General features: G+C 42.0%; 2 protein-coding genes across 3 annotated transcripts; both read right to left on the bottom strand.

Annotated features, from left to right (window-relative positions):
• Positions 1–18,282: 18,282 nt before the first annotated feature.
• On the bottom strand, positions 18,283–44,430 carry PPM1F (protein phosphatase, Mg2+/Mn2+ dependent 1F). 2 transcript variants are annotated; one of them, XM_048322571.1, is made up of 7 exons: positions 44,228–44,430; positions 34,739–34,872; positions 30,979–31,178; positions 29,681–29,869; positions 28,409–28,552; positions 27,386–27,479; positions 18,283–26,266 (listed from the first exon to the last, which is right to left on the bottom strand). In XM_048322571.1, exons 1-7 carry the CDS (start codon positions 44,401–44,403, stop codon positions 25,893–25,895), a joined length of 1,311 nt encoding a protein of 436 aa, XP_048178528.1. In that variant the 5' UTR covers positions 44,404–44,430; the 3' UTR covers positions 18,283–25,892. The 2 variants fall into 2 exon arrangements, with proteins under 2 accessions (XP_048178528.1, XP_048178529.1); XM_048322572.1 differs by having other exon boundaries at positions 34,739–34,869.
• A 2,270-nt stretch (positions 44,431–46,700) lies between these two features.
• TOP3B (DNA topoisomerase III beta) lies at positions 46,701–58,080 on the bottom strand. Its single transcript, XM_048323083.1, has 17 exons — positions 57,835–58,080; positions 56,986–57,117; positions 56,660–56,766; positions 56,176–56,250; positions 55,072–55,268; positions 54,264–54,420; positions 53,057–53,170; positions 52,070–52,160; positions 51,642–51,796; positions 51,360–51,465; positions 50,882–51,028; positions 50,326–50,499; positions 49,415–49,543; positions 49,077–49,226; positions 48,552–48,652; positions 48,109–48,310; positions 46,701–47,222 (listed from the first exon to the last, which is right to left on the bottom strand). The coding sequence occupies exons 1-17, from the start codon at positions 57,902–57,904 to the stop codon at positions 46,741–46,743; spliced, it is 2,589 nt and encodes an 862-aa protein (XP_048179040.1). The 5' UTR covers positions 57,905–58,080; the 3' UTR covers positions 46,701–46,740.
• Between the last annotated feature and the right edge of the window lie 2,260 nt (positions 58,081–60,340).

The following is a 60,340-nucleotide window of genomic DNA, read 5'->3' as shown; positions in this document are numbered from 1 at the left end:
TTGAAGCTGTCCCCACCCCTGTCCCTGACAATGTCTTGCTTCTCCCAACTCCCCGAGCTCATTTCTGGCGTCCCACCTTCTTCTGGCCCTTCCTGCTCCAGACCAGCTTCCTTTGCCATCGGCCGAACCACCGCAGTTTTCCGCAGCTGCTCCCGGCTGTGCGATCCCCTCATTACCCCTCGCTCGGCTCGCCGGGGCTCCGGGCAGCTTCTGCCCCGGGGTGAGGGGAAGTCCCTGGGTTCGGCTGCGCACCCGGGTGTCCCCAAGGCCTCTCCCTTGGGGCCAGGCTGGCCCTGCGGGGCTGGCTCCAGGTGCCACCCAGCCTAGGCTGAAAGAGGAAAAGCTGTCAGGGAACAGCAACAAAATCTAATAAACTCCTCTCTGTATTTAACAGGCATTCAACTCTACAGCTTGTGTTTTTGTGTATTTGAGTGGGATAATGCTTCTGATGTATTATTTTTTATGTGTGTATAATGCTTTCATTTCCATGATGTGTTCTTCTGCTCTTTAGAAACACGGTGTTATTTTTCTCAGAAATTTTAGCAGTAAATACAAGTGTTTAAATTTTCTGAAACCAAGTAAAATATTATTTTAAAGGTTCTCTTAACTCTAAAAATGAAATTTGCTTACAGTTCTGATTACATACATAAATAAATCTGTCATCAGCAAATGCAAAACAAATTATTATGGAGAATATAACTTAAACACAGCCTGTCATAGCAAATTTAATTAAAAACTGGTGTGTATCTAAATTATTTTCTACCTTCACTGGGATGTGTCTGATCAAAAAGGAAACCGACCGGGCAGGCCAGGAAATTGTGGAAGGACTGTCAGCTCCTTTGAGTGCTGTGTTCAAATATATGTCTAATCCAATTAAACCCAAATAAGTGGTCAGAGGCTGTGGCATGCTTTCCAAACAACTCCTCCCATGACAGAACTCGGTGCAGTATTTCAGTAAAGCTCTGCAGTTGTTGAGATAGGCAGAGCAGATCGGAGTGGTATCAATCGGTTTTCAGCCTACTTAAATACACTGCCATTACCTGCACTTAATGTTGGGTCTTTTGCCTTAGCAAGGTGACATTAAAGCCTCAATTCTGGAAAGCATATAAACGTGTTTTAAGAAAACTATGAGTTCCATGATCAAAATAAAAGGGCTGTGTTGGGGGAAGAGAGGTGATACTTACTAAAAAATGATAGCAGATAATGAGAAGCAGTAAGAAAACCCCATTTTACTTCAAACAGAAATCAAGGCACTGCTGAGAAGAGTTTGTGTAAGCAGAAACAGGAATATTAAGAAAAAGCTAAGCCATAAGCTAAGTCAGTGTAAATACACCATGGTTTGGACTGTCTCCATCTTCAGTCAAGTTCAGGAGTCACATGAATGAATTCACCCTACAACCAGGATCTAGAAATTCCCTGCACTGTTACTCATATCTGCCTTAACTGTTAATTTGTGTTCTGTAAATGGGTCTCTTGAAAAGGGAACATTGTACCCCAAAGGCCCCCCGAGCCCTGGGATCAGCAGTGCCGGGTCAGGCTGAGGACAAACACCACGGAGCTGCCCTACAGCGCCCCTCTGTAGTGGGGGTGGGAAGCATTTCAGATTTTTGTGCTAATTTAAAACTGAACCCACATCTCCCAAAACCATTATAATTATCCTGGTTGTGTGATTTGCGTGGGACATTGCAGCCATGGCTTTCTTGGTAGCTGCTGTATGAGTATGTCAGCATGAACCTGAACCTCCCCATCATCCCAGCAAAACACAGGCATTAAGTATATACCAGAATTATTTAAAAAGACCTCAAGCCTTTGTGCGGGGGTGATGAGAGAGAGAAATAAGACATGTTAAAATGTTTTATAAAGATATATTTTAACTTCTAAGGCACTCAGGAACCATGGTGATGGTTCCTGAAATTGCTTAGATATGAGCTCTGATCCACAGGGAACTATCCTAAGATTCAGAAAGAGCATCAGCTGGTAATAACTTCTAGTCAGTACCTACCTGGGCTTGACTGAATGGGTGACACACAGCAGAAATCCCTTGAGACTGATCTTCGTGTGAACATCGACCACTGCTTTGGCAGCATAAAGTGACCTCAATGAAAATTAGGCTCTCCCTGTAATCTTGCACTGTTCGGAGGTTAAAACCAGTCTCTCATCCAAATTGCTGTGTACTTGGTACCAGAACAAATTTACTTTTCCCCCCAGTATTTCCTTTTTTCCACATTCAACACTCTGATGGACTTTGTAGGGAGCTTACTGTGGCTTAGACACCACGGAGTTAAGATGAGTAAACAGATTGCTGTGGCTGTTCTGTGCATGCCAAGGGGAGCACAAAAGATTATTAATTGCAGAATGATTCTGTCAGTAACAGCCTTGATCCTGCACTGGGTATCATTCTGTCACTGTCAGAACCTGTCACTGTTGTAGGAGATGTCTTGTGTTATCTATCATGTTCTAGTTAGATTTGCTGTTCACAAATATGGTTTGAAAACACAGTTACAATTTCAAGTCATTTTTATGTTCCTTAGTTTTAAACAAGTAGTTTACAATCATATGCTAAATATTTTTAAAGGGATCAATTTTACAGCAATCTTAAAAGCTTATTATATAAATCTAGCTATTTTAATTAATATACTGAAATTTTGTTGCTGTCTGTATAAAACTAAGTTGCTTTTATTTTTCAGCTGCAGTAGTAGCAGTATCCAGGCACTGTCCTGCAGTTCAGTAATGGAAATTTCCCAGCCTCAAAGCACACTCTGTCTCAGTCAGCTGCAATAAAACTCTGAGTGATTTCAATATTGTTGTGTGCCTTACTTGTCCTCGGTTATCTGGAACTTGTATCTTTTGAAAACCAGCTACTCCTCATGAGCTTGCTTCATCTTGCCCAAGACTTAAAATTCAGTAAACAAGCTGGGGATGATAAGAGAATTGAATCACCAGATAAAAAGTTATTTTACAGGACTAACAAAACAAAACATACATATAGTCAGTATTTACACAGCATATTACAGTAACTTGTGAGTCTTCACTGAAGTCCTGCTACATGACCCGTTTTCTTGTGCTGAAGCTTTGTACACTGGAAGGCTATAAAGTTCTTACAAAAAGATTTAGTTAGTACATAATATCAGTCTCTTGATCTTTGCATTTCTGGTATCATTCATTGCTAAGAAAATTAAAAAAAAAAAAGGAGAAAATTATTGCATAACTTCAGAAATCTAATAATTTACAAATACTAGAACATACAGTGTGTTTCCCCCACACTTATTCTTGGTTCATCTGTAGGCAGGACAAGTGATGCCTCCAGCAGAGGCAGAAGTCAAAGCATGTAGAAACAGGATTATTAGGATTTTATGTTGTTCAAATATTGCATTTTTAATGGTTTTTGCTCATAGCTAAAAATGTAGGGAACTTTTGTAATGAAGAGGTTGGCTGATGTGAGGACAGAGGAAAAAGGGTGATGCAAGAATGAATAAAAGAGAATATGGGGGGGAGGAATGTAAATTAAAAGTAAAATGAACAGGTAGTAGGGCTGAGCTGTGGGAATAGAAGGCTCCTAGTTGGAGGGGTGTTATCCAGACCCCACTGCATCTGGCTGTGGGCAAGTAAAGCCCTTGGCGGACACACAAGTCTATTCATGGAGAACCAGTTTGGGGAATGATGCCAGGCCTTCTAAAAAGAGCTCACCAGGACTTGCTTTCCCTGACGTCGGCGTCTGCTGGGGTGACGTTCATCACAAATGCATGTGGCTGATGACTCTGATGGCACAAGTACACGTCCTACATGTCTGCTGTTATTAGATTTAATCTAAACTATGGGCAGTGGCTGAACAGAAACAAGTGATAGGGGACAGTACCCTAATGGCATTCTGAGATTTTCACCAGGGTTGAAAATGCAGCCAGCATTGATGGCTGTACATCCCATGACAAGTGCATGGCAGCCTTTAGGAGCAAGCTGGAGGCCATAGCACAGCAATTCTGAATGCAAGGTTCCACATGCAAATTGTTACATGGAGCTCTCCTGTGCACCTGACAAGGAAACAGGATTCCCTCTTCTCTTGCCAGGCAGGTCCTGACCTTGCTGACATGGAACTGCAGAAGAGGCACCTCCAGGTTTATGGCTGCAGGGAAATCTGGATCTTTGCTGTCTACACCTATGCTGCAGGAGGGAGGGGAGGTATCAGTCTCCTTTCCTTGCACTTTGTTCAGACCACTGATCTGACAGCCCAAAGAGTCTCTACTGCTTATTTTTAATAGATTTTATATAAATTACAGACATCAATTTCTACAGTGCAAAACTGATGAATCATCATTCATTTTTTAAAAAAACATTTGTAATTTTGCATATCTATAGCAGATAAAAGTTGTGAAGAGAGATTTCCTGAAGGAAGTGATGTCACCATATTTTGAGAAAAAGAGCCAAGCTGTTGGAATCTGTGTTGCATTATGGGGTAATGCAATACCTCTGAGTACTTCCTGTTTATCATGAGAGATATAGTTTTCACCACATCATAAAACTTGCAAGCATTTGTTAATAAACAATCCTAGAGAAAAAATAATATCCAAATATACAACCCCTGTGGCATCTGTCATTATAAACAAAAGAAGGTTTTCGTTATATATATTGGAGGACAATTTTTGTGAAAGCAGCAGATTTTGAGGGCCCTATCCAGCTCCTGCTGAAGGCCATGTTGTATCTCTCATTAGGTCATTGCATCCCAGCACATGATTTTTCTTCTATGTAAACAGCAAGATGTTTGAATGAGCAAGTGTAATTTTTACTATCATCATTTGTCTTTTTTTTTTAAACAATGTGGGGATACAGAGAACAAACATCTGCAGAATTGCAGCAGAGAGTCTTGTATGAAAACAGCAAAAGTAAGATTTGCTTTTAACAACAATAATCTGCCAGTACTGAGGTACCTAATCAAATACACAAATTGTGCATGTGTTCAGAGTGGTGCTGTCTCACTGTGTGGCCTTTCTCACTTGACAGCCTTGTTGCCTCAATTAATTCTTCTGGATAAATTAGAAATTATTAGCTCTTCCTAATAATGCTGGGAAAGGAAGAGCTGGGGAGCAGATGGGTGCAGCTTTTTCGACACCAGCAACCTTGATGGCACAATTTGCACCCCCAGCAGATAAAATCTTTGGCAAGGAAATGCAAATTATTGAGTCTGATTCAGGATGTTCTTGTGATCTGGGTGGAACTTGGTCCGAAGCTGACAGACACACAGGGTGGGGGTTGGGGAGGGAATTCAAGATTTCTGCCAGTTCCATAGGGAATAAGCATTTTGATAGGTAACTGTACAACACCACCACTGTACAGTCAGACACAAGACAGGCTGGTGCCTCATACAGCTTCACCACTGAAGGAGGCTTGTTAAGTTCAAAGCAAACTACGAGGCTTATCTGTTTGCTCAAGATGGGAACATCTGAACTGCAGTTTCATGTGGTAAAATCCTGCTGCACGGAAATGCAAGATGGGCAACAACTGTGTACAATTCTTACTTCTTTAAATGGCCATAACATTTAAAACTGCCACACAGACTGTTATTAGTTAGACAAGAGGAAAGACTGAACCTCAGAAAGACGTTCCCTCCAGCTACCAGCACTAGATGTAGCAAAATTGAACTAATAATTAAGACATTTGTAGCTTTTTGGATTTGAAAGTTTTGACAGTGGGAAAATGATCTGGCTCACATTATCTTTGTCTTACCTGACATACGGTGGTTATTATTGCAGACACACAGAGCCTCCTGATAAGAGATGCCTTTTATAAGTGCAATACATCCACTGTAATCAGGCACTACATTTATCTTACTGCATGACTGAGTCTCTGGATTTTGTACAAGTGACACAAAGTTGTTGTGAGGATATATCAGTGCCCTGCATCTCAGCTAACTTTTCAATATGATGTCTCATTTTGAACTGATTTTAACAGCCCAACTGAATCCCTGGCCTGGAAATCCTGAGAGAAAGACAATAAAGGCTTCTTTAAAAAAAAAAAACAAAACAAAACAACAAAAGAAACACACAAGAAAGAACACAATTTTTAAAGAAAGATATGGCAAAATATCTGTAGGATGATGCTCTGCATCCAATTTTCCATGTACCATTAATGGCGGCAGGAGAAGGTTAAGTGATCACGCTCTGCCAAGCAGCACGTATGGGGGAGCAGACAGCAGATGTGCAGCCACTTAGCCTATGCCTTGTGCACCAGTCCGTGGTATGGAAATGCACGTGGATATTTAATTGCTATTCAACTACAAGTTGCTTAGATTTATGAGTCTGGGAAGCGCAGATGCTGCAGCGAGGAATGAGTGTTTATTAGCACAGTAGCTGTGCTGGCCTTTCCTGCAGAGAGGCAAAGTGCCCCCGTCTAGAGAAAATGGATTAAAAGGGGGCAGTGCACCACTCTCATGTCCCATTTACCTTTGTGAAGTGCAGCTGGAAAAATGCCAATCTATGGATACATTTCCATCATGAACTCTAAACAGATTTTACTGCTGCTTATCGCAGATAATAAAAATGCTGCAGCTGTCCTTTTATCAAAACCCAGTTTAGAGAACTGTATGGCTAAATAAGGGACATAAGCACCTTCAGGGGCAGCTACGTGGATAGATGAGAATAAACCCTTTAAGAGCTAGATTAGGGAGATGGGACTATTGCTCTGTATTCAAGCATTTTTCCAGTGCTTGTTGCAGTAACCCTCTGTGGTTACTCTGCACGTGTCCCCTTTCCTTCTTGGTTCCTCTTGCACTACACTCCTCCCCATGCCAAGATCTTGCTGGGCTGCTGCAGTCCCATTCAGTCCTCTCTCTGCCCCGGGGGCTGGGACTGCTGAGTGACCTTCTTTCACCTCTCCAGTCAGCCTCCCTGCTCAGGCGTGTTCATCCTGTGCCCTTTTGAGGGAAGCCCCACCTAGGAGGTGAAGGGGGAAGTTAAGCATCAAATAGGAGCAAGACACCCCCCAAAACACCCCAAATGTGCAGCAAAATTCTGATGTTTGTTCTTCTCCCACTCATTGCCATCTCCATTCTCACACTGTCCAATTCTTCTCCTTTCCTGGGCTGGTATATTTTTTACTGAATTCATTTTCTTGCAGTTTACTGAGCTGCATGAGCTCATTAAAGAGTCAGACAAGCACCAGACCCGTACAAAGAAAGCAGCAGGGCTGGAAGCAGAAGCATCATTTTGATACCAGCAGTCCTTTAGATTTGGCTCAGCTGCTAGGTGATATCACTCCCTAAGACTAGTTTCAGCTGTAAAATCGGGAGGTTTGACTGCACTGCTGAGAAGCCTTCAGACACTTCTCTTGCCTTTACCATCCTTTGCTGCACTTTTCTCTGTTCTTGAAAAATGCAGGAAAAAGCAAGCATGAGGGCAGTTTTGTAATGACTTCCTTACCACCTCCTCCTTTCTGCTCATCCTCTGCCTTTCCTTTGGGAAGCCATTTACACTTCACAAAGTCTCCCTGCTGTAATTTTCTGTGCTCTTGGTGACTTCGTCCTACCCTCTCACGAGCAGCTGTTGTCCACTAGAAATGCCCTCCTGATCCAGGATCTTTGCCCTTGCAAACTGCACAAGCAAGACAGACAGACACAGGCTTCCTTTCTCAGGACAAGTGTTAAAAAAAAAAAAAGTATTACACAATCCCCAAGACATGCACATTACTCACTAAAACAATCCAGGGGATCTCATTTGTGTCTCTCTCCAGTGGTACCAGTGCCCTGGAGGCAGGACCCAGTAGCAGGACTGTGGCTGTATAAACCCAGCACCTGCAATGGAAGGCACTGCTTTGTGCAGTGATCAGCAGCCCTACTGTGAAGGACAGAAGTATCTTGCTGTGTTTGTTTTGTGATGTGTTCTGATAATTTATACTGTTGGATTAATAAAAATAACAAGATAGAAGCTTTCCAAATGGAATCCATTGCTAACTGTCCTTCATAGATCTATTCTTGCTCCACACACATTAGGAAGTGTGCATTATCTGGTAAATCAAGACATTAGAAACAAATAAATGCCTTTATATTGTAAGGGAAAAAAAAGTCGTTCTAGAAATACTGTAGAAACAGTCACATCCTCTATTTCTGCCTTTTATAAAAGGCAGGCTGTGTCTTATTATCATCAAGGAAGAAGTAAACAAATGTAATTGAATCAGTTCTGTCTTTCATTGATTTGCATCAGCAAGAATAAAAGACAAAGGCAGAATGGAAAACAGCAGCTTTGTGCTAAAAGTTTCAATGCACAAAATACTTCTTTCTCCAGCTGTCAAACATTAAAAAACACTCTGCATACCAGTAATAATAAAAGTGTCAAACAATTGACCACAATGGGAATCACAATGCTTCATTAAAAGCTCTAAAGCAGAGTAGAAAAGCTTCCAGACATTTGCTAAACAGAACTAAATGCTCAGATACTTTCAAAAAGTGTCAGAAGATGCTTTCATCTAGTCTAGTCATGCAGATAAATATCTTCTTGCTTATTCCAGCCCAGACTCCGAGCTCCTGCTGCTTCAGCAGTAACAGCTGCATGTGCCACTTGCTGTCCTGAGGCCGAGGCAGATCTAGTGCACCACAAGAGGTTAATGTCCTCTTCAGTGATGAGGCTCCATTGCATGTGGCAATCAGTAATTTTGTATTTACATATGTAATTATGTATTATTTGAGAACCTATTTGTTCAGCTGACAGGCGATGTTGTGATAAGGAATTTCAGCAGACAGGATATTTATAGATCCTTTATCTCTGTGTACAATCAGAGCTAAAACGTCAAACAATACCCCGAATGAAGGGTTGTTTCAGTTGAATTTTTCCCCATTGTCGCTTTTCCTATTTTTTTTCTCCCTCTGTCTGGTTACTGCCTAAAATTTGGCAGTGAGAGAAAAAAGGGAATGTGACTCACACTGACAACTTCACTTGCTGTAAGAGACCTCAGTAATTGCTCTAACCCACTTACAGGAAAGTTACCCCTCCTCTTTCTCTCCTTCTCCACCCTTGGACAGACAGAGGCCATGCCTGTAACAGGAGCAGCAGGCTGCTCCCAGAGGTCAGGCTATCACTTATGGAGTAACCGGGCCTTTCTTTTCACTTTTCTTCTTCTGGATTTCAAGTTAACCCCTCACAAGAATTTAGAGCAGCTTCAGCTTAAGGGGCATCTTCCCGCCATGGATTTTTCATGAATCCAGTAATAAGCAGGGTTTGCAAAGGGCTCATGGCTCAAACACAGCAGGGGTGAGGTGGCTGCTCCCAGAACACGCAGGGCTTGGCAGCCAGCACAGCAGCTCCAGGATAAAGCTGCCGAGGAGTCAAATAATTGTCGCCTTTTCCTTTCATTGTGGGATGGGGGCAGGGAATGGTAAATAGAAACAGGAGAAGAATCAGCACAGTGCCATGCAGCACTCTACCAAAATATATTTTCATTTTTACTTACATAATCAACATGAGAGCAGCATTCGTAGTGAAGTGGCAGAACAGATGGCAAAGACTTAGTTTTCAGCAAGACGTTAATTAACAACAACTCAGGTTTCTGCTAGAGAAGGGGGTTTGTTCTGCTCTAGTAGGGTTGAGATGGGTGCTTACTTCATAAAACAAAACTCAGTTTCCCCACACAGAATTGTGATTTTTTTTTTCCTGTTACATCCCTGTTACTCTTCCAGGATACTCTCTAAAACACAGCAACATCCCAAATGTAAAGCCTTATAAAAACAATCACAAGTTTGGGCCCTACCAGTAGCTTGGGATTCTCCTTGCAAACACTTTTGAATGCTCTGTGGACATATAAATACAAAGAGGAAAGGGAAAGAACAGTCATGACTGAGAGAGTTGTGTGCAACTTACACTGCAGATGAGGCTTGTGTTATGTACAACAGCTTTCACAGAGGTATGATTGAAGCTAAAGCTTTCTTAGATGCTCTGCATGAAGTTCTCTCTCCTCTTTCCTCTGTTCCACACACTTGGACTTCACATCTTCAGCACACTGATGCAGCTGAGTTGGAAAGAGCTGTCCCATGGGGGACTGAAGCAGAAAGTAGCTATGAAAGATATTTATTCAAACCACAGGCAGAGAATACATCACCCAGACACAATTAATAGGGAAATGGCATATGAAGCCAAAAAGTCTGGCCTCTATTTTTCCTCTGATAAGCTGTCTGGACATCCAGGCACACTGAACAGCCCACAAATACCCAGCTCTTCCCTTCCTGTGCTGCCAGGTGATGGGACATTGCTTCTTCCTGCTTTGCATTCAGCATCAGTGGCTCTCCATAGTTACACGCCCAAGTCCTGCAGAGGCCTGTAGGCCACATTCCTCTGGGGATTACATCCAGCCCAGCAGGAGAGACGGAAGAGATGCAGGCCAAAAGGGATGGGCAAGCAGTGGGGAGGGAGGAGTTGAGGGGAGCAGGGAAGGAGTGAGCAATAGAGTACATCCAAATGGACACAGGCAGGAGCTGGAGGACAGTACTGCAGGAAAGGGAGAGGGGAAGCAGTCATACAATCTATTATATAAAATAGGGCAACAGGGCATCAAATTGATCTGCTGTGGAGCTTGGAAATGAACCCATTATTCCCACATCTCAGCACTCATCCCTGTGCTGCCAGCAAACCTCCAACACCTGAAAAGAAACGTCTCTGCCCATTCTAGTGACATGCACATCTAGAAAGGATGCTTTTCCATTACTCCCAGTTTCTCCGTGCAGGCAATAGATGGCTGTGGGTCTGTGCTGCAAGCTGAAAATCACGCTCTACTCGTTACCCAGAGGGAGTGAACAGTATTATTGCAGATGATTCTTCATTTTCTTCAATGTGCGTGTTAAAAACATAGTTGGGATGAGTGAAAAACTACATTACAAGAATACTGCAGTTATCAAGTCTAATAAAAAATGAGTATGGGCTTGAACTAAGACTGTCTGTTCCACCTTTCAGCAGTTACTTTAATTCAAAATTTCAGGTAGGCTCCCACGCCTATTGCTCTCAACCATAAGAAAGTACATCCTGACACTGCTACACTGAGCACAACCAACTTGCAGAATTTTACAAGACTTTGGCCTCCACCAGTTCATGTTGTGTTAAACCAGAAATGGGCCACAGAGAATATCTTGCATACATCAGATGGCAGAGATTCTTCGCAGGATGATTTTCAGGAGAAGTGCCAGATATCACTGAAACTGTGCTTAGGAGGTGCAAAGTAAAGGAAAGAAAAGAACACCAAAAATTATATTCTGCTTGGCCTGTCCTCCTTTTGCAGGGGTTAAGAGGGAGATATGAGAATCAGCAAAACTGCTTCTGTACTTCTGGCTCCTTTTTTGGGAGGAAAGAAGAGTGATAAAAACCCTTTGCCGATACTACCTTTAAAAAAATATCAGCATAACAAGAAGTTAACTCTTCAAGCAAAACCAAAAAGAGAAGCAACCAACAGATGCACAGACAAGCACTGACTTCAATAGAGCTGCAAGGCTGAATTTGGCTCCAGTTCTGTGAAGTACTTTCAAAGCAGGAACATACTGCATACAAATGAGCATTAAATAATTCGCATCATTAAGAGAGCTCTGAGCAGCTCATCTGGACTTTGAAAAAAGCTAAAGCAAATGTAGATTGTTTGAATTCCATTAGGGACAGTCATTAACGAGCACTAAGGCATCTACAGTATTGACACAGTGCTATAATAAGAGACCCATCCTCCTTCCTGGGTTATTTTCTTTATTGATTTGTAGAATTTCTTCCACATGAGCTTTAGAGTGTGACAGAGCTCAGCAATTCATGTAGGAGCACCCCTTAAAGCACTATACAATTACATCTTTTATATAGTGCATCTTTTAATTTTGGTTTTAGAGAAACATGGCCCTGCCTGTTTCATGTAGATACCATAGACAATTTCAACACCGATGTACACCAAAGAAACAAAGGCAAATAAGTAAATGGATTTATCCAGGGTGACACAGAAGGAGCTGTGTAACAGAAATAGTCAAAAGGCTCTGGATGCACAGTTTCCTAGTTGAAGCATTTCACTCAATCAGCCCTAAGCAGAGCTGCTGTAGCATTGGGATAAACTGTGGCCTCATACCATATCTCACATGCTGGGAAACATGTGGGACAGTGCAGGGACAGTGCAGAAGAGATCAGGTGAAGAACACAAGTTGTGCAAAGAACCAAAGATGCAATGCAGTTGAAGGTACTCAAGTGCCAGAGCTGCAGGAGTTGAGAAGTGATGGAATACTGAGAGATAAATATGTGCAGCAAAGTGCAAAGGGGGAGGCAGGGGCAAGCACCAGCCTACAAGCAGTTGAAGGGGAGCTGGAAGGAATCTTTAATGAAGGCAGAAATCGTTCTGGGTGACTCAGAATATTGGTATTCACAAAGAGAATTGAGAACAAGCAAAAATAAATAAAGCTGAAAGCAAAACCCAAAGGCCAAATCCCTCTCAATAGCCAGAACACTGATATAATCTGAACAACCAAACAACAGGTCCTTGTGAAAACCTCTCTCCAGCTACTTCCTGCACACCAGCCTCTCTCCCGGGCTGGCGAGGGCTGCAGGCAGCTCCCACTGCCCAGCCCAAGAGCTTTGCAGGCTGCTCTTGTGCTGACACCATTTTTCTTGCAAAATGCAGCCCCGGTGGTCCTCCCTCCACACCCCCAGCCCTTGGCTTTCCTGTGACATCTCAACTAGTGCATTGTGTAACCTCACAAACTTCCCTGAGCAGCTCAGCGTGGCTTTCATTAGCTGCCAGCTTTTGTACATGTCACAGGCACACACATCGGTCCCTGACAGACCCAAAGTCGCAGTAGTTTTATTTATGAGCGGATTTAATGCTAGCCCGCTTCCAGATCCTGCTGCCATCAGCCAAAAATTTATGCAGGCAGCATTTAACTAAAACCCCAAGTTCTACAAGTTTTACAGTGAAGATTGAAAACCAGGTTAGTTTCAATTTTTTCAATTTTTTTTTTATACCAGTGTGATGGCTTTTTCCTTCCTTTTTTTTTTCTTTTAAACTTTTCACTGAAAAGTAGTCAAAGAGGCTACAGTTATATATTTTGGAGCTGATATCAGTAAGACTAAAGAACAGGAAAGACTTCCTGACAGTGAGATCTATTAGTCAATGGAGTAGTCTCCCAAAGGAGGTGATAGGAGCACAAGAAGTGCTTTAGCAGAGCTAAAGCCAGTATTAAGTGCTCCAAGAGATGCAGCCAGCTCCAGAGGATTGCTGTGAGACACTGCCCTCAGCAAGGCAGGCTGACTGCCATTAGCCTGCTAATGCACATCCTGGCCTGGCCAACTGCTCACTGACTTAAAAGGTCATTAACAAGAAAATATTAGAAGACAACTTTCTAATGGCAGGGGCAGCCTCTGCAACATGTCTTCCATTACAATAGGTGATTATTAGTAGGGGGAAGAAACAAACAATTTTCATTAGTATTTGTATTAGGGCTTATTCATTAGCTTTTCCTTAAACTACCTAAAAGTAAAAACCACTAAATAATTTACCCTGCAGAAAACAGCCCTTTCCAATCACTTGCTAGCATTACCAATGAAATAAAGTACAAACCACCAATTACAAAGGCTTAAGACTGGGAACACAGTTCTATAATCTCTTTACCCTAGATAGCAAACAAAACCAAGACACAAACTGAAACGCTACAATTCAGGCAAAACCCAGCCTTATAAACTTTTCCATGAGGAAGTACATAATTGGTGAGGGGGGCAGAGAGGAAGATTAAACTGTTTTCCAAAGGTTTTAATGTCAGTACAAAATCCAGCACTTGAAATGCTTTCCTTACAATTTTCTGGTATCACTGCACTGTGCACCAGGAACATTGTCTCAGTGGTTTAGCTGGTAACTTTCAAACACATTGTATTTAGACTTTAAATGTAACCTTAATACTGAATGTCTAGAGTTTGATACTCACTTAAGTGTCTGGATCCATCAGGACACTAAAAATTGTACAGGCAACCAGCATTAGATCCGTACTAAGAGGAAGGTCTGTCCATGTATGATTTGATATTTCTATCATTTTGAAGAGACAGAAATCCTTTGGAGAGGGGACAGAGAGAGGGAGAGGATTACTGTCTGGTTCTAAAAGCAGACTCACCAGTGCCTGCCTGCACTGTTGAATTTGACCTTTGTCTCAATGGCAACTTTTCCATTCTTCAGAAAGATGTGGGGTAGAAGGAGGGAATTGGCAGAGCCATCTCAGCGGCTGATTCATTCTCCCATCTCCAAGTCCCTCATGGTAGGGGTTCAACAGGAGCAGGGCTAAAGCAGCTGTGCTCCCGGGAGTCTTCTGACAGCCAGCACTAAGGACACAGTACCTGGAAAGACCAATGACCTTCGGCCAGTTAAGTCTGTCAGAGAAAACTCTTGACATGCATCCACACTCACCTCATGCCGGTCATTCCAGCTGCTGGAACAGTTGTATGGAATTAGCTGCATCAACAGAAAACTATTGGGTAAAATATCTGTTATCAGTGGCCCAACTCGTGTTACCTGTGCTTATCTGTAAACCAACAATTAGATCCATCATTAGAAGCTTGCCTTAATTATAACTTAGAACTTCTCCAAGAATAGACTTTGCTCAAGATTTTAAATGACTATAATTAATTATACAGAAAGCCTGAAGTGTCTTCTCGTCCATTGTTAAAATTATTTTTTCCTTTCCCCACATTGACACCAGAACATGGTTTCATAAAGGAACTGGGCTGTCAACTAAAAGATTAAAAAAGAGGCATCTCTTGTAGAAAAACACACGAAGAAACACCTTTTATGTCCTATGTAAAGAGGAAAAAGGCTTCAGAATTTTTTAATCTTGACCAAGAGAAGCAAGGAGGAGTATCATTCTAACCTACACTTGTTTAGTCCCACTCGTTACAGGAATGATTTATTTCTTGCCTCCCATTTAAAAGGCTTTTTGCACCCTCCCCAAATTACTGCTGTTTTCAGAGATCTGGTATTGGGCAGCTGGGCCCCAGCCTGAACCAACTGCTTGAATTTTAACCAGTAAAAAGCAAACCACAGAATTAACGCCAGAAAAATGGCGTTCTTAAAAAACACAGGGGAAGGGGGAAGGTGTTATCATGCAAAGAAACGTTTCCCACTCGGCTTTCCAGTGCCCACCTGCAAGATGAACACACTAAGGGAAGGACACCACGCGCAGAGGGCTCACCGCAGCGCAGGCTGCGGCCGTGCCCCAATCCCGCACCCTTTCCCCGGCTTTGTGGTTCGCTCCGGCCGAAGGAAGGCGGGAGCCCTCTAGGGGTGGCACACGCAGCCCTGAAAGGACATGGGGCACCTCCTGAGCCACTCGCCTTTTCCAGCCGAGCCCCTCCTCCCTCACCTTGACACAGGAGCACTGTCCTGGCATGTGCAGGGGCTCACAAGCTGAAGGTGTACACAGAAAATCAGGCTGGGTACAAGGAAGTCACAGGCTTTTTCCTGGAAGTGCTTACTCTATAGCCTGGAATATGATGTGGGAAGTCTCTTTTTCAATGCAATCCTTTCAGGGAAAACAGAACACCAAAGTGCAGGCTGCAGTTCTGTAGCTAGCCTGGCTCACCACAACACAGGTAGAATTTTTTCTTCTAGGCTATGCAAAAAGTACTTAGTTCTGCCTTACTATGTGCCTCAAGCATACTGTGAACTCTTGTATAAAATGAGCACGTTTATCTTTGTCAAGGCTTGTTCAAAATAGTTCTTTCCAAGAGCTACTTCTATTTGAAGGCTAGGTAACAGCTGCAGCATTTAAACATTTAAATATTTTCTCATTCTAATGAGAACTTAAGATCCTTTCCAAACAGCTCAACATAACAACATGAGAATGTGGCAAATCCAAACTTCAAAACATTTTGACTCCAGTAAAAAAAACCAAAAAAACCCCAACAAAACAAACAACACACAAAACAAAACACAACTATCAAAAAGCATCTAACAAGATATTAAGAATTTGCTGTAGTGCAACCAATAACAGATTTCCTTAGAGATCCAAATCAGAAGAGTGCAAGAACAGCTTAACACTTCGAAAAAACCCACCAAGGTTATTTGTTGGGGGTTTTTTTAATATAAGGGATATTGACCATAAAAGACCTGCACAGTTACATTTGCAAAACTGCAGTATCAGTTTGGTGAAACAGGTAGATACCCATTACAGTCTTTACATGTAATTTACAAACAACTTTCTACATGACATATTCAAGGTTATGCTTGATTTCTTAAAAAAAAAATTAGAGACAGTAAGATGAAAGCCTGTAATCTACATTAGTGCTACTTGAATAGCAAACTTGATCTAGATGCAGAAAATGTTTTACCTATCCCTCACCAAATGGCAGAGATGTGAAGTCTGCATTACTAGGAGAGCCCATATTTCTTAAAGTTCTCCCAGTCTTTGAAGAAGCACTTCTGCTCACTCCATTTCCCAGGTGGAGAGGATAGGCATTTCCAGGCTGTTGGCAGAGCCCTGGTTTTGGCTGGGATAGAGTTAATTTTCTTCCTAGTAGCTGCTACAGTGCTGTAGTTTAGATTCAGTGTGAGAATAATGTTGATAACACACTGATGTTGTAGTTGTTGCTAAGCAGTGCTTACTCTAAATCAAGAACATCTCAGTCTCCCAGGCTCTGCCAGTGAGGAAGTGCACAAGAAGCTGGGAGGGAGCATGGCCAGAACAGCTGACCCAAACTGGCCAAAGGGCTGTTCCTTTACATTCACTTCCATAGGCTTATTGATTGTTTCTTGCTCAAACCCTCCTGCAACAGAGCCTGCAATGACTGGAGTCCTGGAGCAGAAGGTTGGCTCTGAGCCCCATGTTGAACACATGGGTGGGTGGGGATCTGTTGGATGAGAAGGAAAACAGTCACGAGTACGACAGCACAGCCAAGAATCAGCAATGCCTGGATTTCATCTCCTACTATTCAAAAGGAGACAGCAAAGCCAACGTTGGGCACCAGCAAGGAGAAACAACGGTGATGTCCAATCCTGTTCTCAACTGCAGCTGGAACAGGCTCAGACCTAGAGGAAGGCAGCGCCCTTTGTTAGGAAGTGCCAGGGATTCCTATGAGACTTTGTTCAGCTCTGTGTTGTTGTTGGCAAAGATCAGCTGTAGTTGCCTTTGGACTGTGGAGTTACCTGGCTGATGGACTCCCACAGCTGCTTTACAAGACCACAGAAGAACAGTGGCAGTCAGCTGCTGCTTGTGCTCCCTGGTGAGCCCAGTGAATCACAGGCTGCAAAACTGCTGCTAAACCTAGTCAAGCAAATCCCCAGTCTACATTTTTCTGGGAATGTTACTGCTTTTTTTAGAGATTATTACAAGTGAATTTTCACCCCTCGATTCTTACTGTTAAAAAAGTAAAATAAAAACAAACCAAAAAAGACTCTTAAGACCGTGAAATGGAAGATTTTTTCAAGAGCCTTGAGATTTGGTCTGAAGTAGGCTCAAGCATGCCCACAACATCTTGACCAGAATATACCTGATGATTCCTTATGGTTATACTTATTTTTGTATTTCAAAAAATACTTTATCTGTTTCCCTGTGGTGCAGCATTCTGCGTTCTTGCAGACTTCTATTCTCTCCTCCTCTAGGATAAATACAAAAGCATTTAGACAAACTGCCTGGAAGACTGCATATCTCAGATCCCCTTGTTAAAGCTTGCCTTTTGTCAAGTCTTCAATCTCTGTCCTGCTCTCCTTATGCCTTCCTCTCCTGAGGATATGAACACCTGCACTTCAGAAACAATCACACAAGTTAGTTTAGCTTGCAAGCCTTACTTGTATTTCAGGTTACCATCCTTCTTAGAACTTTCTCTATGTCCTGTAGTAAATTAGCCCTAACACTCTGAGAATTCATTCTCCAGCCTTCCACTTCAGCGGTCAAAGACCACTTCTTTAACAAGTATGCAAGTAAATAAATTGTCACCATCTCTGGCTGCAGCAGGGTCTCTCAGATCATTATCACATTACTGCAGGACGCAGGCAGTACACCCCACTTAACCTGCATTGTCACTGTGGTCAGCTGGGAAAAAGAAGGAACAGACCAAATCAATAAATTGGAGGTATGTAATCCTAAAATGGTTTTAGTGACGTTCATCTTTTCAAGTAAGCACACTGTAATCCCAAGGATTGCTTCCTTCTAGTGCTTCCACTGACCTCTTTTCCCAGAAAAGCCCCATGGAGGAAGGTAACATGGTGAGAGTAACCACTCAAAAATGTGCAGCATGATCGACATGAAAAAGTCGCAATATGAGCTACTTGAAATATTAGAATGAAACATAGATTTAAGAAAAGAAACAAACAGTGTTTCGAATCACTATACTTTATTAATACTTCAGAAACATCAGATCCTACAGTGGCAGCTCTTATCCCCACCTGTTTCCAATCACTGCTTTGAAACAACTTCTTGCAATATGCAAATAGATACATGAGGCACTGTGTGAATACAAAAGTGACAATACAAAAAAATCCCAACAATTAAACCTCATGCAATACATACATATATAAAAAAATATGGTTATGTAGCATGATACACACAAGCACTATTAGAACAATCCATGTAACTGAATGTACAATATGCATAGCATTTAATGATCAATGACAACAGGTTTCTGACCTGTGCATAAAACCAGTCAGCTTAAACAAGAGTTTTAAGAGACTAGATAACTGGTTAAGCCACAGCTTATAAAACCTGCTGTACTGCAGCTTTTCTGCTCAGGGTCACAAGTGCAGATTAGCATACAAAATAAATAAGGACTATGATTCTACAAAACTTGGCTAACAGCTCCTATTTCAAAATCACTGGCCCTCTTACTTTCATTCAAGGTTCATCAGCCAACACAGTGGCAAGAAATGTGCTCTGCTCTTGTACTCTTTTAATACTGATAAGAACATACAGTTTTAAGTCAGCAGGAGTAGTTACAGAGGTCTCACTTACCACTACACAAGCACGGGACTGGCGTTACAGTACGGAGCAGACCCTGAAGAATGGCACTGACTGAGAGGTCAGTGAGCCTCGGGATGTGCTGCTGCTCCCAACCTGACTGCTCAGCCAACTGTGGCAGGAGAGAGAGAGCTGGGGAGGGGAAGGAAGGCAGAAAGCTTTTCCCCCCACTCTCAACAGTGCAAATGTTTGAAAGCACAGTCAATCTGCAGGAACAAGGAAATACAGAGACAAGAACATTTCTGAAGTCCTGTAATCAGGGTGAGAGCTATTGTTACCTGACATAAGCTTAAGCATTCCTATGAAGTAAAATACAAATAACAGGATTTTCTTCTCACATATCCAATACTGGTCCATGCCAAAGCAACAGTTATTCTAGTCTCTCATCTTCCTAGCTGACATGGTTCTTTTTAGACTTGGTGTTGCAGGCCTCCAAAGATCAGACCAAATTCACTATGGACACAGATGAAGTGAAAATTACAAAGTGGCAACTAAACTGACTTAACTGCCAACAGATTTTACAGCCTAAAAAGCAGCGTTTTGGGGAGGGAGGGGATGACAATGTAAAAGGACATAAAAGATAGAGAAAAAGAAAACTGGGAAGAAAATAGGGAGGACACAGAACAGAAGTGACTTGCAGAAGAGGAAGTTAAAAGTAATTAAAGTAATTAAGTTAGAGGAACTTAGAGCTAAAAACTTTATACTGGCCTTTTTTTGTCAGTACAAAGTTTTGACTCCAAATAAAACAAATACCTTGCTATTATTAAACACACTGAAGGAAAAAAAACAAAAAGTGGGAAAAACACAAAGAAAGCAGCATTAATCATGCAATATTCAGCTGAATGCCTTTTCGCAAAGTTATGAAGGGCACCATGAAAAAAAGGAAGTATTTTTACTGCCCTGAGAAGGTCCCCATAGGATCACCCTGGTTTCCTAGCTATTATCTCTTTATCCTTGGACATCCAAATAGAACTATCATTGCTTAGATAAAAGGATAAATAGTTCCTGGCGGGAATGATGGTCACACATTCGGGCTCCATTTGCCAAAGCAACAAACCTTCTACCTGCCTAATGTATTGCCTCAAAAGGGATAAATAACTTCAAGGAGTCATCCACTAGATCAGGAAGGACCAATGACATTCCTGTGCATGGAAATCCAGAACCATTTAATCAGTAATAACTTCAGTATTTGATATATTAATATCTCCTGGAAATTAGTAATCAGGCTTAATAGTTGAGAGAAAATTCAATAATCAGAATCTAGCTAGTCACAAAGCCCAGATATATTCAGCTCCTTAGAAAGTTAAATATATCTTGTCTCTTCAACTAAAAAGCACATAATAAGACAAAACTCTGACTGAGAGGAGTTTGTTATCAAAATAAAACCGACATTACAAAGCAGCTAAATTCATTTGCTTGAAACAGTGGTTTTCAGCCGACAGTGCACTGCCAACTCTTCTAGGCTGCTTTTTTTTTTATTCCATTGTTTGCATTCCAAGAAGCTTGAAAACATTTCTTTTCCTATTGATTTTGTCCTCTACTGTTTAACAAAAACTGCGTCTTGCTAAATTTTCTATGTGGCCAACACAGCTGTCCCTTGTTTATTTTTACGTGCACCAGCGGCAGCATGCGCAGCTTGGAGCACGCATTAAACCAGGGACACTGAACAGCTTGTGAGCATTCAGGTCTGATGGGTCACACCAAAATAAAGGTTTAAGTGATTCTCTGGAAGATTTTGGTTTCCTGTTCCATGCAGAGATAAGGTTATCTGTCACAAGAGCCTACCAGCTCATTTTAAGGCATTATTTTAAGAAGTGCTTATTGACAGATACACGTTCAGAGGTGCAGTCACTCCTTCAAGTCTCCATTTGTTTACTTCTCAGCTGACACAACTTATATAAATAAGAATAGCTTTAAATTAAATAAAATCCAAGAAATATATTAAGCCCAACCAAAACACATTCAGAAAGTGTCTGCCTTAGCTCTTAAGAGCTGTCAATGCTGCAAAACAAATACTCCACAGGGCTGGCTGGTTTAGTGGCTTGATTCAGTAATGCAGAGAGGACCAGCCTCTTGGTTTTGATGCTGTTTGAAAGGTTAGGATAAGCTTGGCAGAAACCCCCCTGCCTTCCAGCACTACTCAAATGCAACCAGACCTGCTATAAACTTGTGTTTAGGGAGAGTACATAACTTCATGTAGATTGGGAAGTTTTGCATTCATTTGAAAGCTCATTTTTCTCCTTCTCCAATCCTTCCTGAGTGGCATTTTGTTCATCAGGAGGGTTTGCTCCTCGAAAAGGGAAAATGGACTATTTCTTCTTAGTAGGATTCTCTCTGAAGGCACAGGCCCAATTGCAAAAGGGACAGTGATAGAACTAAGCAGGGAAATTTAATTCAGGCTTAACCAGAGCTGAATTATACATGAATCATCTGCAATCTGCTCTGTTGTGGCTAACATCCCCCCACCTTCTCCCTAAAGCATTTGCTTGATACTTCAGTACTGTAAGACTAGAAACAGACAATGGCTGGTGCTGTATGTTCAGTACCTGCATCCACAAGAATACAAATAATTTAACCAACAGAGTCAAACTTGTACAAAGAGTAGAGCTGGAATATTAATTTAGACTTTACTGTCAATGCCCTTTATAGATGGAGGGTATTTGCTAGCTACCTTTTGTGCAATGCCATTTAAAAATACCATTTACAAAAGTTCTTGGCCACTTGTTTTGGAAATACCTTTTTTAGGTTAGTTTTTGAAGTCTTTAGGTTAGTTTTTAGGTGGGGGTTTTTCGTTGGTTTTTTTTTTGGTTTTTTGCCTGGGAGGGAAGCTTCAACTCCAAAGAACTGATTTAAGCTATCAACTGAAAATAGGTTTTCCAGTGCACACAGCCAACTTATCTCCAGAATTCAGAAAGCAAGAGAAGCACTTTTCCCAACATCTGACAAAATAATGGAAATTTTAGTGGCTCCTCATGACAGAAAGTTAATGGCACTGGAAATGCTTTCTAAAAGAGCAGCATCACATCTGACTTTGAATTGAGATAAGTGTCTATTAAATGGTATTAAAGCCATCACTGTGATTAACACTGCTTAACTGCCAACACTGCTGTAACCACTCCGTGCCCAATTACTCATCTTGCAGGGCTCACCATCCCCTCCACTCATTAACACACTCCACATTTACTCACAGCAGCACTTGCACAGTGACCAGGAACTGCAGAGGCTGGATGCTCCCTCTTAGCACTACTTTACATGGAAGGATGTTTGGAAAAATCCATTTAGTAGCATTAGCTTTCCAGGTAGCACTGAGGGGTCACAGCAAGTCACCTTGGACACTTTTAGTGCTATTCCTTCTTTGGCTGTTTGAAGACAGAGTTACCACAGCTGAGCTCTGCCTTCTTAATGGGTGTTTCCAATTCTTTCAAGCACTGGTATTTCGGTCTAAAGAACTGACATTTGTAGCTCTATTTTCCAGCCCACTTCCTTTTTAAAATAGGCATTAATAATACTTAAATGCATTCCTGTCTCTCTCTTTCACTCCTCCATCACTCAGAGGGTGGATTTTACTTAATCTCCCTCTGTTCTAAAAATTTTCCTGCATTTCTCTCATCTGTATTCTCAGGGGGAAAAAAAAAAAAAAAAAGACGCCAAAACGAACTCCCAACAAATGTAATTTGTAAAATTTTAATCTTGTCTCTGCCAGACCCAGAATATTCACTGTCTTAGGTGTGTGTCTTTGAAGGAGAGGATGGAGAAAGGAAGAGAAGGTAGAAGCATGAATTACCCATAAGCAAAAGAGATGCTGGATATCCACTAAGCAGAACAACTGAAGCCAGTTTCCAATCACACAACAAAAGAATTTAAGTGTGCTCTGTTTTAAAAATTCAGGCTCCTTTAAAGAGCAATTTTTCTTCTGCTGAGTGCTAAAATGCCGCAGCAGACATTCATTTGGAGTCTAGTAAGACATGAAAATTATTGAACATTTGTCTTGAATCCTTCAACTAATTTCTACAGCCTCCTCCCAAACAGTATTTGGGATTTTCCTGTAGATGACACATTAGGAATTACTTATTCTAGTGATGGGATACAAACTCCCTTTTTTGACCTGTTACAATTTCTGTTGACCTGACCAGACTTTTTAAAGCTAGTAAGAAGTCTCTGAAAATGAGAGAAATACTTTTAATCCATGCTGCAATCTGTATGAGTTCTCAAAGATTGTTCCTATCCATTTACATGTCAAAGAAATGAAGCACTATGTCAGTCAGAATGAATGCAAATGTAAGGGAACAGCTTCTAAGAATGCAGAATTTCTTCCCTAGAGCATTGCTTGAGAACTAGATTTTATGATTGCCACAGACAGCTTTCTAAAGGCCCACTTCACTTAGCTCCCATAAAACAGAAATTAACAAATTTGAAACAAAAAAAGGATATTCTCATATAGCTGCAAGCCTCCATCAAAAGACTTAAGACTTTCTTTCCTCTGTAATGCAAATCTGCCCAGAAAAGGTTAAAATAAAAGAACCATTACAAAGAGTTTGGCTTGTTCAGTCCCCTCCACCTTTGAGGAAATTTGGCAAATTTCAGAAACTAAACCACACCATGGACTTACCAACTTTTCACACCTCCCTTCATAAATACAATAGCTTCCCCCTCTGCTGATAAACCTCAGACAGCAATAACATCAAACAATTCTGCATGATTCTTACTATATTAATAATAGAACTATTTCCAAGACACCAAGAGGCACTAGTGGCCATCAGGATTTAGCATGGAATCGAGTATCTGGGCGAGAAATCAAATTGATAAATCCAAGGGGATTACTGCACAAGTCTAAGGGCTTCCTTAACTGAAGAAGGTTCACTACACTGATGCCCAGCCCACCAGGCTGCCACAATGGAAATCCTTCCCCATATATTTTAGGGCACCAAAATGTAGGATGGAAAACTGTTTACGATCTTCTCAGAAGAAAAGCTCCTGTGGCAAAAAGGCAGTTGCTGTCTGAGCTGCAATGTAGTGAGAGAGGAGGTCACTGTGGAGCTCCTGCGTTAAAAACTGTAGGATCTTCCACAGCAATTCCAACAAAAGCCTTGGGTCACTGTGTCATCCCACATCAGTGAAGGATCCAGAGACTTTGGACATGGACAGTGCTGCTCTGTTCCTCCTTTGAGCCATTCCAGCTCTTCTACCTAAACTTCCTCCCTAAGCAACATTAATGCTCAACATATTTTAATCAACAGGACTGACATACGGCAATGACATGTGCTTCTAAATGTAGCATACAATCTTGCTGCCAGATGCAAAGCACTTTTTGTTTAGACAGTGAAATTAATAACAAATTTACCATTGAGCCTTCAGATCTTGTTGAGTTCTGCTAGCCCGGCAAGACAAAACACAACCAGAAGCTCTAGCACATCATGAATAGAGCAGTTGTGCAATACCCTCACACATTCATTACAGTTCTTTCATCCTCTGAGCTTCACAGTTCCTTAGAAAGTTATTCAGATCCAAAAGGTTCATGAAGTGTGGCCAAATTAACCTGCCATTAATAAAAACTGTTACTAAACTGTTTCTAGTTTGTATTACAAAATTTACTTGTGAAGGCCAGAAGTTACTTCTTTTTAAATGAAATAATTACTCAAATTGTTACTTTATGATTAACTCTAGAGCTTTCTGCACAGGGCAGGGAGTAAATCACAGTGAAGCTTTTCCACAAACCACAAGATTTGGCAACAAAGAGATGTTTTTTTGAAACCTAGTTACCACTAAAATAATTCACAAAATTGAAACATTTAAGTGCGTCAATGAAAACAGAAAGTCACATTTTAGAAACTAGGAACTGGCTGACCAGACTGCGATAGGCAGCCAGCAATCCTTGGGTGAAATATTTAAGGCACTTGAGGGTAGTCAGTTTTTTTACACCAGATAATAAAGACAGAGACACTTTAAAATTCCAGTTTAAATAAGAAACACAACAAAATAAAGTAAAACTGCAAAACATTCCTCCAAGTGTAAAGTTCAGAAAATTAACAAATAAACATTTACAATAAAAATAAACTTCTCCTTTGCTATAGTACACAAAATAGTGGTAGGAAGAGCACATTCACCTGCTTGAGCACACAAACTGCAAAGATCTCTCTCAAATACCACAAGAGGGGTCTTTCCTTTTCAGGTTGCCAAATAGCCAAATAAGCATATTTCTTAGGGAGAAATAATCCAGTGCAGTTAAATATCAGATTCCAGTCTATAAACCAGAGCATCCCAGAAAGCAGATGATTTTTTACCATTTCCCCCAGGATATTTCTAGCTGGTTTTCCTGCTTTTTCTGAAGCATCCAGTTTTATTTTCTCCTCTCCATACACACAAATGTTAAACGTTTCTGTTTGAGTAAAGAGGCCGCATCATTCTTGTAGTATCTTTGGTACAAACCAAAAGCACCTTACACAGCACACTGCTGTCACCCAGTCCCTACACACTGAGCCTGTTCCCACAGAACACACACAGGAGGAAGCTTTTCTGTGGTGGGGACAGCTTCCCCCCTCCAACTTCCAAAGTAACATCACAGTTAAGTACAACATACAGTGCTCTTTTTAAGCACTAATTTAAATTTTCACTCAGAATTCATGAAAGGCATATTCTCATCCATTAGCTTATACCTGTTACGGTTTCTTACCACTTCCAGGACAGAGGGATATGACCAGCAGCCCTGGGACACACTTCAGTGTTTGCTCCCAGAGATGAAATAGCTGTACAAGTCTCCATGTCTGTTCAGTGTTTTTTGAGGGGAGGGGGCGGAAAAAAGGGAGAAGGAAAAGACAAATGGGAACTCAGTAAAAGGGGTCTTGCCTTTCTGTTCCATGTTTGTCAATTTGTCCTTTTTTCCTGATACATTTTGCCTACTGTATTAGAGGCTTCTTCAGTGGAAAGCAGTTCCTTACATGAACTTACTTGAACATTCTGGACTAAACAGATTCTGTCACTGTGTGGCGGCTGCCTCGCAGCTGAGGAAGTTAAAGGGTGAGCTCTGAGCATCATCATCAGCCCTAGGGCTCTTAGAGTCGTTGAGACAGTCTGCCAGGATGTCCTGAGGATCCCTCAAGAACACCACCAGAACAGTGATGTTGTCACTGGATCCATTTTCCTTGGCAGCAGCCACCAGTCTTTCTGCTGCTTTGAGCCCCACTCCTTTGGTCTGCATCAAATGATCCAGGACCAAGTCTACAACCTCATGGGGCTTGATGGCATCAAAGAATCCATCGCAGGCAAGGAGCAAGTAATCTTCTGAGCCAGACAGCTCGAAGGAATCTGCATCTGCATCACCAGAGACGTAGGGCTTCTGGCATATGTCACCTGAGACAAGCAACCAAAGCAAAGGCTTTATTACTTCACACGCCAACACTTACTTCCTTACCCACCAATCGCTTTTACCATCCTCAAGAACAGCCAGATCGTGTTCCAGAGATACCTGATGCAGGGCAAGAGTAGTCAAAAGCTATGGAATAAGCATGGAAGACACTTTAGTTTCTTTAAGGATGCTTGGAACCCACCTAAATCCTGTGGGTTTCTAAGGAGTTACTTTAATTTATGCTCCCCTAATCTTGCAGGGAAAATAAGGAATTTATTCCTAAAGTTTTTCTTTCAGAAATGTATTTGTGCAAGGAGATAGTCAGGTGTTCATTTTGCAGGTGTGCCTCTTGTACAGCCTTCAGAATGCCAAGAAAATCAGATTTTTCTTAGCTATCCAGATATATAGCACAATGCCCTAAGAATCTGCTCATTGTATTTAGTTTATCAGTTTTGTATGGACATACTTACCAAATATGAGTTGCTACTGATCCAAATAGCTTTATACAAATTCCATAGTAATCTGCTCCCACTCATACATTACATCTACTGTATTGCCCAGGGTTTTTTCCTCTTTTTGCCCTAATTGGCAATTAGCAAAGTAAGCTTGTTTAATAAGATTGTAAGAATACTACAATTAAAATGCTCCAAATTTCTGGATATTGAAGGAGAATGCAGTGATTTGACTCAATCAGAAAGATCTGCAGTCAGGAGAAAGAGATATTCATAATAAAGTGGACAAAACGCCCTCACAATTCAGACACTCAAGCACATAAAAAAGGCTAGATAAACATTTATTGCTTCCTCCACTTTTACAAATTAAATGCTGCACATTTGTTAAACTACTGTAAAACATTACAGTAGTTTAGGCATTTATAAGAAGCAAAAAACTTAGTATTAGAAAAAAAATAGGACTATCATGGCTAGTATGTATAATAAAACAACATTCTATGCTCACGGTAAAACCAAAAAGATGACGTAGCTGCAAGCCTTATGGGAAAGACAGCTAAGTGGTTTACTATTTGTTTGATGCTGAACAAGACACCATTTACAGTAAACAGCCTAAGATGGCATGTTTTGATCAAATTTAATCTGAAGTTTACTGATTCTGATGGTTTATCTCACCAATTGCTCTGGAAACAGCCAAGGTACCATTAACCCGCCAGCAGTCCATGTAGGTTACACAGCCACCCAGAGTCTCAATCCTTGCTCTCTCATCCTGAAAAACAGGGGAATACATTTTGTTTGCTGCTCCAGCTTCTATATTTCTACAATGAATACAGCAAACACACATATCAGAATCTAGCATGGAAACATGCACACAGGATTACTGGAAACAAGCCACTACTTTCCATCCTTGCCATGGCTTATCTGCTTATCCATAAAGCAGGAAAAAAAGCAGAATTCTCAAGTTTTTGTATCATCATATCCTTTCCCATATGGATGAGTAAATTCTCCTGCCACTTCTTCCCATTCCATACAGCAACTGACTGGGTGAATATATAAATATTCAGAATGAAATACATGATAACTAGGCTAAGTAACAATAGTCTTTGCCCTGATACTCCTTTAACTACTCAGGTATTACAAATATTCATGCAATGAAGGCAAAGGCTCATGCAATGCCAGGTAAACTTGCAAGGTCCCCATCCAATTTCATGGAATAAAATACCTGGCTATTTAAAATAGATAGGAAATGCAATACACTTTAAGCCAGTTAGACCAGCAGATTAGCATTAGCTTTTCAATGACGGTACTGCATATAATGAAAGACTTGCATTATGCTAACATTTTAAATTGCCATTAATCTCAAATTACTAAGATATTTTGTAACAGGCAGATTTAAATTCACACACAAAAATCCTGTGAAAGTCTTTAATTACTGCAAATTTTCAACAATCTGAGCAGGAACTGAAGTCAGGACTATGAGTACCATTCATTAGTACCTTCAAGCAGGCAAGGTGTAGGAATCACCTTGTCAAGACACAGGAGTGGATGCAAAACAAGAAATTGTTAATTCCATGCAACCTACCATGCAGTAGATGTACTTATGTAAAGCACCAAACACTTAAAAAGGCTTGACTCCAAGAGATTTCAAGAGAGAATCTGACATCACACACTTAAGAGGAAAAAACAAGCCAGACTTACTTCTCTTTCTGGTTTGTGAGGTTCCATTAATGTCACAGCTTTCCCTTGCTGCACAAGCATCACCTGAGAGTCCCCCAGCCATGCTATGTGTAGTTTGTTCCCTACAATCAATGCAGACACACCTGTTGTGCCACTCCGCAGCTTCTACAGAAGGAAAACAGGTGTGTCAGGTGAGTATGCAACAAGCCCTGCTAGGATATATGGCATTACTGAAAACTTGGGTTCAATCACACTAAATGCAGTAGATTAGACCTGCTAATCCTAATTCAGATACTTTAAAAAGAAAGTACAGGATAGTAGAGAGACTTGAAATAGACTATTTATAAACATATCTTCTAATATGCAGATGATTAATACAGTCTTATGTTCTTCCTTCTCTTGCTATTAATTCTAAAACCAATCTAGGAGACTAAGAGCTCTGTTGTTTAAAACAGACATGCAGAAAAGCAAGAGGATCTGAATTTCAGTAGAATGAACATTTCACAAACACATCTCTCCAATCCCTTTCACATTCTCCACTCTAAAATTAGCAACTACAAATACCTTGCTCCACACAGATCCCCTTATCCTTGGGTATATAAATCAGAACGTCAACAAAGGAAAAAATCTAACTGTCCTAGATTCCCTGTAAAGATTAGTGAGAATCAGACCTTATAAAAATGCTGGTCCCTCTTTTGTACCTCATTGACAGAAATGAGGATATTAACAATGAGTACTTCCATTGTACTTCTATACTAAGAATTCTCAAACTGTGTAACGCAGATTTGAAGAAAGAATGTTCATCATACCAATTCAATTCAAAGCTGATCAATAAGTTTAATGAACTGAGGAGTCTGATTTAAATCATAGAACACATTTTTCACTTACAGCTATCAGTGACACTAATGGTAGGACAGGAAAGAGGAAGATAGCAACCATATTATCAGGAAGAGAGAAATCTCTTTTCCAGATAAGAGGTAGGACAACAGAACATCTAGAGGCTGCCCAATTTAGACAAGGAGGCACCAGCATTCTTCCAAATAACTGATATGTCAGAATAATTTAAATAATTTTAGCACTTCTTTTCAATTACTCATCTTGAACTCCCAAGCACTGGTTTTCCTCAAAATAAGAAGTAATTTGATCAAACAAAACCTTTGTATGTAGCATAATTTCATAAAGAAGTCAGTGATTCAAATAAACTGTACTGCCAGAATTTTCTGGATAATACCACATTGTCCAACAGTTCTCAGTGTTATTTAAATACAATGGAGTTAATCTCTACCCACTCACCTCTCTTTTGGCTTTGAAAAGAAACATTTCATCTGTCTTCTGGAAAGAGCATTTCAAGGCCTCAGCTGGATTCTTAATAATCTCTTCATGTAAACCAACGTTTACATGTAAGTGGGTTGCTGAGTAATTGGCAGCATCCACTCCACCATGGCCATCGAACACCGCAAAGTAAGCACGATCAACGTCATCCTTTTGTGGGGGGGGGAAGAGAGGAAGACATTCCTGTTCAAAACCAAAATAGCTCACAGACTGGTACCAACAAGCAAAGATCCTTTATTCTGGGCTTTCTTCCATACAAATGGCAATTTAAGTCCATTTACACATGTACAAAATGGGTGAAATGGGTACTTCGCAGGCCAATTACTTTTCTTTGTTTGCTGTTAGTCACTTAATGTCCTTAAAAATAACCTGGAATTGAAGCAGCAGCGTGCTGGTTATGTAGTCCTCTGGCAGTTTCATGAACTGGCACTCGTACAACTGCTGTCCTCCCCCTTTCTGTTCTTAGTATCATAGAATGGTTTGGGTTGGAAGGGACCTATTCCAGCCCCTCTGCCATGGGCAGGGACATCTTCCACTAGACCAGGTTGCTCCGAGCCCCTCTCTTGTAGCCCCTTTAAGCACTGGAAGTTGCTATAAGGTGCCCCCAGAGCCTTCTCTTCCCCAGGCTGAACAACCCCAGCTCTCAGCCTGTCTTCACAGCAGAGGTGCTCCAGCCCTCTCATCATCTTTGTGGCCTCCTCTGGACTTGCTCCAGCAGCTCCATCTCATTTTTATGTAGTGGGTCCCAAAGCTGGACATATCTTTGCAGGTGGGGTCTCACCAGAGCACAAAAGAGGGGCAGGTCCTCTCCCTTGGCCTGCTGCCCTCACTGCTTTTGATGCAGACCGGGACGCGTTTGGCTTTCTGGGCTGCAGGCACACATCGCTGGGTCACACTGAACTGCTCATCAACAAACACCCCCAAGTCCTGCTCCTCAGGGCTGCTCTCAATCCATATACAAGTTGTGTCAGTCACAAGAACATTGTAACTCCAGCAGCATAGCACTAGGTGAACTTCCCATCTCCCTGTGTCATAACTTATGACATGAATCCCAAAGGCACAAGATCCTCCCTGCATCACTTCTTTAGCAGGGCAGTAGTTGGCCCCCAGCAATCTGAGTCACTAAGTCCTTGCTCCAGTACAGACACGATAACTAACTTACGGCAAGAAATTCACAGATCACCCATCACCAGGCCCCTGTGCTTACAGCAATGTTGCAAAGCTGCCCAGCCAGCCTCCCCTGTTGTGTCCAGACTTACTGAGAGACCGAAGAGCTGATTGAACTCGGGGAGGAGGACATGGCGATCCTCCATCTTGCGCCGGGCGTTGCGGATGGCGTGGATGGACACCAGCAGGAAGCGCGTCAGTGGCCTCAGCGATGGCAATTGCTTCTGCCACTCGCAGCACACATCCCTCAGCTTGTTAAAAAAGCAGCGCTGCAGCGACTCCTCATCCAGCACTGACAGCACAGAAACAAAACAGTAAGTGCTGCGTCCCACTTTCCTACACTACCCCATCTTTTGGCCTGTCTTTCCTTCAAGTTTCTTTCACTACAGCTACATACACACATCCAGCACCCTGCTTTTACAGGCTCTGCAAGAATTAAAATGAGGTCCTGAGAATAATGTGGAGAGAAAGTTGCAACAGAAAACAGTGTAACACTAGGGATAATAGCAGCTTCTTTACTTGCTAGTTCTTTTTCAAAATAGAGGTTTATCAAGCAGGCGACTACATTACAAAAATCATAACAAAGACCCAAAAAAAAAAATCAGTCTAGTATATTAGACATGAATGTTAATATTACGTAAGTAAAATTAGTAAGATATAGTGATAGGAATTCCTACCTACTGAAAAATAAAAGGGAATCACCAAGTGGGCAGAAAAACCTTCAAGAAGAGATTGCTGTTGTCTTGGACGCAAGGGTTGAAAAAGCACTGGCCTGGCTTTGGGTCAGGTTATGTCCTACTGAACCACTTCAACTGAAATAACAAGAAGTCTGAAAATGTTTGCTGAGGTCAATAGCTCAACTCAGAGTTGAGCTGAACAGATTAGAATTTTAAGCTGTTATCTTTATCTTTTTAAATACTCATGGTTGTAGAAGCTGGAGGGACAGAGCATTTCCGCTACTCTCCAGCTTTGTCATTACAGAGCGGAACCACAAGCGCCCATTGGGCACAGCCTGAAAAGCTCCAGCCAGACACTCAAATCCTTTTCTGGATAGATCCCAAAGATCAATTAATCCAAACTTACTGTTCATCAGACTGAATGGCTTGGGGCTTGGCATTGCGTCTAGCTTTGCAACACAGTATCCCTCCAAACAGGTAACAATTTAAAGTTCTGTTATTTGAGTAGGAAACCTGCCTCAATGCTAAATCAACTAACTTCAAAATGCACTGAAAAGAACATTTATAGAGCAAAAATAATTTGCTGGTCACTAGTGTATATTCTAAAAAACTGCAGTGCATGAACTATCTCTCCTGTATCTGTTCTATCCTGACTCCTGATAACACTGCTAGCATCAAAGCTTCCTCAGAATTTCTTTTTATAACTCCTGGTTCTCAAGCTTTTTTTTTTTTTTTCCTCAGCAACAGTGGCTGGCCAGCTTCAGATGCATCTCTGGGCCTGAAGAACTGAAAGCTTAAATTTAAACACACATCTTTGATTAACAGCCACTACATACTAACCAAAATTACTTTTGATTTGCTTAATATGTAGGTGTTAATGGGCAAGCTATAAAAACCTTTAAATATTACATCATCCCATAAACAAAATAATTAAATAGGACAGCATCTTAGACAGACTTGTCTACAGCTGTTAGTTTACATATTTGTAAATGTCTAGACTAATACTGACCAGAAGAGACATATTGCTGTTTAAATATCAAGCTTGTGAAATCTGACAAAGAATTTAGTACCTTAACAAGAGACATGCTTCTGCAATGTACCACAAACAGTGGTACTCACACGTGCACACCCCCCCATTGCTTTTATATAATCACTTCTCTTTCATTCCAAGAATGCTTTTTTTTTTGGCAGAATTATTATAATTACTGCAGTGCAGGAAGAGAATCCATACGGTGCTGTAGCATGAGGAATATCTTTCCTTCTAGTTGTACAGTTAAAGTGATGTAATAGCAGTTACAAGATAGGGGAAAACAAGTACAGTCCAAGGGTGCAGAAAAATGAACACCTTTAAAGTAGCTGTTCCTTGCTGAGATCAGGCAACCAAGTACCTGAACAATGAGCAGTTTCCATCCCGTTTGATAGGGGAATGAATGGTCAATAGAGATTTGATCTAAATGGCAATGGTAACATAAGAACGAACAACCAAAATAGACAGGAATATGTAAAGTGGAAATTAAAGAAGGTTTCAACCACCAGAACAGGGAGGGTTCTGGGGCATTGGTCAACAAGGAACAGTGAGAGAATGTGAACTAGTTCAACATTAAACTCATCCAAGGATTTTCCAATTTTGCCTGCACTATCTTAAAAGTAGACTCCAGTCCTATCTTTATGGCCTTCAGAGTAAAACAGCAGCCTGAATATCTTACAAATGTCCCCAATATATAGTAACCAGAGACATTAGATGCTTGTGACCAAGAAAATGTCCATGTCCTATCAAGTTCTTCATTACTCCTTGTTTCTAAACGTTATTTCTTTATCATTCAGATAGGGTATGTTTTGGTTTGTGGGCCCAAGATTTACATAAGACCCAGAACTACAAGTTATAATTTTAGGCTCACAAATGTATAGCAGTTCATGTCTTATATGACTGCTATATTCACCTCAAAGATAATTACACGGATGCCAACAAAGAGTCCGCAGCAGAGTGACTGCAGGATGCTCTGATAACAGTTTCCAACTGCTTTGTGAAAACCTACATAATTATCCTAGGTGAGTTACAATATGCTGCTTCTGATTTTCCTGTAGAGGCTGCAGCGATCTGGTCACACTGAACTTGTATTTGCCAGCTCCCCCTCAAGGCAGAGTCCTGCCCCAGGCCAGGTTAGCTGCAGTGAGTGAAGGCCACAAGCATTAAGGCGAGGGATGACATAATCAGGGTGCAGCATGACTTAATTAACTGAGTTCCCCCTCCTGCCGTTTCAGACTTGGACATGAATGCTGGAAGAGCCTTCTGGGAAGTGTCATATCCTGGCCATCGCAGCGCTCTGTTTGGGGCACACTGAACTAACTGCCTTTCAAGCCATCCCAAAGAAGTGGAAGGGTGAGGATTTCCTCTTACAGAACAGACTGGGTTGCCGAGGACATCTCCATTTTTATCTTCTACTCTGCCTGCATCCTGCTCCATTTAAATTCTTGGCACTGGGACTGAAGGTTTGGTGAAGCCTGATGTTAAACACTTCAGCACGTAAATGCACTAGGACCATCTGTTACACAAGGCACAAACCCAGTACTCAGTCACCAAGGTCTGCTCTCTCTCCAGTTCACTCAGGAGAAAATGCAGGCATCAGGTAGAAGACAAATGCATCAGACTCTTCTTCCCTCAGCATCCCACCTTTATAGGGCAGAGTGGGAAGAAAAGAAATTATCGATAAAGACAGAGACTATTAAGCAACTTGCCAAGAGAAAGATCTGGAGTTCCAGGATGTTCAAGATGTGGAGCAGCCAGAACCTGGTTGCCAAGACAAAAGCAAGATGGTTTATATGGATCAACTGAAGGTGTTGGTGTGGCCGTACAACTTGTGGTGATGTCAACATCAAAACACAGGAGTAATTAGCTAAGATCACTCTACCGAAGGGAAAAGGGCACACTCTTCCCTTTCAGAAAGCCAATCCACAGGATCAGTCAGGGCTCCAGACACTGCGTTTGCATGTTGCTCACAAAACTAGCACAGCTTCCTTTCATCCCACAGGTACACAGCAAAAGCAAATGAAGTTCCATTCACTGCTGCTTGCCAGGCAGCCTAACCAAATAAATCTGGGAAACATTTCAAAACACTGAAGTCTTCTGAAAGACAGCCTCTGGGAAAACCACAGACAGAAAAAGAAGTATACTTACAGGTGAACCTTTCCTCATCTCCTTCTCCCTCCGTTTCCACATTTTGCAGCTTAAATTCAGTCAAGTCTGTTTGGAGAACTTCATCAACTGCAGCATGGATCAATGATGCTGCAAGAAGTGGTGAAACACCTCTGCTGGTAAGAAAAGGAAGGCAAAGCAAAAGAGACTGCATTAGTTTAAACTGAGCTACAACCTCGCAGTGTATAGCTGGTGACCTCATACTTAGAAAGCATTGCACACAATACCAACTTCATTAGTAAACTAGTAGAGGAAACCATATGTTCAATATTTATTCACACAAATCTTTAGTAAGATCCTCAGTTAGACAACTGCTTTCTCAAGAATGTAAAGAGGAAGAAGTGTATGAATCATATTTTCAAACTGTTGCCTTACACTCCAGTCGCAGATGGTACCTCCTTCTCTTGAGCTCTCAGATGGGAACTGCTACCTTCAATTCCAGCCTCTGAACACACACATTTTGTTTCTACTCACGACACAGCATTTCTTGCTCACAGTCAACAATCTCACCACAGACAGTAGCAAAATCTCAATGTTGTGGTAGATGCAAATCTCTAAAAAGGTTACTTGGAACTCTCCTTCCCTTTACAAGAAAGGTCCTGCTTAGTGCTAACCTACAGCCCTTATCATTCGGTTTATTCTGACTGGAAGTTTTCCAAAGAAACCACCCAGGTAAAAGATGCAAAGATTTGAGACTGGGCACTAGGATAAGAAGAGACTCCAAGACTTGTGATTTAGATGAAGCTTTTAGGCAGGCATCTAGAAGACAATAATGCTACATGATCTGCTCACCATCTCTTGTTTACTCAATGCTTTATTCAAGCCACATGTTTATAAGAAGCACAGACTTGGTATGTTTTTGAGTCTTCAAACAAGTAAGTCCCATCCAACTCCAGAATGAGGCTACTATAAAATAACTCCTATATTCCCTATAGTCTCATGGCAAGCACTAAAAACTACAGTACACAACACACGTTCCAGCCATTTTCTAAGAGCACAATGAAGAATAAGCACCAAAATCCATAAAGAGCCACTTTATCCATTGTTCATGGAGTGTTTGATTCCCACAAAAAATCGAATTACATAACCAAAGCAAGTACCACATTAAGGCACCTACAGCAAGTCAAGGACAAGAGTCTGTTTTGCCAGGAAACATTTTACAAAGTTCTGCATAAAACTGGTTTGCTGGGGAGTATGAAATGGTGGAAGCAACTGGTCTGATGTTGCTCAGCAATGACTGGTTTGTGCATACAGAAGGGCAGAGAGGGGAAGACCACGGAGTTTCAGATCCCAGTGACAACAAGCTGAAATGCATTTTGCCATTGTGCTCCTGAAAGAGAGGCCTTGTCACATCCTCACAGCCGTGTATGAGTACCTCCTGTGGCAGCAAACAGACAGCATTGTCTCAGTCAACAGGCTCCAACACAGGCCTGCTTTATGCTACGCATTCTGTGGCAGTGACAGCCCAATTTAATGAGTTATTTCGGTACTTCAAATAGATGGCAATGTGTTTGCAGTCCTTTCAGTGCTAGCTGCAGTCATGTCACATCAAGGGAAAACAGAATGCAGCTTTTTGTTTCTTTTTTAAGGCTAATATGTTTAGGGGAGTCAGTTCCTTTCCGAGCTCAGTTAAAGTAACAATGCCCACTTATAATGACTCTGACACTGACAGACAACCTTTTAAAAGGTCAAGCAAGAAATACATCCAAAACAGATATGGCACCCCCTGCACTCCAAAAATCTTTCTTCCCGTTTTTGTTTGCGTAAGAGAAAAAGAAAGGAATATGAAAATATAAGCCCCACAATGTCAGATGTGTTGCTGATGCTGCTGAAAGTCAGAAGCTTTAGTCAAAGCACGTTTCAGCTCCAAGAATAGAGACAAGAAACATTAAGAACCAGCTATGCATTTAGCTGCACAGTGAGAGCCAAAGCTTCAGCCATCTTCAGAATTTCTCTGCTGTGCTGGAGGAAAAAATCAACTCTAGCCTGGGTTCACAGCTCAGGATCAGAAGAGGGCTTAATACTTTGATTTTAAACTTCGTATTTCTGCTTTCCAGAATCCAGGATTGCTGAACTGGGTCCATAAAAAGCAGCTTAAACAAAAGGAAATCTACTTAGTGCTATAATGCACAAGTCCTGTATAAACCTCTGCTTACAGGATGCCTGCAACAAAGAAAAAATTTACATATTATGTTACATCCTTAAACTTTTTCCAGTTGCCATCCAGTCCCTGAAAAGGAAATTCAGTGATTCCTCAGTACTGATACACTTCATTCAGCTTTGCTTCCTATGTATTTCCTCCCCCTTCATAGCTCTGCAAATCTATAAGAAAGTGGTTGTTTATTGGGATTTTGTTATGCAGTCAGCAACAACATCAAACAACTGATTCTGACACACTGAAAAAAGATAAAAGTCTAAAAAATTACCCAACCTATTTAGTTCAATCTCAGTTCTGAACAGAACATATTTGTGATTACTTTATAAACTCTTTATTATAGCATTACCATATTGGCAAGACTGGTTTTCACTCGAGCTCAAGTAAATGGAGCTCCAAGGAATGGCATCTTTCATTCAGGTTCGATGTTTATCAGTTTTAAGTTCATCTTCTGAATCAGAGACTTTAGGAGTTAACAAAATGTGTCATCAAAAAAGAGCAAGAACTGCTGCTTTAGTTGAGAGCTACAAGGTCTCACTTGGCTGGAGAGTATCTGGAAACTGCTGCAGTACCTATGGCAACCAGTGCAAAAGTAACCCACTGAAATTACCATTACAGACTTCAAACCTTTCCTGTAAGCAAAGAAGAATGTCACTTATTGTTAAAATCTTCCTTTCAAAGAAGCCCGAGACACCCTGGTGACGAGCTGAATCAAGCATAATTTAACCTCCATGAATCAGAAGGAACACTGTAGCTGTTTCCTAAGGGGAAAACCAACCGTATTGGGAAGAAGAGGAAAGCTGGTGGGGTGTGTTACACGCACAGGATGCTACTTTAAGAGAATCTTAGGAGAAACACGTCAGCCCCGTTTCTCTGGCACGCAACACCAAACACTCAGCCTCGGCACACACAGGCTAGTAGTAAACAGACTTTGAATTTCTTTGCTGCAGGCTATTTCTTTGCTAACATAAAGGGAGTGTTTTGACCACAATAAAAAATATTTTAAAAGAATTAAAGCATGTTGTAACAGTGCAGATGAGGCATTGTAGCTTCACCAGCAGCTGAAGTCAAATTGACAGTGGCTGGAGCATGGAGCTCATATCCTGCAGCCACTCACAGTAAAATACAAGCCTCGTTTCAAAAACCTGAGTACAGATAAAAGAAGTAAGTTAAAGAGTAAAGCAATACTTATGCTAATAAAGAAGACACTTAAGTTTATATGCCACTTTCCTCCTTGAAAGATTCTGGACTACTGGACACACAGTACTGGTAAAAGGAGCTACGCAAAGCTCCTGCTAATACACATACCTGGGGGCCAAAATAAAGTTACAGAAGTAGAATGCAATTATGGTATTTTGCATACTTTAGATTTGGCATAAATTATAGAACAAAACTTACTTCTCTTGTTCACCTTGTTTCTCTTCTGCAATACAATTTAGTTATCTATTTTATTTCAAAAGACCAGCTGTCACACCACCACAGCCACAGTGTAATCACATATGTCAGGTCAATCATAAGACTGTTACTGACCTTTTTAGTACCAGTCTTCAAAAAGAAAAAAAACCAGAATACGTACATTCTTTTGGGAAGCAGAAACCCAGTAAGACAACTTCTTACTTTTTTTTATTTGGGTCATTAAATTGCCAGGACACTTGCAGTGAGTGTTTCAAACAAGTCACTGGTTCAAAGATGTTCCTACCTCTCCTTCCCCTCCAGTTTAAGAGGATGTATTCAGAAGTCTCTAGCAAACAGCTTTGTGGGTAGGGGGCAAGCATCCAGAGCATCAAAGGTCAGGCCACCACACCTTGGCCAGAGCCTCAGCTACAACTACACTTTTTACAAAGACTTGAAAACAGCTGACAGACTTCCTGCAGTGCTCCACGCCCAGCTTACAGCGGCTTTGAGGACACAGAATAGTGCAGCAGATGGCAGACCCCAAACAGCTGCTCCTCAGCACTGGAAGCAGAGGAACGAGCTCTGTGTCACTCCTGAGGGTGGTACAAAGCCTCTCTAGGACACACCAAACACCCATGTTTACACAAAGCCTTCTGCATTTTTATTTACTTATTTTGCAAGCGAAAGAATTCATTCCTCCCACCCCAAACAGACATTATTACCAAAGTCATAGCAACAAGGCAGCAGTGGTACTGCAGGCCAGTGCACCACTGTATAATCCTCTTTTCCTTTCAGAGTGTGCATACACACATATGCTGAGGAAAATGAAGTGCTGTATCTGCTAGCACAAGCTCTAGCATAAGTCAGCTGCAGCTGCCTCAAGTCCAAGGGAAGATGTGCCCTTATTTGTTCCATGGGCTCTGTAACAGCAGAAGATCACACCCAGCACAGCTCTGCCACTGTGGGCTCAGGGTATGTTTCTAGCATGTTACAGCTCTATCAGCAGTGAGTTTAGTGCAGATCTGCAAATGCCAGCAGTTCTCCAGCAAGTGAAAGATCCTTTCACACTGCCAAAATAATAGCAGGTCACAAGTTTCCTCAAACAAAAGCTGCTTGTATTCAGTATTTTCTCCCCAATCTGCTACTTTTATTTCACTTTCTCTTTTTATTCTTACAATCAACTACAGAATGTTTCCACTCAAGCAGCTCTAAGCATTAGCATTTATTAGAGCAGTACCCAGAGCTCCCAGGGTGATGGTGGCCAGAAAAGTACAAATATACATCCATTAAGGAGAGAACATCTGACATCCTACAATGCACAAGAAGTTGTTTCTTGTGTTAATGACATCAGGTTGCTAAAAGAGATGAACAAGAGAATCAAAACAAATACATAAACAATGCCACACACAGAATTTCCATCTCTTATGGTTACATGAAGCAGGTTTTTTTTCCAGTTTTTCTTATGAAACTACCAGGAGCAGCAGCTTCAGAATCCAGAATCCATCTGTACAGGCCCTTCAGTCATTACTGAACAGTTTTTATACAAAATGTGCAAGGAAGAGTCACCTGCTACTTCCATTTAATTCTCTGCAGGAAGAAAAACCACACAGCAGAACAGGAGAGGCTTAATTCCACAAAAGCCACTCTTCAATTAAGCCCTAAACATGTTGTTTCAAAATTGAATATTTATCTTGAAACAATGACAGAAAGGGTGTTTCACACAGGTTATGAGAGCAAAATAGCAAACACGTTCCCAAGCAAGGAGAAATAGCAGTGCATTACACTAAACGGTTCAAATTAGGAATAAGGAAGTAAGTTTTAGGGGATTTATTAAAAGCAGAGGTCACAGTAGAACGTAGTTTTCACAGAGGAAGAGGCTAAAGAGCATTTTAAGAAGAGATTGGGAAATCAGAAGCAAGGTAAGATTTTCTTTTCCTGGTCCTCATGCTTAAATCATATAAAAACATCAAAATATCAGAATTGCTGAATTAACTACTCTAAAAGCAGGGAATGCTGGAAATAAAGATGCCAGGGCCTCACCTTGGGTGTGAGCACTACAGTGTAAAGCACAAAGACACAAAACAGGATGCTGAGGCAACAGCAGATTGATGGGAGGGGGCAGAACAGGAAGCCCAAGTCTCTCAACTGTTATTGTAGTAAATCTCCTCAAACAGGAAGGCTGCAGGAATTTCACATTGTTCTTTGGATATGTCACAGGATGGCCATACAAGTTTCAGCTCCTATCAAGGGGAAGACAAAATTTCTATATTTAGGGGTCTGATTTCATCTCATGTTCTGTTGCAGTAAAAGTCAGGAATATTTCAGGTTAATTTCTAAAGCTTGGGAAGTAATTAATGGCCTCTTCATTCACAATCAGCTACGTTCATAGACTATCAGAACACAGCTATTACTCAAAAGTGTATGCTAATTAAAATTCTGCAAAACAAGATTACTTAAGCCTGCTCCAATTCTTCAGAATGCTATGTATGTATTTAGCTGCAGTTAGTAGCAGGCAGTTCCATTGATTTAAATAGACTATTCAAAGTAGAAGTATATGCAAAGCTTCACCAGATTAGTGATTTAGGGGCAAGTCCTGCCAGGGAGCAAAATGGTTTGCTGGTTTAGCTGGTGTTTTGCTATGGTAGCTGCATTTGCAGAAATTTGTTAAAATAATTCATTTTAGATCAGGACATCCAGGAGTTAGCCTGATGTATCCAAGTGCTTTCAAGTAAAGAGATGTGTGCAGTCTTGGAGAAGCAACAGCATTCAGAAACTCCTTGTTGGACCCAACCAATGTTATTCCTTGGTCCATTCTCTTCTCAACAGAAATCCTGATCAGTAATGGAAGAACAACATTCCTCATTGCAAAGGCACAAAGGTTTGTGCCTCCAAGCAACTGGAAGAACAAACTAAACATCACCATACGTTGTCTCATGAGCCAAGGATATTGCTGGACCGATATTGGCTATGGACCTTTATTGGCTTGGGCCCTTTGGGCCATGACCCACACATCTGTGCACATGTGAATGAAGTACCTGACAACACAGAAAATGAGAAGCAGAACAGCAGAACTGAGCGTCAAACTCAATTCCCAATAACACTTTGATCTACAGAGAAATCCTTCAGCAGCACTAATCACCATGTAAAATACATTCTGTGATGCTGGGATGTTAGAGAAATCTCACACTCCAGAAACAGAGATCAAGCATCAATGCTAGAAGTCAGCAAGGTACATCCACAAACATCTTCCTAGCGTTAAACCTATGTAGAATGACACTGTGATATTTGAGGGCGTGTATTTTCCACCGAGCTGCCATCCATATGTTTGGGATGCTGCCATGACAGCCTGCAGATCAGTGGATCTCAACTACAGTGACCTCTTGCACAGTCACTAATCTGGCACCACTTCTGCATCTTCAACAACTTTTATACAAACATTTAAATGTCTTCTAATGTCAGCCCTCGCCCTTATTTTTCCATGTCTTAAAACCTTTAACATCCTTCTTTCTCTTATCTCCTTACTATTCCCTCATCTATTTTATTGAGGATTCACATCAGCAGAAAAGTTGATTTAGCCTTCAAAGGTGCATTTTGAATTGATCCACAGTAGCAAACATGGGAAAGAAAATGTAATGTTGGCAATTTCTCACACAATCAGAGACTTCAGTTTTAGTTCCTAATTACAGGGATTATGAGAAGAAGGCCTGCAATTTCAAAACACAAGATTCCTGTCTTGGCCTTGGGCTGTATCAGTCTTTCTCCACATGCAAGAACTTAGCCTACCCAACAGGAAAATGCAGCCTTTTTGCAACTACAAGATGAGGTGTCTCTTTGTCATAGGACTCCAAAACTGAGCTATAATTCTGCAGGGATCCCTACATTTGACACTTTAGGTACACTACTCTACGCCCAAACTCATGGCTTCACCCAAACACAGAGCTGCCCGCAGCCAGCCATAAGAATTCATAAAAACACTTTTCTCATCTATTTCTGTTTTTTACAAACATTTTGTGAAAAGAATTAATAAGTAGATTGCTGCACTTCAATCCTGCTTTACTTTCTTTAGCTCTCTTTCCCTTCCTTGCCAGCTCAGGACTTAGGCAGCTCTGTATGACAGACTGTGGAGCCAGAACCGGCTGCAGGGCAGGTATGTGAAAAATGCAGCTTCTGACACTGGCAGGCTCCTCTCTGTGTAAACACCAGGAGTGACAGGTGAGATGAAAGGATTGCAAAACCATCATTCCTCTTCTGTTTCCACTTGTTACCGTGCCCAATAGACAACAATAGAATGTCAGCAGATATGCAGCTCAGAAATACTGATTCTTCAAGCACTGCAGTTTGAGTAAGGTATCCCATAACTCTACAGCTTAATACCCTCCTCTCTAATCAATTGTAGAGAGGATCAGCCCGGTCCACGTGGCAGAGTGAGTGCCATGTGATAAGTATTTATTCAAGACTGGCATTACCCTGTTCTTTAAAGTGCTCACCCAGAACCACTTTTGCTCCACAGAGTTCAACGATTCAGTGCACGTGATGAATTTGCAATCTCACTGCGGAATGCACAGCTGTGTTTTGTTCAAGAGCAATTTAGTCAAAGCACAACCAACTAATGCAATGATTATCTGGGCCTTTTTAAACTACTGACTAAGAAATTGTATTTCTTTGGCACGCATTTCTCATCTTCAGGTTTAGGCACACCATTACTCTGAATGATATTACGTCCATAATCATCTCTGTAATATGTAGGAGTAACCTGATTTTTAAGGCAATTTCTCAGACAATTTAAATATCTAAAAATCACCTATAGACTTTCAACAACAACAAAAAATATCCACCTGGTGTTCATAAACTCACCAGATAGTAGTTAAAAAGGCAAGTAATTCAAACCATGTTTTCTATCAATCAAATTCCTCTACTAACCAGGTAACATTCAGCATATACCAAACCAGAACCAGTCACCTCCACAGCCCCAGTACCACAGCACAGTCTGATCACCACTCATGTTCTTTTAGACCATCCACAATTGCTGTTCTTGACTCTTACAAGCAGGTCAGTGAAGCAGACTGTGGTAGGAACTTTGTAACACCTGGAATGCACAGGCCCTACTGCCGAAGTGCAGGAAGGGAGTGGAGTATCAGGAGACAAGAAATTGGTGGGAAATAACTTGTTCTTGATGAAGCACTAGCTTGCCAAAAGAAGTAAGTCACATCCCAATTCTTAGTAGTGTTAAAGAGGAAGTCTAAACTGTTCAGGAGGAGGGTTACAAGGATGCAGTCAGGGGATGACAGAAGCACCACTGATGAGCAGCTGTGTGTTCCAGCAGTGGTGTGAGTACGCTCCTGAAGTCTTAAGAAAACATCAGCTTCAGAAACCCACACAAGCATGTCGCACTCGTAAGGGCTGGGGAGCTGAGCACCCCTGGCAGCCCTGCAAGGCACCTCACAGACCCGCTCCCTCCCAGACTTCCAAGCTGACCCACACAGGTGCCCCGAGGGACCTGAATTCACGCTGTCGGCACTTCACTACAAGAATCGCCCTATCGCGCTAATTGCAGGCTTGTCACTGAATCCGCACCGAGAGTGGGAAAGGAATATTTTTGAAAAGCACACACAAGCAATACCATAAAGGCACAGGGCCGAAGGCCTGTGGCCTGAATAGAAGCATGCTATTAACAGCCACAAAAAGTCATTTAGAAGGGGGAATAATAAATAAATCAATCAATCTGCAAAACTAAATTTCTCTGGAGACGCTGAGGGCTCTCCCCCGCCCCCAGCGGGCCCCGCGTCAGGAAGAAGCGCCTCCCGCGCCTGCACCTGCTGCGGCCCCGCTGCCGGGGCGGCCCCGCTCCCTCACACCGGCTGCCAGCGGCGCCCCCGGGGCAGCCCGGCCGGAGTCCCTCTCCCGCCCCGCCGCCCCCTCACCTGCTGCCCAGGAGGCTCCTCGCCCGCTCGGCCAGCGCGCCCGGCACCTCGGCCCTGCTCAGGGCGCCGCTCCCCGCGGAGCTCCACGGCAGCGGCTCCCCCGGGGCCAGCGGGGCCGGGAAGTCCCTCAGGAAGGAGCTCAAGGGAGCCGCTGACGGCTCCAGTTCCAGCGCCATGGCGGCGCTGCCCGGCCGGGAGGGGCGGGCGGGGCGGGGCCGGAGGCTGAGGGAGCGGCGACGGCCCCTTTAAGGGGCGCGCGGGGGCGGGGTCGGGAGAGGCGGGGCCGCAAACAATGCCTGGAATGCGGGCCGGGAGCTCCCGGTGCCGCCGGGAAAGGCACGGGGCAGAGCGGCGGCCGCGCCGCTTTCTTCCCAGGGCAGCTGCTGGTGCCCTCCCCTTCCACACACGCTCTGCCATCAGGGAAGGGCTGAAAGCAGCAGAAGGGTGTTTCCCAGGGATGTCTCTTCACCGAGCTCTCCCCTCGCTCAGCACTCACGAAATCATAGAACGTTATTCCAACTGAGGCTATTCTACGTCAGGATCACCCCAAAAATTCCACCATGTGCCTGAGAGCATTGTCCACTCCTCCTACGGCTTCCCCTTGGCCCTTCCCCATCCTCGTGGCTCTCCTTTGGATGCTTTCTAATAGCGTAATGTATTTTTTACATTTTTGTGCCCAAAACTGCACACAGTACACTCAAGGTGAGTACCGACTGAGGTGAGTGGCTTTTCCATCCTAAAATACTTACTCTACATTAGATTCTGAAGAATTACACACCCTGACAAATCACACATGGAGATACGTGCAAATGGGAAGGGTGCAAATAGATTTTACAACCAAAAGTTTGTCTGCAAATAGCCAAAGTAAAAGCCATGCTTGGAGGAAGAGGAAAGCATTCCCACTCAGCTCAGAAGCTGTGGAGAATGACCAGTGACAGGTTTCCCACACATCCAGGACCATCTCCCGGCATCATAGAAATCGCAGCCAGCAGCAGCAGCCAGCTGGGCACACAAGTATGTTCAGAGCAGTTCCTGGTGTACCAAACCAGGCTACAGATAAAGAGAGGACTTGAACAACTGAATCAGTACAAGCACCCTGAAAGCCACTGTAGTTTATGCCAAGACCTATGCCTCTGAGGCACCACATCAAGCTAATTTTTAAAACCCTGTCGTGGCTCTTCATGAAAAGAAGCTATTTGCTCCAGCCTGCTTGTACCAGAAAGAGCTAAAAAGAACTACAGAAAAAACCCCCTTCTACCTATGGCTGGATCTTCTAAGCAGTACTGTTAAAACATAGTTCATGTTTGAGTTGTAACTGTATAAACAAACATTTGATCAGAGGAACAGGCTTGGTGCTGTGGTATTTGGCTGTGCTCTCTCGTTCAGTAAATGCACACACTGTGCCAATTAAAACAGCAGAGTTGTAAATTACCTTTGTAGGGACATGTCTTTCCTCTCTGTTGCCAGTGCATCCCGTATCAGGTCACTCTGCACATTCTGTGTTGAAATGCAGCAGCCTTTGCACCTCCCATCTGACCATGAGTGCTGAAACTGTTTTGGGGCTATAAGTGACACAAACTGTACTTGACCAGACACACTCAGCCATAAGCACATGGAAGGAAAGGAGAGAGTATCATATATTTGTACAATGAGATTTTGCAATGTGGCATCCAGTGCCACAGTGGTTAGATACAGCTGCACATGAAAGCATGAGGACACCCTCCTTTTGACAACAAAACTCACCAACACTGAAATGACAATGCAGGGAACAGACAGGACAAAGTGTATTTTGTCAGATATGATCTGCTGTGTGACCACAGAGGAAAAAACCAGCATGGATACTCAATCTGTCTTCCAGCAGCAGCAGGAAGTCTCATTCAACTGGGCCCCATTGACCATGAGACACTAACTTGTCTGCACAGGCCATAATTTGGGAATCACCGCTCAAGGCAGATATTCCCCTTCACATTGTAATTTCCATTTTGTATGTCTGTTGGCATTATTCACTTATGCAGCAGAATGACAGTCTTGAAGTAGTGCTCTTGCTATTGCAGATGTAATTTAAAAATCTGACAGCTACTAATCATTTCTTATTTTTGAAGATTCAAAGTCAGATGAAGCAAGTCTCATGCCACACTTAAACACTATGGCAGCATAGCACTGATCTTAATCAGTTCTAATATTCCTGGCACTTGCATGGCTGACAAAGGCCCCAGAAATTACAAGAAGAGACAAATTCCACTTCCTTTCTTTTAGCCACAGTTATAAGTCCAGGTAGACTTCCTGAGTCTCCCTACTGTTTGTGAGCTCTAATTGTATCAATGAATCCCAATTAAAAGCTTTAAGGCTTACTCAGTTACTAACAGATCATCCAGAATAGTTTGTTTTGTGAGCAACCGAAGGTGTTTAACTGTTCTAAGAACACGAAAGCAGTGAAACATCAAAAATACTTAAAAATTAACTCAAAGAGAAACACATTTTTATAACAAGTTTATTCGCCTGTTGTGTGGCCATCATACAAAGTAAGCAGCCAGAGCTGCCATTTTGTCCTTGGGTTTCTTTGGGTTGAGTCTTCCTCCAGGTCTCCGACCTTTGCCCCTTCCCCGCCCTTGCCTCTTCCCTTGTCCCCCACGGTGCATGGGGTGCCTCATGGCCGCGTGTTTCAGCTCCACCAGATCCTGAAACACGGGATCACAGAACACACAGCCCGAATGCTGGGTCTCGTCGCCAGGTAAGGGAGATTTGGCTTTGTTAAAATCCACGTCCACGAGCGCCGCCTCACACAAGTCGCAGGTCTCGGGCGACACTCGGACCTTGTGGGCGTTCTCAAAGAAGTGCACGATCACGTTGCATTTGTTGCAGGCCATCTTCCACTTGGGACCCGACGTCGAGTCCAGCACCAGAACCCCGTTCTCACACTCCACGCACTGCCCAATTCCAAGCATGCTAAGGGAGTGCTGGCACGTGGGGTGGGTGCACTCATTACAGCCCATTCCTGGGGGAAGAGGAGTGAAACCAGACCGCCCTTTATCTCACTACTCACACTACCCAGTTTGAAGGAAGTGAGACACAGAAGCCAGAGACACTCGAGTATACTAGAGATTTTCTAAATCACTAAAGAATGGAACTGCTCCCAAAATGGCAACTTACCTCTTCACAGTTTCAGAATAATCCCCTGCTCAAAAATTTTTCTGTAATGGTTTTCAGACTCGCCATATACTGCCACTGTACAGTACAGGCAGTTTAGACAGATTACCGATGAAAAGTAATTACGTTTTCAATTAAATGTATGGCTCCTGCCTAACTGCTATTTTATACACGAACTACTCACTGTTAGTCCAAGATATTTTTAATTAAAAGATGGTAATAAAAAGATGCGGAAAAGCTTCAGTGCACTACTTTAAATAAGTTTCAGTCCCACAGCTACTAAACTAACTGCAACTTCTACCTCCTCTTGTGCCGTGGTTCACTGGAACACTCTTGTATCCTTCAACATCTTTTGACACACCATTTATCTCAGTATCAAAACATTCCCAAGACCTGTTCTTTGTTTATACTCCTATCCAAGCCTACTCAAATTTGCAAGGCATCAGTATTTTGGTGTCTTTCACTGCATGCTGAGTGTTGTGAAGGTCACCTGCAGTGCAGGTAGGTAAATTATTTTCTTACTTGTTTTATGGAAAAAAAAAAATTCAAAAATTTGTTAACTAATAAATTTTGGTCAGTAAGTTTAACGTGAAGTTTAGGGATCTAGAGTCTAATTTGAACAGCACTTTATACTAAGCAACACTGATTTTAAAACTCCTATAAAGCACATTGTTTAGATTGTACCTAATTTATTTCAAGTGAGGGTCATACCTGCCTGTTTGCAGAACTCCTACCTTTTTTCATGTCCCTGAAGGGAGGATGGTTGTAACAGTATGGACACAGTGGATAGCTCTTTCCTCTGGATCCAGATGACCATAGCACCAGCTCAAAGTCATCCAGGGGACAGCGCAACTCCTTGTAGAGTTTAATGGTACCGTTCTGGGGGAGACTGTAGGTGTCATCACAGTGAGAGCAGTGCAGGCGACTTGGCTTGGCCTGGAAACAGAACACGAATCTCCTGAGCAACTGCAGGGTCAACGGAGTTTAAAACTTGTGGTAAACCCAGCTAGAGCTGCTCTCTGGTTTGTTCCCCAAGGCAAAACCCCATCAGCCTTTTTGTTTTAGAAATGCACTCATGACAACCACATCTGAACCCAAGTTCAATACTAGAAAAGAAGTTTATACTCAATGTCCCCCAGCAAGTGAAATTCAAATTCCAAGTATGAGGTAAACGGACCTGAATATACTTCATGAAACGATGGCATTTACCACAGCGGGAAAGGGGTTTGCCTGTGGCAGCCAAGGGTGAAAAAGACACTTCCATCAGTTCATCCATACCTGCAAAAGGAATAATCACATTTATGTTAGAATTCCAGTTCTTAAGAGGAAACCTTGCATGAAATCATCTACAGATCTGTGAAGAAGTGAGATTTAAAATATTTTACTCACAATGCTCTTCCTTGTCTACAAAGACTTTTAAAACACAAAGTATTTTGCACTGAGCATGCACAAACACACAGGTTCAGCTAATCTCAAATTTTCAAAAACTCGCCACTGCACAGGCACAAAATAAACTTGACGTAGGGTTTTGGAGACATGATTCAGTCCATCTCCCTTTGGAGATCAAATTAATTTGACCAGAAACTTGCAGTCCTGGCACAACTTTTCAGAAAGCCTAACCTCTGAATGGAGCCTAATATATAAGTATTTTCTATGCAACAACTAAGTAATTGCAGAGAACTTCACATGTGGAAAGTTTTACCTGCAATAGAATCCACAAAATAGTGAAATTTCCTTTTGAAAATATCAAGGGTGTGCTCCAGGACCTGATGATAATTTGCTTTACCCAGAGCTATTAAGTTGAGTTGCTTCTCTACAGCACTGCGGATCGTAGGAAGAACCAATTCTGCATCTGACAGAAAACCAGAGACAGCAGCAGTGAAAGGTCAAAAATGGATGTAGGAAACTGTTAATACATAAACTGACATCAAAATCAGCATTATTTGAGACAGAAATGCTACATACACAGTGACAACAGCCATTGATATAGTAAAGGGAAAGGAAGGTAAAAGGATGGAAAGGGAAGAGCATTTAACTGACCTATTTTGTAATAACCATGAACCAGAACAATGCCAAGGTTTGTAGGCTTTAGTCTTCGACCACTCTCCACTGTGACATAGTTTCGCTGGCAAATGTTGTTAATGTGGACTGGAATACTGGCATCAGTTCCTGCCACACAAAGGAAAACAACAGATCCACCCTGAACAAAACAGTTTTCATCAAATGACCCACTTCTGGATTCTCTGGTTTAATGTCAAATTACAGGGCTCCTAAGACTGCTTAAATTCAGATACTTTCTTACTATTACCCTACTTCCAGTGAATAACTTCTCTCTTTCTAGTAGTTCCTTTGCAATTCTGAGAAGTCTGAAACATATGTTTTAACCTTAATCTTTTCATCTCTTCCAAAGAATTACTATTGGGAAGACACCTATTCTCAGAGTTACTTTCTCTGGAAAAAGAGTAAGAGACTGTGTTTGCTCTGACTGGGCAAATTCATGAGAAAATAAACAAGTCAGACTGATAAAGGAAAGTAGAATTGTGGTAAATTGTATAATAAGATACAGAAGGATTACTGAAGAGAGCAAAGCTAAAGCAAGCTGTAAAGACAAGAAATCATTCCTAAGAATGGGGAGGTGCTTCCTTCCACACATCAGCTCTTTCTGACAGAGAAGTGACAGGGATGTGTTATGAAAGGATACTGCTTTGGCCAGAAACCAGAAACTACTAAAAATAAGGATAAGAAAGGGAAAGGAATGTGGGGGAAGAAACAATCTACCATCCCCTGAGGGGAGCTACGGGCATGGTGGTTTGAAGGGGAAGAGATTATCACTGTACATATCCAAATGGATACTGAGAGCTCATTACTGACAGATGGTGCAGAGGAGTGGTTCACACTCTGCACTCTTGGTGGATGTACTGCAGGACAATGTAAGTTAAGCAAGTTCCTACCAATGCCATGCTTTTCCATCAGAGTGATCAGTTCTGCTTCTGTCAGGTAATCAGGAGGGCTGGTTTGCTTTTCCAGCAACTTTATTTCACCAATCGGAAAAAGATCTCCTTTCTCACAGTGGGGAAGGCTCTCTTCTAATGGGATGCTGTGCCATGGCATAATTTCTGTGAACCCTGTAGGTAAAGAAACAAACAACTTGCCAGTTTACCATAAAAGTCTCAGTAGTGCTGCTACATTCTTTTTATAGAGGCCCAAGAAAAAACTTCTGCCTTTGTGTAATTTATCCCCCACAAGGCATTTACTGTCTGTAAAAAGACTGGTCTTCACACTGGCAAATGTGGCATTAAATCTTTGAGACTACTACAAGAAAAATAACACTTTTTCTATCATAACTGAAGTGTGAAAATTAGGACAGGATTTGGTCTCTGGTTTTGAGAGCTCAAAAAAGTCTTCACAATTGCACTTGTTTCCAAAGCTTCACTTTTATATCCATTCAGTGTATTAATGGGGAAAAAAATTAATCTGCAGCTAATACTTACTCCTGATTAGTCTTACCTGGTGAAGTTACCACCTTTCCGACACAGGTAAACCTTTCAGGGCCAATACTGAAGGAAATGGTGGTTTGTAGGTACTTGCAGTCAGCACTGACAGTGGCAATGAAGTGCCGAGTTATGTACTCGTACAGTCGCCACCCATCTCCACCTGGGGAGAAACAACACCTCAGCCACAAAATAGAATAAAATTTCGGTACTTGGAAGCTACTATTCTGGGACAAATTTCTCCTAGAAAAGTAGGCATTAAGCTGTTTTCTTTTTCTTGGCAGTACTGTAGTCTCAAGGATCAATTGCTGAAGCAGCTCTGAACTTCACTGTCACCAGAAGTTTCAGTGAGGATCAAGTTTTCTCTCTCTTCACTTCCTGCCATTCAAATAATTTTAATTTCTGTTGAAACTCGGTGATTTTGAAACTGGCACCTTACACCTCAAGCGACTGATTTCCTCACAGTGTCCCAACACTACTGAATCTGCCTGTACCTAATTCTGCTTCTGTTGCAGCTCTCATTGGGGTGATGGGAGGATGGTCTCCTGCATCATGGCCTTTCCTTGGACGATTGATGCCTTCTGATAGCAGTGCTTTTACCTGGGTGAAGAAAGAAATGGCTTACTCAGATCAAATCCGTAACAATACAACATAAATAAAAGAAACTAGAGCCATTTAAAGTTTCTGAAGGCCTACAGGTCATAATACACCAAGCAAGATCTAGTCTAAAACACAGACTAGAGAATGATAGTACAGCTTTTGCTTCATGTACTCACAGTTTCTGCCCAGTAAGGATTATTGGCTTGCTGTCTCAAACATCCTTTCAGGTCAAAGTTTTCTGGATAATGGGTAGTTTCTGTTCGAGGGTAGCTAATATAACCCTGAGTGTAAAGACGCTCTGCTATTTGCATGGCATGTTGGGGACCCATTCCTAAGAGGAGACAGGAGAAAACAAAAATCATCTACACATCCCTGTGATTATGGTTTGCTGCATCTGGGTGCACACCTTACCCAAGTATTTAAATAAATTATGGTTTGTCTTTTCCGTAAGACTTTTGTCACCTTGATCTTACCAAACATTTCACTTTTGACAAGCAGCTTTCTAAACTTGATCCTTTGCCCAAAATGATGTATGATTTGTTTTGTTTGAGACGCCGAAATATTTTGCTTTAAAACAGTGTGAAAATCTGAATTTTGTACCTACCTAAAGCAGCACTGGCCACTCGTAGCATTTCTACCGTGTTCAGAGCCAGTGGTCTCTGTTTCACCTTCTCTTTTTTACTCACAGATTCTACCTAGAAAACAGCATTTTCACAGTAAAAGTTCTGACATTTGGTAAGTGCATAATTTCACTCATGCCTATAAACATGTATCATACCTACCACTGTCTATTCTTACCATATCTGCTTCGTCCTCTTAAAACAGTAACCACCAACATATTTTTACTTTAGAAAATCTGACTGGAGATAATTTCATCAAGTTCTAAAATTAGAGTCCCTTTGTGCCAGGACTAGATCAGGTCTACAACTAACTGGGAACACAGCAAGGCAGCTTACTGCTGTCTTTACTTCCCACTTACCTCAGCAGCACATACTTTCACTGCTACAAGGATTTAGTGCTCATTCCAAGCAACAGTAACTATAAGAATGCAAATTTTTAAAAGCTTCAAGCAGTCTTTGAACCTTGATGTCTATAAGCACTTAAATCCAAACATACTGTCAAACAAGTATTGAACAGAGCTGAGTTATAAGTTAATTGGCTATAAAGACTGCACCATACACATGATTAAAAATTTAACTGCAGGAATATTGCCCTACACACAATTAAATTCCAATTTATTCAATGTCTCATGGAAAATAAGAGGTCTGCCTGGAGAGATCTGAACAGTATTTCCTAGCAGCTTTAGCAATGAAGAGTTCCTATCATGAATGACGATCATTTCCAAAGTCAGTACTAAGAGGAGGCTTCTGCTGAGATGACCATACCAGCATAATATGATCTACAAAAAAAAAAAATCTCTTGCCTTTTATTCTCATTTACACCAAGATGAATAAAGTAAAAACCAAAATACAGATATTCTACAATCTTTAACAAAAACAATCAAAAGCCCCAATATGCAGCAAATGAAATATTAAATTGCATTTCCTTTATATGAAATATGGATCTACTGACACTTGGTAAACACTCTTACCTTTGCTTCTTTTGCCATCTTTGTTATATTCAGGAACATTTGAGCAACCTCACGATCAAATACCCTCACTCTATCCCAATCTAAAGTGAGAGAATTTTCTTTTTCAGGGTTCACCTATTGGATAAAGATAAAATTAATTCATTCTCCCCAACTCTACTCCTAAAAGTGTGAGAATGTATATTCCCAACAAGAGTTCAGCAAGCAAATCCTAGGACATACAGGATTTGTTAGGATAAATTTAGGACAAACCTGCACCAGGACACCAGTGCTCAAACATACAGTTGTGCTCTTTTTCACAGGGGCTTTTGAGAAGGATGGACCACTTGGAGTTCTGGGGTCTGGGGAATGACCAGAACTATTCCTGCCCTGAACTGAAATACTGTCCTTGTTTAGTGCTGGGAACAGTAAAGACTGAAATAGGCAGAAATTCAAAGTTTACCATTTTGATTTAGCAAAAATCAATCATTTGTATTAAACTGTAACTAGCTCATGTTTTAAGCCCCATGTACAAGAATTAGTATGAAGCGACTAACACGAGAGAGCACAAAATCCTCTGTAAACAGCACCAAGTATTTCCTAGCATGACACACAAGACACATCACAATAGATGACAGCAGATGCCAGATTTCACCTTTTTTTTTTACTTTTAAAATCCAAAACCGGCAACTTTTACCATGCATTCCTTATTTGTGTGAAAAAAAGTCTTGTGATCACAAGCCATAAAACCCTGTTGGTTTGCTCTCAGAGCTTGGACAGCAGCGAGGCTGTAAAACTGCTCTAAGCTGCCAAAGTACTCTGAGGACTCAATTGCCAATTAACACAACAAGCATTTTATTTGCTTTAAAATTCCAATACTCAGCAATGCCAATGTTTGTTGGCAGGCTAATTAATTCCTGGATTCAAATTAACAACAGTCAGTCCAAGGACCCCAGGGAACAAAAGAGAACCATTTTAAGTAGTCTTTTTGGCTGAATCTAAGCTTAGATGATTAGCACTGAAGAATTTTTATAAGCAGCAGACAATAAGCACTTTAATACAAAACTGACATCCTGGAATCTGTTCTTGAGAGTGGTGACACACATGTGAACAGAATGAGAACACATGAGTAAACTATAGGCATTGTGAATTCTTGTCAGCAGCTACGAATTTATGAATGAACAAAATACAAATGCATTTCTTTTGTAAAAACAAGTACTGTAAAACTTACTTTAGCTTGCAACACCCAGTAAGTCTCAGGCTTAAATGACTGGATTTTGTCATGCCTCTCAACACAGAATCCAAGTGTTGGGGTCTGACATGGCCCAAAGGAGATGAGAGAACTGTCTAAATTCCCATATTTTCCCTGAAAATATTTAGTCTGGAACCTAAGGGGGGGTGGAGGGGGGTGGGAGGAAACAAACAAGGAACATATGCATTAATATCCTTATTCCCATGAAAAGCAGACGTTTTCATTATCATACACGAACAAAATATGAGTAATCTATAAAATCATTCAGGCATTAGGAAAAGAGCATTCTGAGAAACATCATCTCTTACAGCTAATTAAGACAATCATTTTGCCTAACAAGGAGCTGGGAGGGGACACAGCCAGGACAGCTGATCCCAGCTGACCAAAGGGATATTCCAGATCATGGGATATCATGCTCAGCATATAAAGCTGGGGGAATAAGGAGGAAGGGGGAACACTTAGAGTGATGGTGTTTGTTTTCCCAAATAAACATAACGGGTGATGGAGCCCAGCTTTCCTGGGAATGGCTGAACACCTGCTTTCCCCTGTGAAGTGGTGAATTAATTCCTTATTTTGCTTTGCTTGTGTGCGCAGCTTTTTTTTACCTATTAAGCTGTCTGTATCTCAAGCCATGAGTTTTCCCCCTTCTACCCATCCAGCACTCTCCCCTCACCCCATGGGTGGGGAGGCAGTGAGTGGCTGTGTGGGGCTTGGCTGGGGTTAAATCATGAGGGCACAGAGCCATTCCTGAACCTTTCACAAAACCGTCTGCAATCTGTGCTGTCACCTTGTGAAGGCACAGCCAATCCTCAGATCCAGCTCCTGGCGGGCATCCACGGACAGAGCTTCATTGCGATTGGGCTCTCCCAAGTGATTCATGGCATTGCAGATGTCTGTGTCGGTGATGGAACTGAATTTAGCTCTGTAAATCGTCCTCTCCGTGCCACGGGTTTTGTTCATGACAGGAAGAACAGCATCAAGAACCTAAGGAAAATCAGAAGCATAGTTAAAGAGGATTTGAAAGACAAAGGCTTCCTCTCTAAAGGTAAAACTACTCTCCACAAAGTATTTGTTTCTATGTCACTGCTTTCTTAATTCAGCAAAATGTCATGCCAATACATTAGCTGATAAGCCAGAGCAGTATTTGTCCATCCACTCAAAAGCATATGAAGAACTAACAAAACTGAAGGATTTATTTACTATACAGCAACTGCTGGGAACAAATCAGTATTCTTGGCTAAGGGCAAAGACATTCACCAGTGCAGCTGCAGCACCTTTTGGTGAACATGTACCAGTTTCTGTCTGGGTTTATTCTACTTATTGCTAAGGTATAAGTAATAATACAGTGGTACGTAAAGAACTTAAAACAATTACTTGATAAAACGTGTTTCTTTAAACTAAACAAGAAACCCCCAAACAAATACTCTTCATGTAGACTTCTGGGAATAGGATGTTAAAAAATATCTTAGCAAAGTTTTAGTTCTATGCCTTTTATGTGCAGAGACCAAATTTCTGCAGTAAGCCTACACTTACAAGCAGCTCCTGTGCTCTAAAGCATCTAATTGCTTAATAAACAAAGATAATTGAGATGAAGTTTTATAAGGACATAAAAATAACCACTCCAGCTGGGGAATACAGACCAATTCTCGAAGCACTGGAATGTTCTAACATTTAAGAGACCTGATTGCTCATCTGAGATGATCAACACCTCTGAAATTTATTTATACTCCCACAGAGTTCAAAGCATGTGAGTTTTTCCACCAAGGCCCTCCATGCCTTCAAAACTATTCAACTTTAGTTTGAATTTTACTGTATACTCATAAAACAATGCATTGACAGTCTTGTCAGACATATATTATGGGATTGTGAGTCTTAAAAATGGAAACCTTACTTCAAAACAGATGTTTTCTCCTTCCTTATCGCAGTCCAACCACAAGACAATAAAATCACAGCCTCTTCCCTCCACCTGTGACAAAAATTAGCACAGTTCTTCAGCAACTCAAAAACCACCTCCCCCTCCCTACCTATAGATTTCTCTTTCTGGTTTCAGCAGGGCATGTGAAGTGTAAGCAGTAACCAACACAGACTTATTTTAAAGAAGGCATTTATAAGCTGTGCCTTGCACTTGCTGTTAAAGCTAAACTTGCATCCAATGCTCCAATTCCGAGAAGCAGGATATCAACAGTCAAAAAACTCAGAAGGCAATGGCAAAAGTGAATTTAACAAAGATTTCAGACAGTGTAAGAACCAGCAAAAATAAAATATTATTTATACTATGTTAATAAAATAGATCTAACTGTGACAAAAAGCTACTCCCTGCAGGGAAGGAAATTCTTATTTAGGAACACAGAAAAACATAACTAAAGAAAGAATACCTGTAAAAACTTCACCATGGTCAGTTTGGGATTAGCCTCTTTCTTTTCTGTGGGAGCTTTGCTAAAAAGTTCTGCTGGATCCACTTTGTCCCAGCTGTTATATTTTCCTGAAAAGCAAAAGTATATTAAGTGGAGCTCTGAAGACATATTTAAAAAACAAACAGCTTTGCTTTGCAAAACACTTGGCTTTCAAAATTTGTATGGAAAATTTTCTACCTTAACACATCTCGCTTTACTGTATACCAAGGGACCTCTTAGCTTTCTCTGAAGGACTTGGCAGTTCTACAAGCAGTATTAGTTAAAACATCTTATGAGCAGGCAAATACCTATGAAATCCAAAGTCATGACGTGACCACACACAGATGTCATCTTGAAGTGGGCACTCTGTCCTAAAAAGGACCCAGTGTACTCATGCACAGAGCATGCACCGTTGAGTCCCTTGCGAGAGGACATGTTCCCTGTGAAAATAGGATCATAAATATCAATGAGGTAAAAAAAAAACGGCTATTGAAACAAATTATTCTGTGTGAAATTACATCCCCCTTTCCTCAGATCTTACAGCTAGGGTCTTCCTGATAACAAAATTCTACTCATTGATCAAATGTTTATTTCATTAAGTATCAATTTGGGCCTTTAAAAAAGTATATTTCATGTTCAAATTAAAATATCCATTATCTCCATCAGCCTTTCTCTCCCACCAGGAAACCTTACAAAAATACAGCTAGTTTTCTAGACCACACACTTACAATAAATTTATTTTATTTTCCAGATAATTTATAAAACTTCAAAAATCTCAGAACAGCAACTTGCTACTTGATTGGCACTTTCCAGACACCGTATGCTCTAAGGCACACTAGAGCTACACAAAATACCAAAACCAGACTCCTTTATTCTTGGATTAAACAGGCACCAGCCCATAAAAATAATCAGAACGTGATGGGACACTCCGTTCTTTTATGAACTACAACCTGTCCGAGGCCACCGTTCCCAGGAGGCTCCGGCCCCAAAACAACGCAGCCACTGCCCAGGATGCTTCTCACCCTCACTGCAGTGACAGCAAACTCGGGAACCTCCCGGCAGCTCGCACACATCCCTGCGCTCCGGCCGCGCCTCCGGAGCGCTTCCAGCGCCGCCGGCACAGCGGCGGGCACGGGCACCCGCCCCGCCTCCCCTACCTCTCGAGAGGATCTTGGCGATGGACTGCGCCAGGGACGGCTTCTCCGCCACCATGAGCACAGTCCTCATCTTCGGCCGCTGCGGCGCGGAGCCGCGGGGACGGGCCGGCGCTGCTGGGGCGCGGCGGCTCCCGCGCCTGAGGGGACAGAGCGCCGCTCAGCCCGCCCGCTCCGGGGCACGGCGGCACCCGCAGCCCCGCGGCCGAGCCCGCTTCCACCGGAGCGCCAACCACGCAGCGCGACCGCCGAGGAGCCACCGCCCACCCCGCTCCGCCCCGCCGGGGCTCGGCCGCGCTCCGCGCCTCAGCGGGCGGCCATAGCCGCGTCACTGCCGGGTCACGGCGCCGGAAGGCGCGGGCGGCTCCACGGGGCTGCGGCGGTGCGGGCGGGCGCGGGACACACAGACTTACACGCACATACTCACACATACACATGGACGGACACACGGACACACACACACATACACACATGGACGGACACACGGACACACAGAGACATACACACACAGACATACACACGCATACACATGGACGGACACACACACATACACACACATACACATGGACGGACACACGGACACACACATACACACATGGACGGACACACGGACACACAGAGACATACACACACAGACATACACACGCATACACATGGACGGACACACGGACACACACACACACACATACACACGCATACACACATATACACATGGATGGACACACAGACACACACATACGCATGGACGGACCCACGGACACACACACATACACATGAAGGGACACACACATACACAGACAAACACACACATACACACGGATGGACACACACACAGACAACACACACACACAGATGGACACACACACGCACACAGACACATACGCATGGACGGACACGCCCACAGACATACACACACACAGACATTTACACAGACACACACAGACACCTGTATACACAGACATATACATGTACACACATACATAGATATACATACGGAGACACATACACACGCACATACACACGCACATATACACACACACATGTATATATTTATATACACACACTCACACTTTCTCACTATACATACACACACATATACATATACACACATATACATACACACACACGTATATATATTTATATACGCGCACTCTCACACTTTCTCACTATACATACACACACATATACATACACACACACGTATATATTTATATACGCACTCTCACACTTTCTCACTATACATACACACACATACACACACACATGTATATATATTTATATACGCACTCACACTTTCTCACTATACATACACACACATACATACACACACATACATACACACACATATACACACACATACAATGTATATATATTTTTATACGCGCACTCTCACACTTTCTCACTATACATACACACACACATACATACACACACATATACACACACATACAATGTATATATATTTTTATACGCGCACTCTCACACTTTCTCACTATACATACACACACATATACATACACACACATACATACACACACATATACACACACATACAATGTATATATATTTTTATACGCGCACTCTCACACTTTCTCACTATACATACACACACACATACATACACACACATATACACACACATACAATGTATATATATTTTTATACGCGCACTCTCACACTTTCTCACTATACATACACACACACATACATACACACACATATACACACACATACAATGTATATATATTTTTATACGCGCACTCTCACACTTTCTCACTATACATACACACACACATACATACACACACATATACACACACATACAATGTATATATATTTTTATACGCGCACTCTCACACTTTCTCACTATACATACACACACATACATACACACACATATACACACACATACAATGTATATATATTTTTATACGCGCACCCTCACACTTTCTCGGGTCTCTCCCAGGGCTGGCGCCCGCCCGCTCCAGCGCCCCCTGGCGGCAGAGCGCCCGTGGGCTCTCGGCGGCCGGGCCGGGCCGGGCCGGGCCCGGGTCAGGGCACGGCCGCAGCTCAGGTCACACGCGGTGCCCGGCGCAAGGACCTCGGCAAAGCGCACAGCCACCCCTTCCTTCCAAAGCCCGTGTGCAAAGTGTGCCATGCCGTACAGAAGCGCTGGTACCGCCCCGCTCCTTCGTTCACACAGGTGCACAGAACTTGCATCACCACACTCCTTTGAGAACACACACACAGATTGTATCTGCTCTGTTCGAGGGACACGGACCTCTGTACCCGTGCCCAGTCCATCACTCAGGTTCCAGTTTCCATAGACACGGAAACACTACAAACAGTGTCGGACACTGATGGCATCTCCTTCAGTGCAAATAAATTCCCCTTAGGAGTCTTAGGAGCACCTAGATGACACAATGGAAACAATCTTGATTTTTGAATGATTCCTGAAAAAGTGCATTTTTTGCACATTAAATTTTAGTTGAATGTTGATGTCTCACTT

The sequence above is a fragment of the Corvus hawaiiensis genome, chromosome 18, assembly GCF_020740725.1.
Source record: "Corvus hawaiiensis isolate bCorHaw1 chromosome 18, bCorHaw1.pri.cur, whole genome shotgun sequence".
Lineage (NCBI taxonomy): Eukaryota > Metazoa > Chordata > Aves > Passeriformes > Corvidae > Corvus > Corvus hawaiiensis.
Note: the sequence above shows the minus strand (reverse complement) of the source record. Positions and strands in the feature narration are given on the sequence as shown.

Bases quoted from the DNA above. Each gene is read 5' to 3' on its own strand.
- PPM1F (XM_048322571.1), bottom strand. From the start codon at position 44,403: ATGGCGCTGGAACTGGAGCCGTCAGCGGCTCCCTTGAGCTCCTTCCTG. The intron at 34,873-44,227 runs GTGAGGGGGCGG...TTTTCTTACCAG, and splicing joins AGGAGCCTCCTGGGCAGCAG to CAGAGGTGTTTCACCACTTC. The intron at 28,553-29,680 runs GTGAGTGGGTAG...TTCCTTCTGTAG, and splicing joins TTTTCAAAGCCAAAAGAGAG to AAGCTGCGGAGTGGCACAAC.
- TOP3B (XM_048323083.1), bottom strand. From the start codon at position 57,904: ATGAGGACTGTGCTCATGGTGGCGGAGAAGCCGTCCCTGGCGCAGTCC. The intron at 51,797-52,069 runs GTAGGTACAAAA...GTCTCCTCTTAG, and splicing joins AGTGGCCAGTGCTGCTTTAG to GAATGGGTCCCCAACATGCC. The intron at 51,466-51,641 runs GTGAGTACATGA...TTCTTCACCCAG, and splicing joins ATCCTTACTGGGCAGAAACT to GTAAAAGCACTGCTATCAGA.